At 38.3% G+C, this 72,089-nt stretch overlaps 1 protein-coding gene across 1 annotated transcript; it reads right to left on the bottom strand.

Moving 5' to 3' along the window:
• Positions 1-25,255: 25,255 nt before the first annotated feature.
• Positions 25,256-32,942, bottom strand: PTGS2 (prostaglandin-endoperoxide synthase 2). Its single transcript, XM_043567850.1, has 10 exons — positions 32,741-32,942; positions 31,908-32,024; positions 31,643-31,786; positions 30,600-30,743; positions 29,955-30,136; positions 29,197-29,280; positions 28,843-29,089; positions 28,272-28,558; positions 27,554-27,701; positions 25,256-27,410 (listed from the first exon to the last, which is right to left on the bottom strand). The coding sequence occupies exons 1-10, from the start codon at positions 32,790-32,792 to the stop codon at positions 27,001-27,003; spliced, it is 1,815 nt and encodes a 604-aa protein (XP_043423785.1). The 5' UTR covers positions 32,793-32,942; the 3' UTR covers positions 25,256-27,000.
• Positions 32,943-72,089: the final 39,147 nt, after the last annotated feature.

Raw genomic sequence — 72,089 nt, 5'->3', positions numbered from 1 at the left:
TTTGTCTTTCTTTGACTGGCTTATTTTGTTTACCATTATACTATTTAGATCCAGGCATGTTGTTGCAAATGGCAACATCTCATTCTTCTTTATGGCTGAATAATATATATATATATATATATATATATATATATGTGTGTGTGTGTGTATGTATATATATATATATATATATATATATATAGAGAGAGAGAGAGAGAGAGAGAGAGAGAGAGAGAGAGACTTGGGCTGATTCCATATCTTGGCTATTGTAAATAATGCTGCAATAAACATAGGGGTTCATACATCCCTTCAAATTGCTGTGTTTTTTTTGTTGTTGTTGTTCTTTGAGTAAATACCCGGCACTGTGGTTACTGGATCACAGTTCTATTTTTAGTTTTCTGAGGAACCTCCACAATGGCTGTACCAGTTTTCATTCCCATCAACAGTGCAAGAAGGTGGCTTTTTCTCCACATGCTTGCCAATACTTATTGTTTCTTGCTTTAGTCATTCTGACAGGTGTGAGATGATATCTCATTGTAGTTTTGACTTACATTTCCCTGGTGATTAGTGAGGTTGAGCATCTTTTTATGTGTTTATTGACCATCTGTATGTCTTCTTTAGAGAAATTTCTGTTCATCTCTTCTGCCCAGTTTTAATTAGATTATTAGGGGTTTTTTGGTGTTGAGGTGTATGAGTTCTTTATATTGTTGGATATTAACTTTACCAGATGTTCCATTTGTAAATATCTTCTGTCATTTAGTAGGTTGTTCTTTTAGTCTTGTTGATTATTTCCTCCACTGTGCAGAAGATTTTTATTTTGGTGTAGTTCCAATAGTTTATTTTTGCTTTTACTTCCCTTGCCTCAGGAGGCATATCTAGAAAAATGTGGCTACAGCTAATGTCAGATAAATTACTGCCTGTTATCTCTTCTAGGATTTTTATTGCTTCAGATCTCACATTTAGATCTTTAATTTATTTTGAGTTTATTTTTGTGTATGGTGTAAGAGAGTGGTCCAGTTTTATTCTTGTGCATGTAACTATCCAGTTTTCCCAACACCATTTGTTGAAGAGAGTGTCCTTTTCCCATTGCATATTCTTGCCTCTTTTGTTGAAGATTAATTGACCATGTAATCATGGGTTTGTTTCTGGCCTTTGTGTTCTGTTCTGTTGATCTATGTGTCCATTTTTGTGCAAGCACCATGCTGTTTTGACTACTACAGCTTTGTAATACAAGTTGAAATTTAAAATGATGGTACCTCCAACTTTGTTTTTCTTTTCAAGATTGTTTTAGCTATTTGGGGTCTTTAGTGGTTCCATAGAAACTTCAGTTTCTATGTTCTGTGTTCTGTGAAAAATGTTGCTGGTATTTTGGTAGGGATTGCATTGAATCTGTAGATTGCTTTGGGTTGTATGAACATTTAAACAATATTTGTTCTTCCCATAAGCATGGAATATCTTCCCATTTATGCCATCTTCAATTTTTTTCATCAATGTCTTATAGTTTTCAGAACAGGGCTCTTTCACCTATTTGGTCAAGTTTATTCCTAGGTATTTTATTGTTTTTGGTGCAATTGAAAATAGGATTGCTTTCTTAATTGCTCATTATGTTGCTTCATTATTAGTGTATAGCAATGCAATGGATTTCTATATATTGATTTTGTATCCTGTGACTTTACTGAATTCATTTATCAGTTCTCATAGTTTTTTCATGGAATCTTTAGGTTTTCTGTATTTGGTATCATGTCATCTGCAAATAATGTAAATTTTACTTCTTCTTTACCAATTTGGGTGCATTTTATTTCTTTTTGTTGTCTGATTGCTGTGGCTAGAGCTTCTAGTACTATGTTGAATGAAAGTGTCAACAGTGGACATCCCTGTCTTATTCCTGACCCTAGGGGGAAAGTCTCAGTTTTTCCCCATTGAGGATGATGTTAGCTGTGGGTTTTTCATATATGGCCTTTATTATGTTGAGGTATGTTCCCTCTAAACCTACTTTGTTGAGGGTTTTTTTTTTTATCATGAATGGATGTTGTACTTTGTCAAATACTTTTTTTGTAACTATGGAGCGATCATAGGGTTTTTATCCTTTCTCTTATTGATGTGATATATCACATTAATTGATTTGCAAATACTGAACCATGCTTGCATCCTGGGAATAAATCTCACTTGATTGTGGTGAATGATTTTTTAATGTATTGTCGGATTCTGTTTGCTAATATTTTGTTGGGGATTTTTGCATCTATTTTCATCAGAGACATTGGCCTGTAGCTTCAAGAACAATATTTTAATAAAATAATGAAAATGTCAGTTCAAGGAATTTTCATTGCCTTCAGGATGATAAGATGTGAATATTCTCTGCAGATTTAGCAACTGAAAGTCTAGATGGGATAAATTATTTACCCAAGGTGAGCTGAAGTTAACTTCAAATGTATAGAAAATTCATTGAGTTAAAAGAGAGCACATTCTTCTGAAACACATGACATTTCCTTTTTTCATTTGTTTGTTTTCTTTCCATATAAGGCTTTGTAAAATCAGTAATGAAATGGCTATTGCTGGGCATAAAATGCAGGCTCAAAGGGGTGTGGCACTGAGGGGCAGTGACAGTCTATCCGCTGGTAACTTGAGGGAAATGAGAAGTATAAATGACTCCCATGTTGTCATATTTCCTGTTTCAGAACTACAGGAAAGGTGATGCTTTGCTCATGTGTACACATTTCCCCGTCATCCCTCCTCCTTACTCCTATGTAACATTTCAATTGGACCAGCCCTCTTGGCCTCATGCCCACCATCCCTGGTCCACTCCCTGGACAGCCTCCTGAGACCTGACACCATTTAGGATTAGGCTATCAACTAGTGCTCACCCGTGTAAGGTCATATTTATTCAGAGTGACACCCCATGTGATGCTCCCACTTCTGAGTGCATTCATCTTGCTCAGAAACTCTTAATCAATGAACCTATCACTTCTGAGGTGGATTGAAAGTTCTTTACAAAAGCAAAAGACCCAAGGTTTGCAAATGACTTGCTTTTTAAAAAATAAATTCGAGGGGCGCCTGGGTGGCGCAGTCGGTTAAGCGTCCGACTTCAGCCAGGTCACGATCTCGCGGTCCGGGAGTTCGAGCCCCGCGTCAGGCTCTGGGTTGATGGCTCAGAGCCTGGAGCCTGTTTCTGATTCTGTGTCTCCCTCTCTCTCTGCCCCTCCCCCGTTCATGCTCTGTCTCTCTCTGTCCCAAAAATAAATAAACGTTGAAAAAAAAAAAAATTTTAAAAAAAAAATAAAAAAAAAAAATAAATTCGAAAGGAAACAACCAAGATGTCTTTCAGGGGGTGAATGGTTAAGCAAACCCTGGTATATCCATGCAGTGGGACACTGCTCAGCAATACAAACGAATGCAACAACATGCAATACATGCAACAATTTGGATAGATCTCAAGGGCATCACACTTAATGGGAAAAGATAGTCTCAAAAGGCTATAGGGTTCCATTTATATAACATTCCCAAATAACAAAACTATGAAAATGGAGAATAATTAAAGGGCAGGGATAGGGTTGGGGAAGTATGACTATAACAGAGGAGCACAAAGAATTCCTACATGCTGTGGAACAGTTCTGTATCTTGTTATTTTTTGTTTTCATCACCACACATAGTTATCAATTTTTTTCTTGTTATGAGAACTTTTAAGAGCTACTCTCTTAACAACTTTCAAATATACAATACAATAGCATTAACTACAGTCACTATGTTGTACGTTATATCCCCAGGACTTACTTTATAATTGGTAGTCTATACCTTTTGACTCTCTTAACCCATTTTGCCCATACTCTCTGGGCTGCCTCTGGCAGCCACCTATCTGGTCTCTGTATCTGTGAGGTCTGTGGTGTTTTTCAGATTCCACATGTAAGTCAGATTATATGGTACTTGTCTTCCTCTGACTTAGCTCACTTAGCACAATGCTCTCAAGGGCCATCAACGTTGTTGCAAATGGCAGGATTTTTTTTCTGTTTTTGGGTGGATAATATCCCTGTGTGTGTGTGTGTGTGTGTGTCCCACATTTTCTTTATCCATTTATCCATCAGTAGATACTTAGGTTGTTTCCATGTCTTGGCCATTGTAAATACTGCTGCAATGAACATGGGGCTACAAATACCCTTTCAAGTTAGTATCTTTGTTTCCTTTGGATAAATATCCAGAAATGGAATTGCTGGATCATATGGTTAGTTCTATTTTTAATTTTTTAAGGAACCTCTATACTTTTTTTCCATTATGCTGCACCAATTATATTCCCACCAGCAGTGCACAAGACTTCTTTTTCCTCCATTCTCACCAACATTTGTTATTTCTTATCTTTTTGATAATAGCCATTCTAACAGGTATGAGGTGGTCTCTCATTGTGCTTTTGATTTGCATTTCCCTGATAAATAGTGATGTTGAGCACATTTTCATGTACTTATATGACAATGGTAATCTGTATGTCTTCTTTGGAAAAATATCTATTCAGATCCTCAGCACATTTTTAATCAGATTACTTTTAGGTATTGAGTTGTATGAGTAGTTCTGTATGTTGATTTCAACATTAGCTACATGATTCTGTTTATGGTATCAAAATTACATAGAAGTAAACACACATACAAATATACACATATAAGCAAATGAGTACATAGAAAAACTAATGAAAACTAAATAAGGTATGTAATCTAATTAGCATTTGTATTAGGATTCTCCAGAGAAACAGGGCCAGACTGTACATATACATATACACATGTACATACACATATACACATACATATCTGGAAGTTGGAGACCCAGGAAAGCCAGTTGTGTAGTTTGAAAGCCTGAGAACCAAGGGAACCAATGCTGTCAATTCTAGTCCAAGTATGAAGGCCTGAGAACCAGGAACACAGGGAACAGGAGGACATCCTTGTCTCCATTCAACAGTCAGGAGGAGAAAGGGTAAATTCAACTTTCTTCCACCTTTTTGTTTTATCCAGGTCTTCAAGGAATTAGATAATGCCCACTTATATTAGGGATGGCCATGTGTTTTACTCAGTCTGCTGATTCAAATGCTAATCTCCTCCAGAAATACTAACACAGACACAAGCAGCTATCTGGGCATCCTGTGGCCCAGTCAAGTTGATGCACAAAATTCACCATCACAGCAGTATTGTATCAATGTTCATTTCTGGTTTTGATATCGTGTATGTAAGATGTTAAAAGAAGACGTCACCATTAGGGGGTGTTAGGCAAAGCTTTCACAGGACTGTAGGTACTATTTATGCAACTTCCTGTTTCTAGAATTACTGAAAAAAATTATAAGTCAATTCGAAAAGAGTTAAGATTACTTCTAAAATGATATCATCTTTACTTATTTGCATTCTGATTGAAAAGTACAGAAAGAGCCCCACTTTATTCTAAGAACAATTCTCTCTAAGATTTTAAGAAAACCCAGGGAAGAGCTCTTAGTAGAGCATCGAATGAATTGTGCTCTTGGTTAGACTCTGATCCTATTAGACTGATTCCCTTTTAATTGGATTCCCTCATATACTGAATTTTCTGCTCCTGAATTTCCATCTGCCAGAGACTGGGTATGACTGAACATTCCAGATCCTGACCACTTGTCTACCTGGCTCTCAGGTGATACTTCATTATTGTTCCATCTCTACTAAGCTGGATAATGGTCTTAGACAAAGTCTGTACTTTCTGATTATGTGATTTGCATACCATTGCCAGGTTAAATGACCTTTCCTTAGTTTACCATTCTAAATGTGACAATTCTGCCCATTATTCTCTTAGAGTATGAGTACAGGTATTTTTCTATCATAATACCACCCTTTGTACTCATTTAGTATTTGTTTGTTTATGCATTTAATGCTCATCTCCCCACTAGACTATAAGCCCAATGAGGACAGAGGCTATGTCTATTTCCTTCCTTAAGTGGGGGAGGAAGCCATGTGCAAGCATGGGCTTCGTGGTCTTGGCCAAAAGTGGGAAAAGCAAGGATAAAGAATCTGAGGAGAGATTTCTTGAAAGTTTGAAGAAGAGTAATGAAGCCAGTGTGGCTGTGTAAAGTGAGCACAGGGGAAACTATAGAAATGAGGGCAGAGAGGTAACAGATATTGGGGAGTGCAGAAGATGAATTCAGGGCCACATAGGTGATAGCCCTGAATCACCTAGGGCTATCACCCTAGGTGAGATAAGAAATCTCTGAAGGGTTTTATTTATTTATTTATTTATTTATTTATCTTTATTTATTTTTGAGAGAGAGAGACAGAGCATAAGTGGGGAGGAACAGAGAGAGAGAGGGAGACACAGAATCCAAAGCAGGCTCCAGGCCCTGAGCTGTCAGCACAGAGCTCAACACGGGGCTCGAACTCACGAACCACAAGATCATGGCCTCAGCCGAAGTCGGATGCTTAACCCACTGAGCTACCCAGGTGCCCCTGAAGGGTTTTAAACATAAAAAATTATTTGACATGTTTTAAAGGTATTTCCATTTTCTGATTCTCTAGTATCTCTTTGAACCAGCTTTTAAAGAGAGAGAGTGGGGGAGGGACAGAGAGAGAAGGGGACAGAGAATCCAAAGTGGGCTCCTCACTGGCAGCAGCAATCCCAATGTGGGGCTTGAACTCGTGAACTGTGAGATCATGACCTGAGCTGAAGTCTGATGCTCAACTGACTGGGCCGGCCAGGCACCCCTAAATTGAACAAACTTAAAAGAGGAAAAGAGGGATGCTATTTATCAAGTCCCTAAAATCTCACACCTGCTACCTAGGAGACCCTTGCCAAGTGTTTTTCTTGCATCATTTCCTTTTGTCCAATTATTTACCACATTAAGCAAATTAAGAAACCAAGGCTTGAGGCACCTGGATGGCTCAGTTGGTTAAGCGTCTGACTTTGGCTCAGGTCATGATCTCGCAATCAGTGGGTTTGAGCCCCACGTCAGGCTCTGCGCTGGCAGCCTGCAGCCTGCTTCAGATTCTGTGTCTCCCTCTCTCTCTGCCCCTCCCCTGCTCACACTCTGTCTCTAAAAAATAAATAAACATTAAAAAAATTTTTAAAGAAATTAAGGCTTAGGGAGATTATAAAAATTACCCAAAGTCATATATAGTAAATTGCAAATTTCTGATGCAAACCTGGATCTGCTCATTTTAAACCTCATTCCAGCTATTCTGCTGTACTTCCGGAGTATAATCTGATTTAAGGAGTGGAAGAAGATAAGGCCCTAAAGGTAAGCAGTCTTCAGATTGTCAAAGATTTTGTATACCATATATAGTAGATGCTTATATATTTTATCTGTCTGGTTTTCCCTCCCCTTCCTGCTCAACTATCCATCGTAGTATCTTCTCCCCAGGGCTGGGTTGGGTATCTGATTTGTACTTGGCCTGTCAGAGTGACTCATTCATTCCTCTAGCTACAGTGATTGAGCCAAAAATGAACATGTGATCCCAGCCAGGCCAACCAGAGGCTTTCATTTTGGAGTTTTTTATTGAAATTAGAGAAGAGGATTTCTCTTCTGGGTCTTGGAGATGGAAGTATATAATTAGGAAATACCCATCAACCATCTTTCTTGCCACATGGAAAAACTAGTCCACAATGGGAAAAAAATAATTTGTGCATAATACTCTTCATTGTCAGTCAACTCAGGAATGCTTTGTGATGTACCCCAGAGCAGGGGTGGGAAGACAGAATGCATGTTCTTTTTGTATATTTACATTAGGCATATTAATATTATGTATCTTAATATAAAGTCAAAGACTTGTAAATTGGTAGAATCTCTCAATCAACAATAGGTTTCCTAAAAAATTCAATATCTCTATTCTAGGCTGTTTGTACATTAAGACAGTCCTCCATCTGGACTGAAGACTTGCATCCACTATTCTTCCTCTCCTCCCAAACTCATCCCATTAAATCAACAGAGAGATCCTTCTCTTTACAAAGCCAGCAGAAACAGGACAGAAGAGATGTCGGATGCTGTGATTTATAAGAATTAAAAGAGTAGAAAGATCCACAATGTGTAATCAGTACTTGTCACACCTCTGTTCAAAGCTCCCAGAGACTCTCTATCACATTTAGGATAAATCCAAAGTCATCACCATGGCCTATGAGGTCCTAGATGACCAAGCCTATGTCTTCCTTTCTGATCTCATCTTCTATCAGTTTCCTTCTTGCCCAACTCCACTCCAACTGGGCTCTTGCTGTTCCTCAAATACTCCAAGCACCCTTACTTCAGAATATACATTCTGTTTCCTCTTTTTGAAACACCTTTCTCTCAAATACCCACATGGCACTCTCAACTTCTTTTAAGTCTCTGTTCAGATGTCACCAAATCATTGAACCTTTACTGCCCTCCCTAAATAAAATAACCTACCCAAACTTGTGTGCTGCTTTCTTTACAGTACTCATCGCTACCTATTTGTTTCTTTGTTAATTATCTGTCCACCCTCACTGAAATGTATGCTCCATAAAAGCAAGGAGTCAATGCTTTGGCCACTGCAGTATCCCCCCCACCCTCTGGCACATAGTAGTGAGTGCTTGGTTACTAATCTTTGATTGGATAAATGAATGTAATTTGACATTTGATGTGACAGTGTGCTAATAATTGATTTGTAATGATTACCGAAGTATTCAGAGTTTCTTGAGTCTTTCTATTCTTTTTAAAAAAAAAAAAATACTTATTTTGAGAGAGACAGAGAGGGAATGTGCACGCACATGTGTGTGCATGCAAATGGGGGAGGCCAGAGAGAGAGGGAGAGAGAGAATCCCTAGCAGGATCCACACTATCAGTGCAGAGCCAGATACGGGGCTTGATATACATATACATACACATATGCACATACATCTATGGAAGTTGGAGACCCAGGGAAGCCAGTTGTGTAGTTTGAAAGCCTGAGAACCAAGGGAACCAATGCTGAGCCGAAATCAAGGGTCAGACACTCAATGGACTGAGCCACCCAGGGACCTTGAGTCTTTTTGTTCTTAAATTAATATCACTAAACATTTTCCTTTTCTAAAATTGGTCATGCACATACACATACAACAGATTTAAGAACCACTGGTTTTGTAGAAGTGTAAACATAGTTAAGATCACTGGTGATTAAATGAAGGATAGAATTGAGGGAGATAACGTTATGAACAGACTGTTGTAACTCAGGCTTTGAATGAAGAAATATTGAATTAGACAAGTGAAAATGGGTAAAAGTACATATTAAAAAATTTTAGGTAGTAATATTAGCCGCACTTGGAAAATGTCTTTCAGGAGTGAGTTAAAGGGAGTAGTTAAGGGTGACTCCATATTTCTAGGTTGGGTGAATGGTTGATGATAATGCTACCAAATGAGAGAGAGAATACAAGAGTGGTGATGTGGAGATAGTGATGATCATCAAATTAGTTTTGATAAGGCTGACTTGAGATAATGGTGAAGAAGACATCCAAGGAAATATGGTCAGCAGACCATCGGATATATGAGGCTGAAGGTCAAAGGCATGGTCTGCAGATTTAGATTTTGGTGTCATGTCCAATAATTCCAGCCTGTGAACATGCCCCCAAATGAAACCATCATCATTCCTCCCAAATTACCCTTGCTTTTCCTTCTGTGTTACCTCTAGAAGATTATATTCAGTTTCCACCCTTTTATAAATGGAAAAATATGTGAAGTAACTTTTTTAAATGCATTTTTAAAAGTAATCTCTACACCCGACATGAGACTCAAACTCATGACCCTGAGGTCAAGAGTCATGCTGTACTGACTGAGCCAGACAGGTGCCCCTAAAGTAGCTTATTTTTAAATTAACTATAATTTTACTGATATTATAAATGCACAAAATTTGCTTATCAAATAAGTCAGAAAGAGAAGAACTGTCTCTATCTGAACCATTACTACTCCCCTGAAACAACCTGTTTTAGTTCTTAGTTTTTAATTTTAGGATTAATCTTTAAATTTCTAGATATACTGGGGTGCCTGGGTGGCTCAGTCATTTAAGTGACTGACTCTTGATTTTGGCTCAGGTCACCATCTCACAGTTCATGAGTTCAAGCCCCACACCAGGCTGTGTGCAACAGTGAGGAACCTCCTTGGGAGTCTTTCTCTCTCCCTCCCTCTTTGCCCCTACCCTGCTTGCGTTCTCTCTCAAAATAAATAAGTATTTTAAAAAATAAAAATAAATTTCTAGGTATTATACTATTTCTTGGTTTATCAATTTTATACATTTTCTATTAATTTCTTATAGTGCAGATAAGTGTTTTGCTCTCTTATTTTCTGTTTATCTCTTCTTCCATCATCCTAATCTAACTTTATCACAATTTGTGGTCACATCAACAGAATGTTCACATTATTGTGACTATATAAAAACTCAGAACTAAGCAGTGTACTTACAGCTTAATCAGCTTTTCTTGTCTGGCCCAAATTTAGTTTTTCTTTCAAATTTACTTAGCTTTTTCAGTTGCTTAGTTTTTAGTTTTCTCGTTTTTAACATCTGTGCTTCGTTTTGGCAAATATTCTGTTTATCAAATTGCTGTCTCAAACATAACAGATAATCTCTCAATTCCATAGGTTTTCTGGAGACAACCCCCAAGCCCTTTGTCGTCTTGTTCCAATTTAAGCAGTTGCTTCTAGACCTGCTGAATGTCTCATCCTGGCTCTTTAAGATTTATCATCAAAGTGGAATTGAATTTTGTCACTTTTCTATTTAGGCTACCTAGTTTAACAAGACTTACTATATTCCTCTTTCTTGTTTTATGCCCTTATTTTAACTGTAGCAGTCATCCAATAGTTCCTTATAAAGGAGTACTTAAGAGGTACATTTTTTTTTTTCACTTTATTTTTTTGGTACTTGCATGTCTGAAAAAAAAACCTCATTTAGCCTCAGACTTAACTGGAATTTGGCGAGCTACAGAATTTCATCTTGAAAATAGCCTTCCCTCAGGATTTAACACGTATGTTTCCACTGATTCCTGGTGTCTACTGCTGCTGTTTCTGAGAAGTCCAATGCCATCTCTTTTTTTCTTTTAATTGTAACTTAACTTTCCCTTTTTCTCTGGATACTTTTAGGTTCTCTTCTTTCTCACTAGTGTTCCGAAATTTTATAACACTATAGTTTGAGATTGTTTTCAGGCTGGTACTCTTTAACCTCTTTTCACTATAGGACATTTTATTTATAATTTAAAATTTATAAAGTAAAATTCTCCTATATTTTAAAATTTCTTTTATTTATTTATTTTAAGAGAGAGACAGAGGCAGGGAGGGGTAGAGAGAGACAGAAAGAGAGAGAAGGAGAATCTCAAGCAGGCTCCATGCTGCCAGCACAGAGTCCAATATGGGGCTCGAACTCATGAACTGTGAGACCATGACCTGAGCTGAAATCAAGAGTTGGACACTCAACTGACTGAGCCACCTAGGCACCTTCCTATATTTTTCTTTTCTCTTTGCATACCTCCCATGTACTAGAAGTTGGATCTCTTGGACTTCTCTAATTCTTTTATCTTTTATTTCCCATTTCCCTCACATATCTTTTATTATCTTGAGTTTAGCTTTCTACATATAGTGAATTATTTACTATTAGCATCATGTGTTTAATTTCTACAAACTTTTTTATTTGATGATTGGTTCATTTTAGAGCATTATTTTTTAAGAAAGTCAGAGTTTCTTATCTGAACATATTAATTAAAGTAGGGGTTTTGCTAAGGGAGGGTTGGGGAGTGAGCCAATTGATGTCCTGTTTATCTGTCTACCCTATGCCACCTGCCTTCCCTGCTGCATCTTAGCTATTAGTTTGTAAAGAGTTTTCTGTCACTGAACTCCTGAGGCATTGAAGGCCCAGATGGGAAGTGCAAAGCTCTCCAATTAGTGGAATAGAATGTAGACCCTCACAGTGAGGGAGTTTTCATCGAAATTTGAAATTATAAGCAATAAAGGATTCATGGTTTTGAATTCATACAAAAAGAAACAAAATTTCTGTTCAAGTTACAATAATATTGCAATGTCCTTATATACCAAAGTATTAGGAATAGTTATCTCTGGGTGGTGAGAATGTATGATCAGAAAGAAAGGAAATTCAAAAGAAGATTGACTGACTGAAATAAAATCGAGGAATAAGGGTCTACATGAAGTAGGAATGTAATGAGGTATGAGTTAAGGTGGGAGAGAAGTACAGAAGTCAGTGGAAATATCATGGGTTAAATTTTCTGAGCTAGTACAGAGCTAAATGATAATGGTTGCTTTGGAAAGTGGTGGATGGTGGCTGAAATGGAGTAATACTGAAAATCATAGATCACTGAATGGGTTATCTGCACAGTCCTTACAATCTTCAAGAGCTTTGATGGGGGAGAGGTGCAGATATGCAAGACTCTGAGCCGTGTATCAAAATCCTTAAGGTCTAATTAAGGATTGTCCAAAGATAATGTGGATGAAGGAGTTGGCAGACCATACCTGTAGGATTTGCTACTTTATTCAAAGAAATAGCCCATCATACTTACCTGTGACTAAAACAGGCTATTTATAAATGGCAACTCTTAGGATCAAGCTAGGAAGAATCATATTTTAAACAAAGCATTATATTTCTCCTCTGTTTAGCTTCATGGTAGATGTTTTTTGCAGTGCTGAAAATCTCTACTTTCTTACTAAACTGCTCTTTAGTATTTCAAACTCTTGATTTGTGTGCATACCTAATTGTACCAATGAATTCAGGGTAAAGGAAGATGAAAAGGTGGGGAGGGACTTGGAGTCTAAGAAATATTATAAGTCCCCTATTGATTTACAGAAGTCTTTCAGTTGTTTACATACCAACTGATTGTCTTGTCTGCCCCAGGTCTGGCTGACCCACTTCCTGGTTTGATAAAGATTGCGTGGAAGCCAGGAAAACATTGGCAAGATTAGTCAGATTCATTCAGAGGAAGTTACTTAAGAACTCATTTTATTTATGTTCCTTTATAAATATTTCCACACCCACCTTTTACCTAAAGTGTTCACACTGCAACCCCTCAAAACAAAACAAAACAAAACAAAAACAAAAACAAAAAACAAAAAAACCCTAGAGTTATAATGAAAACAAATTTGTATTCTGGTTCTCCATGGGTGGTCCCGTGTTTGTGATCAGTGCCTACAATTAGTGCAGATTTTAGGACTGGCTTTTTTCCTCTCATAACATGCAGTAAAAGTAATCCTGCTAGTATACCCCTCCCTTTAATCCTGAAGTTCAATTCTTCTTCTGATTCCATAGTCTTTTAATATTCCTTCAATGTTTTTATAATGCTTATTTATTTATTTTTGAGAGAGAGAACGAGCGCGTGCATGCACAAGCGGGGGATGGGCAGAGAGAGAAGGAGACACAGAATCTGAAATGGGCTCCAGACTCTGAGCTGTCAGCCCAGAGCCTGACATAGGGCTCGAATCCACCAACTGTGAGAACATAACCTGAGCTGAAGTCAGAGACCTAACTGACTGAGCCACCCAGGCGTCCCTTCCCTCAATATTTTGTAAACACTAGGATTCTGCCTAATGGGATTCAGGAGCCCATATGGTTTGAATAGGGTGATTAATTGCTTTAAGTTACGAAAACATCCAGGGAGATCATTTGCTACCAGAATTCTTTCAGTTCCACTGGCTTGTAGTCCCCTAAATTCATGGAAATACAGACTGATTTTCCTATGTAATACACACACATACATACATGTATATGTACATACTTTTTTTTAAAAAGCAATTTTTAGCTCTGCAAATTAGAAACTTAATAGTCTGCTGATATCCCCTCAATATTACAACTATATTTTTCTCCTTGATAAAATAAAAGTTTGAGTTTCGTAATAGAATTGCAGATTCAGGGGATTTATATTCATACGGTGCCCTGGGGATGTAATTTCCCGGTGGGTCAGAGTTCTGTTTTACCTTAAAACTGTATCAGTAATGCTGCAGACACATTTTTGCTTGTCAAGTCACCCCTTTCTGAACTACGCAGAGCACATCCCTTTGGTTGATATATTCTCTTTGGTAATTTAGAAGCATCAAATAGGACACAGGTGTCTTTCACATTTCATCACATTTAATGATATTTCTAGGCCCTTGCTTTCTTGTTTCTGAAAGTGATTTGTACAGGTAGCAAATTTCAAACAGTAAGCATGAATTTTGTAGCAATATTTCATAGATTCTTAGATGCACACTTATGTTTGCATTTTACATGCCAGAAACTAGTATGTATTTTATTATTGACAGCATCTTACAATTAACCGGCACATTTTTCATTTTCTTGGTTATACATAAAATAATGGTTCATCATTGACTGCATAGCATCTTAGGTTCTATGAAATATGGTAGGTATTAGAAGGTAATCTTTATTTCCAATACTTGCATCTCTTTTCAGTATCTCTGGTTCTTCAAAAATTTTGGATGTTACAGAGTGTGATAGTTAACACCTTATGTCAACTTGACTGGCCCTGATTAAATATTATTTCTGAGTGTGTACATGAAGGTGTTCCCAGATGAAATTAGCATTTGAATTGGTGGACCCAGTAGATTGCCCTCCCTCATGGGGGTGGAATCATCCAATCTGTTGAGGGCTTAAACAGAACAAAAAACTGAGGAAGGAGGTATTTGCCCCTTTATATTTCTGTCTGCCTGCTTGAGTTGAATAATCTCATCTCATCCTCTCTGGCCTTTAGACTGGCATTTACACCATCAGCTTCCCTGGTCCTCAGGCCTTTGGAATCAGATTGAATTACACCATGGGCTTTCCTGGGTCTCTCCAGGAAAAAAAAAAAAAAAAATATATATATATATATATATATATATATATATATATATATAATTTCCTATTGGTCTCTGTCTCTGGCAAACCCTGACTAAAACAGAGAGGACATAAATTTGATTCACAAAAACTTGGATACATTATTATTGTTATAAGACTTGCTGTTTTGGGAGAGTAAAGCCATTGGTATCATGTCTTGCCAAGCATCATCAGCATATGTACTTCTTAAAGATTTATATGTTACAGAATGTCCATATCTCATTACAACAATGCAGAATTCCTTTCTAGTTTGACTCCTTTCTCATATAATTGAGAAATAGGGCATCAACCTGTTCCTACTTTAGAAATGTTTATTCTCAGAAGATCTATCTATGTACCGAGACTGTACAACTTCAGCTCTGGATAGAATTACTTTAACAGAAATAAATTATAATATTATATGGATAACTTTTGCTCAGAAGTTTTCTAAGCAACAATCATTTTTGGACAATCTCTGTCTTTTGTCAAACTGTTCCCTAGGCCATCACAAATTACGCTGTTCAAAACCACTTACTTAATGAAAAATATCCTGAAAAACTGCTGTCAAAGAATAAAGTTAGCTTAATTTTTTTTCTTTCCTTTTTCTTTTTTTGTTTTTTGCTTTAGTCTCCTATTATTAGTTTTCATCTGTTTATTATTCACTTTTTTCTATCATTTTTTTAAAAAAAATTTTTTTTTTAACGTTTATTTATTTTTGAGACAGAGAGAGAGCATGAACAGGGGAGGGTCAGAGAAAGAGGGAGACACAGAATCTGAAACAGGCTCCAGGCTCTGAGCTGTCAGCACAGAGCCCGACGTGGGGCTCGAAGCCACAGACTGTGAGATCATGACCTGAGCCGAAGTCGGACGCTCAACGGACTGAGCCACCCAGGCGCCCCTATCATTTCTAATTGTTGTAAGCAGCATCAGATTACCTTTGGGAGGGGCACCTGGGTGGCTCAGTCGGTTAAGCGTCCGACTTCAGCTCAGGTCATGAGCTCACAGTTTGTGGGTTCGAGCCCCACGTTGGACTCTGTGCTGACAGCTCAGAGCCCGGAGCCCGGAGCCCAGAGCCTGTTTCAGATTCTGCGTCTCCCTCTCTGTATGCCCCTCCCCCACTCGTGCTCTGTCTCCCTCTGTGTCAAAAATAAATAAACATTTAAAAAAATTATCTTTGGGAACATGTTGAGTTTAAATCAATTAATATGACTACAAAAAATTTTACGTAAAGCATATGTAAATTTATATATCACCCAATTTATAATGAAACTTTTATAATAGGACAAAACAAAGTCAAATTATTTTTCTAACAAATTAAATTATATAAATATTGAATAAAATTGTACACTTGGACACAGTTAACATTTTGTTAATTTTTTTCAACAAACTTAAGAGGTGCTTTTTGCCTTTAGAACAGAGCAGTGTGCCTTCTTTTACCTCTTTTACTTTTCCTTCTATTATTTTTGTATGTAGTTATAATTCGAGTCAGGAACATTTGACACAATTTTTCTATTGATTCTTATGAATATGATTTTATAACTAGTGGTTTTATAATTTCCGTGTGAAATTATGTTCTTTTTCTATTTTATGTGAGAAAATAGACACTATAAAATTATCAGTATCTTGCCCTATGAAGATAATGGCAACCAAATGTTTTATTTATTTATTAAATTATTTTTTGGGAGAGCATAAGCAGGGGAGAGGCAGAGAAAAGGGGACAGAGGTTCCAAAGCAGGCTCTGCCTGATAGGCTGACAGCAGTGAGCCCGATATGGTGCTTGAACCCACAAACCACAAGATCATGACCTGAGCCAAAGTTGGACATTCAGCTGACTGAGCCACCCAGGTTCCCCCCCCCCATATGTTTTATTTTGAGTGATATAGTGAATGTCCATGATAGATATTCTACAGGCTTACTACTTTATTCACGAAGTTGAACAATTTTTGTCATTGGATTGGAAATGTTTTTTTTTAATAAAATTAAAGTTTATTTCTTTTTAAGAGAAAGAGAGTGTGAGCAAGGGAGGGACAGAGAAAGAGGGAGACAGAGAATCCCAAGCAGGCTCCACACTGTCAGCCCAGAGCCTGATACAAGGTTCGATGTATGTGAGATCATAACCTGAGCTGAGATCCACAGTCAGATGCTTACCCAACTGAGCCACCCAGGCGCCCCTAGATTGGAAAATTTTTAATGAAAGTTTTCTACCTAAAATTAAAAACAAAATTTAGAGAGGTGAACATGTAATTGTTGAAACCATTTTACAACACAAAAGTTGTTGGCATGGTTCAAGGATGTGTTTTCAGTGATTTAAAAATCTTTTGTTTTTAGATTTATTGTCTCATAATGCAAAGGAAAAAAAGGATTTTAAGATAACTATCAAGTAACTGAAAGAGGAGGCACCTGATAGAATATTTGTTAAATGTGTTCATTTTATTGGTACATTTTCCATAAAAATAATCTTTTTTTTCAAGTTATCGTATTTTCCTTCATTTAAGACATTAGAATGTCCTAACCTAGCCATGACTGTGGATGCAAGAACAATCCTGTTCTTCAACTTTTTGATTACAAATGACAAGGAATAGAGGTGCCTGGGTGGCTCAGTTGGTTAAGTGACCAACTTCAGCTCAGGTCATGATCTCGCTGTTCCTGAGTTTGGGCCTCCTGACTGGCCCTCTGCTGACAGCTCTGTGTCTTCCTCTCTCTCTACCCCTCTCCCACTTGTGCTCTGTCTCTCTCTGTCTCTCTCTCAAAAATAAACATTAAAAAAATTTTTTTAATTAAAAAAAATGCCAAGGAAAGATAGTGATTCACATTGCTATATTCAGACCACTGTGTTAAAGCGATACATTCAAAGGCATTTTAAATGATGCATCCTTCTTTCTAAATAATTAATCAATATGGCACACATTTTTTTTTTTCCATTGGTAAAGGTATATTCAGAGACAGTAAAGTCTACCAAATATAGGAAACCTAATATGGGACACCCCAAGGAATAATTTTGCAAATGATGCAAGGTATGCCCATCTATAGTTGCTTCTTGGACCTAGATTTGACTAAGTAGAGATTCATTCCATTATGGAAATAGGAACTATACTAAAATCTCAGGGTTTTTCCAACTGTATTAGTCAGCTTGGGCTGCCATAACAAAATACTACAGACTGAGTCTTTTAAACAACAGAAATTTATTTCTCACTATTCAAGGTCAAAGTGCCAGCCAAGTCGGTTACTTATAAAGGTTCTCTTCCTGGTTTATAGAAGGCCACCTTCTCACTTAGCAATATGCATTTAAGGTTTGTCCATGTCTTTTCATGGCTTCATATCTCCTTTCTTTTTAGCACTGAATAATATTCCATTTCTGGATGTACCAACTAGAGATAATCCTATTAGATCAGGACCCCAACTTCATGACTTTAACTTTAATGACTTACTTAGAGGCACCATCTTCAACTATAGCCACACTTGGGGTTAGAACTTCAACATACGGATTTGGGGAAGATACATTCAGTGCATAACAGCACCCCCCTCACTTTATAAACCAGAAAAAGATCCATAGAGAATGATGGGAAACTCAAGATTAAAAGAGACCTAAAAATTATGAAGATAAAGCTTTCCTTTGGTGTTTTCTACCAAAAACCTTTTAAATAACTTGTTAAGTAAATTCATGGGAAAACTTGATTCTCAGTTGAAAGCTTTTGGACCATAACATTAACATGTACTAGAAAGAGACTGAGTTCGACATGCAATATACAGTTTGTTGTACAAATCCTTCTTGACTTATAATGTGGTTACATCTGAGAGCTGTAGCTCACTGCTGCTGCCTAGCATCACAAGAGAGCATCGCTCAGGAAAATATCAAAATTCATAACTTGAAGTACAATTCCTCGTGAATGCACATCACTGTTGCACTATCATAAGTTTGAAAAATCATTAAGTTGAATCATTGTAAGTGGGGGACCATCTGTATGTATCTATGTTGAGTAATTTATATACATACTTCCCAGTATAGGAGGTGGGTCCCATTACTGCCCATCTATTCTTCTCTGTCCTCAGCAACTACTATGTTAGTTTCCTACAGCTGCTGTAACAATTCGAATTTATTATCTCACAGAGCTATAGTTTGGAAGTCCTAAATGGGTCACACTGAGCTAAAATTGAGGTGTGCCTTCCTTTCTGGAGGCTCTAGGGGAGAAGAGGTTTTCTTGCCCTTTCCAGCTATACAGGCTTCCCAAGTTCCTGCATCTTTGGTTCTCTTCCATCTTCAGTAATAGCTGGTCAAGTCTTATATTACATCACTCTGACACTGACTCTTCTGCCTCCTTCTTTCACATAAAAGGTCTCTTATGATTACATTAGGTAATCCAGGATGATCTCTATTTTAAGGTCAGATGATTAGCAACCTTCATTCCATCCACAGCCTTTGTTATGTAATATATGACAGATTCCGGTAATTAGTACTTGGACAACCTGGGGAGGTGGGGGGCATGATTCTGTCTACCACAACTACCAAGGTAAAAAACACTTTAAGTAATGTTTCCTATAATAGTATGACAGGATAGACATTTCCTGAGCTGTAAACCTTCTTATACCCAATCTCTTATACCCATTAAACTGACTGAGAAAGCAAGAAGTATATTGTTACTACAGGATGTGTAGTTATTAAGTTAACTTAGGAGTCAGATGTGAGATGATGTAGCCTTCTCTAAACTGAAGAAAATGAAACTCAGAAAGATTTCTGATTCTTCATTTCACAGAAAGTCAATGTTAAAACCTCAAATTACTTCCACTGTTTCTGATTTATTTTCTCAGTGCAATGCTATCATTAATATTATTTATTATATAAATGGAGAAATTAAAAAAAAAAAAGAGGGGGCGCCTGTGTGGCTTAGTCAGTTGAGTGTCCAACTTGTGATTTTGGCTCAGGTCATGAGGGGTTGTGGGATCGAGCCCCACGTGCGGCTCCATGCTGAACGTGGAGCCTGCTTGGGACTATTTCTCTTTCTCTCTTTCTCTCTCTCTTTCAAAAAAAAAAAAAAAAAGAAAGAAAGAAAAAGGTAAATAAAAATAAAAAACAAATAACCAAAAACCAAAAAAAAAAAAAAAGTCATTTGCCTAGAGTTACAGTAGGCATAACTGTCTCCATTTTACCTTTTTAAAGGTGAGGAACATGGGACTCTTAGTAACCACACTGCTGACATTGGCAGAGCCCAGGTTTGCCTGACTGCAAACTCCATGCCCTGGCGGTAAGCATCTAGCCAGTCCACCACCATGTTATTATCATCAGGAATGTGAAAAGTCATGTTCTTGACTTGTAAGATCTCAGTAATTTAGTCTAGAAATTCACAATTGTTTTATAATTCCCATGAATATCTCTGGCTATTTCAAGTGATGCCATAAATTTTTAAACATAAAATAGAAGTCACGTTCTGAGTTAATCTATTTATGCTAATTCACTTTATTAAGAATATTTTTGATACATATCACCTTTTAAATAAGTAAAGAGAATTAATACGAGATAAGGGGCAGCCACAGCAATCTATTTGATGTTCAATTCCCCAAAGTTGGAGCTTTAATACAATTACACTGTTTCTGAGATTCAAAGGCTCTCATTCTCTGTCTTTGAAGCAGGCTTCTTCCAACTTAAACAGCGTTTCAGTAGCCTGATGTTTAGCACATTACTCAATAGTGTTGTCAAGTCTATATAAAATACACCATGAGAATGTTACAGAAAATTTACATTTTAAGTGGTAGGTTTCAGGGTGTGGGTGAGAGAAACATTCTTCCCCTTTGCATCATCTCCAACTGTTTTTTGCTTACAGAGAAAGATTGTTTACCCAATTGGCCTTTCTTCTGGCTTCTTTCTGAGTACTGTGTAAGTGGAAAACACTCCTTCAAGAGCATGTAAAATATACCCCACCCTGTGTTTTGTGAATGTTGTCATCATGCACAGGTATTGAGTAATAGCCAGGGAAAGTCACGCTATGATGCTTCCACATCACCTATTAGGAACAATCAGGAACATGAAAGAGCAAGTGAGTCTCTCTGGACAGGGTTCACTTGCAGGAAGACACAGAGGCAGGGGAAGTGGAAGCATTAGAGGCTAAGGCACAAGACCAACTCGAATCTTAAACTTCTTTCGTTTGGTTTCAGTGATGAGACATCTAGGAAACAAATTGGGAAGTAAACTGAAGATAACTGTTCCTGTGACCTTTATTTTATCAAATAACGATCTTTTCTCTGAAGTTTTTCCATGGCTTCAGCTCAAAGGCAATTTGACCGTTTAGTTTTCTGAGTGAATTTACGTAGAATGCTGAAATAAATTTCGCTTAATTTAGGCATTTAAATTATTATTGTTATTTTTTAAACATGTATTTTTCTTAATGTTTATTTATTTATTTTGAGAGAGGGAGAGTGTGTGTACAAGTGGAGGAGGGGGAGAGAGAGAGGGAGACAGAGAATTCCAAGCAGGCTCCGTGCTGTCAGCACGGAGTCCCAGGAGGGGTTTGAACTCACCAACTGTAAAACCCAGGGTTGGAGGCTCAACCAGTGGTGGAGCCACACAGGTGCCCTGCATTTAAATTAGTTATTACAGTGAAAGCAATCCGATCACTTTTGAATGCCAATTATTGAGAGTCCTTGAAGTAATGACTTATGTCTGAATTAAAAAGCAGTAAGTGATTTATCAAACTGTTTACTGTTTATCTTAAACAACTCCCCTCTACTTCATAGCCAGACTGTGGCTAAGCTCTGTAAAAGTTTGAGTCCTTAATAGTACATTGGAATTGGAGATGGAATTGGGGAACAATTGTTATTTCTAATCTTTCTTTTTTTTAACCTCAGCTTTGTTGATAACTATAGGAAATAAAGCAGCTCTGGGTTTCCTAAGTCTGTGATATTAAGTTTTTGAAATACAATTATTAAATAAGTTCTAACACATGTTGAAGATATCTATCTATGTCTATATACAGTAAAACTTTGGATTGTGAGTAACTTGTTCTGAGAGTGTTCCGCAAGAGAAGCAAACATTTCTAATAAATTTTAACTTGATAAACAAACGATGTCTTGCAATACAAGTACTATGTGAGAGAGAATTTTACTTTCCCAGCTTGGTTGGGTGTCCACTCTAGGATAATCTATTGTAGCAGTTTGGATAAGGGTTAGGAAAACTAAATGATATAAAAATGGCCTATAACCCTATTCTTGCCACCAAGAATAGCATCACATCTCTTCCTTTTTTCTTTTAACTTTTTATTTTGAGATAACTATAGAGTCATACGATGTTTCAAAGAAATGTACAGGGAGGTACCATGCAACCTTCATATCACCTCCTCTAATTTTGACATCTTACATAATTATAGTCCAATATCAAAATCAGGAAATTTACCTTGGTACAATCCATGGATCTTATTCAGATTTCCCCATTCATACATGTATTTGTGTGAGTGTGTGTGCATAGTTCTATGCCATTATGGCACATATGTAGCTTTGTGTAACTACCACCTCAATCAAGTTGCAAAAATATTCAATCAGCACAAGTCTCCCTCATGCTACCTTTTTATAACTATAGCTATCCTGAAATTTCTAATCTGGTAACCACAGATCTGTTTTCTTTCCTTATAGTTTTGTTATTTCAAGAATGTTATATATAGACAGAATCATAGAATAGGTAACTTGAAAGATTGGCTTTGTTTTTTTTCATTCACATAACTCCTTTGAGTTCCATCCAACTTGTTTTATGTATCAATAGTTGTATTTGTTTTGCTGCATAGTACTCCATGATATGGATATACCACTGTTTGCCCCGGTTTGTTTAACCATTAACCTTTTGAAAGATATCTGAATTGTTTTGCCTGGGGCTATTATGGATAAAGTTGCTATGAACCTTCATATAGAGACTTTTGCATGATTTTTTTTCTGGGATAAATGCTCAAGAGCACAATTACTGGATTGTATAATGTGGTAGGTAAAATAATGGTCCTTCAAAGAGTTCCATGCACCAATCCCTAGAACTTGTGAATATGTTGCTTTACATGACACAAAGGACTTTGTATATGTGGAAAAAAATTATGGATCTTGAGGAAGAGAGATTTTCCTGGGTTACCTTCATGCGCCCAAAGTGATAAAAAGTGTTCTTATGGGAGGGAGGCAAGAGGATCAGGGTCAGAGATATTAAAAGATGATGCCCTTCTGGCTTTGAAGATAGAGAAAGGGAGCATGAACCAAGTAATGTGGGTGGTTTCTGGAAGCTAGAAAAGGTGAGAGACAGATTCTCCCCTAACGATTCCAGAAGAAACACAGCCCTGATGACACCTTGATCTTAACTCATACAATCTATTTCTTACTTCTGAGCTCCAGCACTATAGATAATAAATTTTTGTTGTTTTAATCCATGAAGTTTGTAGTAATTTGTCATAGCATAAATAGAATACTAATATACGTGGTAAGAGAATTTTTAGTTTTAGAAGAAACTGCCAAACTATTTTTATAGAGTGGATATTTTGCTTTCTAAGATCTTACTCTTTCTTCAAGAATCAACACATATTCTGCTTCTTTCATGAAGCCTACTCTTAAGCACTTATTGAGTATTTTGTGATGTTTTTTAAGTATCAGACACTGTTCTGAGAACAGTGAATGATGCAAACCAGGTTGTTACTTTCTTGGACATGAAATTCTAGTGAGGACACAAATAATAAGTAAACATACAAATCAAGGTAATAACAGAAATAAATGCCAGAAAGAAGATGAAAGAGCTTTAGTAGTTGCTTTAGTTTAGGTGTTTGGAGGAGGCCTTTCTAAGAGGGGAAATTTGAGCCAAGATTTGGGTGTTGAGAAGGATCCAACCATGTGGAAATATGAAGAAGGAATTTTCTAAACAGGGGCAACAGCTTGAGAACCCTTGGTGGTAAGCTAATCAGAAAAAAGTTGTGGTGGGAACACAGTGAACAAGGCTAGGAAATTATGGTAGATGAGATTGGGTAGTTAGGCAGGGGACTGATCACTGAGATTTTCTAGGATATAGTTAAGAGTTTGGATTTGTCCACTGTGTAATAGGAAGTCACTCTTTTTCAAATAGGAGAGGAACACGATCTGATGTATGTTTGAAAATGACCAGTCTCATTGCTATAAGGTAAATGGTTTGGAATGAGGCAAAGAATAAAAGAAGGGAAACCAATTGAGAGATAATTGCATCAACTAGGTTGGTAGTATTGGAGTTAGAGAAAGGGTGACAGGTGTAGGATTTGTTTGTGGGTTAGAGTCAACAAGATTGCTGCTGGATTGGCTAAGGGCATTCTGAAAAGAGAGGTTTTTGCTTGAGAACAAGAAGATGGTGGTATACCTAACTTTTGAAGATTATTATTTTGGGTATATGGTGCCAAGAGGGCAGAGATTATAAAATAAGCTATTAAATTTATGTAGTTGAGTGGATAGGTTGTCATTGACAGTTGGGAGATTGGTTCTACAGCCATAAATTTGGGAGTTATAATTAATGTCTCAATTTATGAGTGTGTATGGGATTAACCCAGATAAGGGCAGATAAAGAGGGGGATCACGACATTTCAATTTATACAATGGAGGATGAAGAGATTGTTTTAAAAAAAATCTGAGTAATAGCACTCCATGAAGGTGGAGAAAGATCAGGAGAGTATCAGACCATGAAACCAAGGAAAAAAAAATCTTTCACTAAGGAAACTGTAGGCATTTGCGTTGAATGCTAGTAAGAAGTCAAATAAACCGATTAGGAGGATGGCTGAAATGACGTTGCACCAGTAAAGTACAATAGAGGGAGAGAATGAAGGAGGGAATATAATGATGGGCAATGGAAACTGAGCTCGATGCCTATGGAAGGAAATGAGATAAGTGGGGTAATGAATAGTGATGAGGTCAATGGGTCAGTAGGCTCAGTGAAGTTAGAGTTATATGTTAAAGTGTGAGTGTTGAAATAGGTGAGCTAGAAGGTGAGTCAAGGAAGATGCTTGAAACCAAGATTTTGGAAATGGTACAGCAATTGATGATAAGATCAAGGTATGGATAATCATAGGAAATGGTGGAAGAAGGTATCACAGGAATGAAGAAGGCTAAGGAAGAGAAAAGCCAGGCAGGATTAAGTAGGTGGTCCATGTAGATATTACCAAAATATCAACATTAGGAGTACAACAGAAGTCCATCAGCCAGGTATTAATGATTTGCCCAACTGAACATAACATCCCCCTCTTTGAACTTCCTTTTAATTCCTTTTACCTCCTTAGCAATTTTGTCTTCTTTTTGCATTTGGTGTACTTGGTTTTCTTCCCTTCTTCTAGATTAGGCAATGAAAACAAGTTTGGTGCTATCTCCTATAGCACAAAGCACACATTTTCCAATTCAGTGTTGCAATGAACAAGAATAATAAATAGTGACCCTAGGAAGTCTCTCTCTGAGGGCAGAACCATTTCATTAAGGTTCAGTCTAGTTTGGAATAGATAGGAGAATGCAAGACAATGGTTTAAGTACGGCGCTTTAGAGAAATCATATGTCTTATGACAAAGATATATGGAAACAGTCAAAATTTATTGTAGAAGAGATTTTTCCATTCTTAAATAGTATAAAAATAAACAGGCATTTGTTTCAACAGTTACATTTGACATTAAGTTAATTTAAATACACATTTGTCTTAGGCACCAAAACCTTTGTATATTATATTCCAAATTCCTAGGTTTGGTCAGCAGGTTGATGTTAATAAAAGTTTTTTTTTTTAATCAATGAAGTTAACATTTTTAATACAAGCCCTTCTAATATTGACCATTTCTTTATTAACTATAAAATTTTTAAACATAAAATCTTAAAAAATCCCCTGAGTTATTTCCTTTAATGAAATTTCAATTTCTCTACCTAAAAGACATGCTTTTGCAATTATTTACAAATACTGATGTCATCTGTAATCAGTGCTTGATTTAAAAATATTAAAACTCACAGTGCTTTGCACACATCTCCTCAGTAAATTATAGCTGAATGAATTAATGAAGGATCCACAGGTCCTTCAAAAAATGTATAAAAGGTCAGTCTTGTGGTGTATCCAGGCTAATGAGACACAGTGTTCTCTGTGGGCTGGTGTATGGGTAAACCTTCCATATTTCATTATACCAGAGTTGGGTTGCTGAAAATTTATTCAGAAATTTTAATCTAATAATTTTTCTTGTAGTTTACATAGTAATTCAGAGAGTTAATCTCAAAGAAGATATACTGATTCTCACATAATGAAAAAAAAAATCAATGATTGCAGCCTAAACCTAGTTTATAATAACGTCCTAACAAGACATAAATAATAATCCTCAATAAATTAAGTAGTATACAGTACCAGCAAATGTCAGCTGACAATGAGATGTGGAAAAGAAGAAACATGTTCTTCCTGGGAACTATTCAGGAATTGTTTGGCTTTGTTTTTCAAGAAGAAAGGACGTTCATTAGAATAGAAATACAACTTCCCTCTATCAAGAACCCCCTGCAGTTCTCCGTAATGCGTTCAAAGCCTACATGTAAGCCTACAAAGAGGCTTCTTCCATTACACTTAGTTAAAATTAACTATAAATAAAGTTCTCTGCTTTTCACTTAAAATAAGTGTATGTCCTTTTGTAGAGGCTTTTTTAAGGGCTGTTTTTTTTTTCTCTTTCATTTTTGTTAAGAGGAGCTAAGTTACTAGTAGTCCTGAGTTGAGGTTTTCCTGAAAACTTGCAAAAGTTCAGATACGAAAATATAGACAGAGGGAAAAGATAAGAAAGAAAATAGAGTCCACCGAAAGATGAACTCAGATCTTAAAATCAAGAAAACAAAATAGAAGGAGTAAACTGATCAGAAGAGAGTTTCTCCCAGTACAATGGCTAACAGAAGAAAAGAAAAGGAATAGGTGCAGGTAGTTGCTTCTAATGCATCATGGAGGATACACTGGAAATCCCAGGGTATACACTGGAAAAAAAACTTGCAGCATTTTGCCATCTTGGACCAGCATTTAAATGTCCAAACAGCTTTGCTTTTGTTATTATAAATAATTTAAACTGAAATTCAAGTAAAAGGATGTCAAACTCATTTCCCATCAGTTTATAAAAAAGAATGAAAACTGTTTTCCCCTTTAACCTGAAGGAATGACATCTTTAAAGCAGTGACATGAAAATCTTCACAAGTATGACCCCTTTCTCCTTAACAGAAGATGTTAAGTAACATAAGGAGTTTAACATAAATATTAAATAATTAAGTTAAAAGAAATAGTCCATATAAATAAATAAATAGGATTAATACCCTTCTACAGTTCAGTTGAACGTTCTTTTAGCAGTACTGTGGGATTGATATCATCCAGTCCAGAGTGCGAAGAGCTTGCATTAATGGTGACTGTTTTGGTGAGCTGTGGATCTTGAACACTGAATGCAGTAAAAGGACAGCCCTTAACGTTATTGCAGATGAGAGACTGAATCGAGGCAGTGTTGATGATTTTAAAACCTACTTCTCCACCAAAAGTGCTAGGCTTCCAGTAGTCAGGAGAACATATAGGATTACCCATAAGTCCTTTCAAGGAGAATGGTGCTCCCATTTCTACCATGGTCTCACCAAAGATGGCATCAGGGCGAGGCTTTTCTACCAGAAGGGCAGGATACAGCTCCATGGCATCAATATCACCATAAAGTGCTTCTAACCCCGCAGCCATTTCCTTCTCTCCTGTGAAGGTGACAAAGACAGATATACAACCAATGTAAAACTTTACCAAAAAAAAGTTTTAATCCTTTTAATCCTTTGCTCAATTTGCTTTCAACTCTCTGTTGTTTCCATTTGACCCTTGATTCTTTTAAGAAGTTTCTCACCTGTGAGTTCTTCAAACGATGTATAGGGCTTCAGCCGAAAGCGTTTGCGATACTCATTAAGAGACTGGTACTTCATCTGTCTGCTCTGGTCGATTGAGGCCTTTGCTACTTGCTGCACTGCAGCTGGAACATTCCTACCACCAGCAACCTATGGAAAATGAATTAAGTTACAGGACAAAACTTTTAGGCATATTTATGGTGATTTCTGTCTTAAAAACATTCATTCCTTGGGTACAAAGTAGGTAAGACTGATGTTCCCAGCTGAGACCTACACTATCCAATTTAGAAATTTTATTTCTAGGGGTGCCTGAGTGGCTCAGTGGGTTGAGTATACAGCTCCATCTCAGGTTGTGATCTCACAGTTCATGACTTCAAGCCCCACGTCGGGCTCTCTGCTTTGGATTCTCGTACTCTGCCTCTCTCTCTTTCTCAAAACTAAATACACATTAAAAAAAATTAAGGAATATTTATTTCTATGATCTATAGATTGTATAATTATAGAAAGTTTTTGAAAATATATTTAAGGGATGACTGCATATTTCTATTTGATAACTGTAGACTACAAGTTCAGACTTTTCAAAAAAAGGTAGGCTTCTTTTTCAAGAAAAGAATTGACTAACAAAATAATTACTCTTTCAGTAAATTTAAGAAAAATCATTTCAGTGGCAGAAATTCTAGTTACTAATCCTTTGTTTCATTTTTCAATAATAAGGCTTACCCTGCCAGCAATTTGCCTGCTGAATGATTCCACGAACTGGGTAAGCCCATGTTCCAGTAATATAGAGTTGTTGTAGACAAACTGCTGGAAATTGTACTCCTGGTCATCTATTTGCAAGGTGTCAGGCAGAAGGGGATGCCAGTGGTAGAGTGTGTTAAACTCAGCAGCAATACGGTTTTGGTATTGGAATTGTTGGTTGAAAAGCAGCTCTGGGTCAAACTTCAGTTTGAAGTGATAGCCACTCAAGTGTTGTACATAGTCTTCAATCACAATCTTAATGGTTTCTCCTATTTACACAAAACAAAAAAATTAGAGCATTAATCCTCTGGTTACCAACTTTCAAGCAGCTGAAATGCAATTCTGTTAATCCAGTATTCACTTGTATTTTTTCCTTTATACCATCCAAACAAAAGGTATTTCTATTACCAATCATGCTCAAGGATTGAATTCATCTGGAGCATGTGATTTTACATTGACTACAGTCTCCCAGAACTACTTAAAACATATCAAAGGTAACTAGTTGTCTCTGAGGAAGAGGGTTTTATTTAAATTCATTTCTCTTCTTGTTTACCTATCAGTATTAGCCTGCTCGTCTGGAACAACCGCTCATCATCCCATTCTGGATGCTCCTGTTTAAGCACATCACACACTCTGTTGTGTTCCCGCAGCCAAATTGTGGCGTACATCATCAGACCAGGCACCAGACCAAAGACCTCCTGGCCCACAGCAAACCGCAGGTGTTCAGGAACATGAGGTGGGTAGATCATCTCGACCTGAGTATCTTTGACTGTGGGAGGATACACCTCCCCATCGATTATCTAAAAAAATAACAGTAATAAAAATGTCAAATTTTAATCACTACAGATTTTAAAATATGGGTAAGTGGTGACTCATCATTAATTCTTAATACTCAAATGGCACACACCTGGTATTTCATTTTTCCATCCTTGAAAAGGCGCAGTTTATGCTGTCTATCCAAAGTTTCACCATAAACATGACTTAAGTCCACCTGGAAGATTATGGAAAAATTTTATTTGTTACTGTTGAAGTTCTACAAAGTGTCTGCAATATCATTTATCATTAAATAGTTTGATAAAATACCTATTTTTCTCACAGCCACAAAATACTAAATTAATTCGTTTATCCACTGACACCACAAACCTATATATGTCTCTTGTGTTTAAAGATATTTGTATCTCATATGGAGCCTATAAGTATATAATATGCTTTACTATAAGTGTATGGCATTTCTTTTAATAAGCATCAGAAAATGTATTATTGATATAAAATTCTTACTGATAAATTGAAACTGTGTCATTGAATTCCAAGGAATAATAATGCTGCAAAAATCTCATAATAGCAGCATAATCAGGGTACCAACAAAAGTTTGAAGAGACAAGTTTTTACAGTGCTAATATTTTAAACTAAAAATATAAGAGCCAAATTACAAATAATAATAACATCTGTATGTATGTATGTGTGTGTGCACGTGTGTATTTTTACTAAGCCAGTGAATTAAAATGGAAATTCCATTAATACACATTTCTGGAATAGAAATTCCATTTATAGACAAGGGATTTTTTAAAAAGAGGGTAATTATTTGGTGTAGCAAATATATATATGCCCTTTAATGTTAGCACTCAGTATGATTTTTGCTATAATTCCAATTTAATTCTGTCTTACCCCATGGCCCAGTCCTTTGGTGAAAGCTGGTCCTCGCTTATGATCTGTCTTGAAAAATTGATGGGTGAAGTGTTGGGCAAAAAATGCAAACATCATATTTGTGCCTTGGGGGTCAGGAATGAACTTTCTTCTTAGAAGAAATTTTTCCACAATCTCTTTTGAATCAGGAAGCTCTTTCTTGCCTGAAAAGTGAGAAAGCTAAGAATTCATCTACATATTAAGGAAGCAGATAGTAAATGGGGACTTGTGGGAGAAATACAATTGTGAACAGGGTTATAATGCAAATGGAAATTCTAAGATACAGGGAACACCTTATTGAATGATGTTATCTATTTTAACTAGTATTTTAACTAGTATTAATTCAGTATTAATGAAAGAATTTGAAAACATGAAGACATTACACCAAAATGCCCATTCACTTTCATAGGATAGTTTACAGAAAGTCACACTCTCAAAACAAAACAAAACAAAACAATCAAACAACAACAATAAACAAAACAAAAACCTTCCACGGATACCCAATAAGAAAGCAAAAAAAAAACAAAAACGCTTTTATTAACAAATTACAGTTCAGTGTTGAATTTTTTTAGGTAGCAATCTAGTCCCTATTGCAATGAACACCTCTCTACCCCCCTACACACTCACCTTTCACACCCATGGGTGTTGGGCAGTCATCAGCCACAGGGGGAAGAGCTCTGGTATAATAGGAGAGATTGGAAAAGGCTTCCCAGCTTTTATAGCCATAGTCCACATTGTAAGTTGGTGGGCTCTCGATCAAATGTGACCTGGCTGAAATTTTCAAGAAAACAAAAATTTTGTTTTAATTTTTCCCATACTCAAGACACACCAACGTTCATTTTTACTGTAAAATGGGCAAAGTGGCACTAAAGACTGAACTGAATTCCAACAACCAAAGATAACCCATTGTAAAACAGTTACACTTTAAAGTCTCACTGCTGCTTGTACTAAAAAAATCAGAAAGAATGATTCATTAAAATGCACTTTGGGACACCTGGGTGGCTCAGTGGGTTAAGCTTCGACTTTGGCTCAGGTCATGACCTCCGGGTTAGTGAGTTTGAGCCCTACATCAGGCTCAGAGCCTGGAGCCTGCTTCGGATTCTGTGTCTCCCTCTCTCTCTATCCCTTCCCTGCTCATGCTCTGTCTCTCTCAAAAATAAACATTAAAAAAATAAAATAAAATGCATCTTTAATACAGTATATATACTTTACCCAAACATGATCTAGCCATCTTGAGTTTTCAAATAATCATCTACTTACTGCATAAGAGGCCTACGAAGGAATACCTGGGCATGAAACCCACTTTAGAAATAAAGTTATTTTCTTGCTCACCCAAATCCAGATTAACCATTTATTTTAATGGATGCAATGCTATGGCCCATGGACATTTAGTAAACAAGTGGACCACATTTCCTTCACAAACTGGCAAGAGTAGTGAATTTAGAAGAGGTGTACAGGATTGTACGTAGAATTCGAAGTGAGACAGAACTTTCTAAACCAGATGAAACTGAGATGTCAATATTTTTGGCCATTAAGATAGAAGGAAAACTAAAGTCATTTTATAACAAGAATGAAAATATATTTCAGGATTAGGTTTAATAACCTAAGGTTCTATAAAGTGCATTTTTCTTTGAGGAAGCTAAAAACCTTAGAAAGGGACTTGTACTTACATGTCAACACATATTTCATAATTATATTTTGCAGGAAGGGAATGTTATTGACAATGTTCCAGACTCCCTTGAAGTGGGTAAGTATGTAGTGCACTGTATTTGGAGTGGGTTTCAGGAATAACTTTATTCTTGTCAGAAATTCAGCTGCAAAAAAGAAGGAAAAAAAAACGGAGAGATTAACAGGACCCATTATAAAGTGCTAGTTTGTAAAGTGATAACTGGATACATTCCCAGTCCCAATGAGGGCACCCAAGGGCAAACTTACGTGTTGAACAGTTTTCACCATAGAATCCTGTTCGGGTACAGTCACACTTATACTGGTGAAATCCTATGCTCAGACATACACCTTGGTTTTGGCATGGGTTGGAACAGCAAGGATTTGCTACAATAAAAGTAAGGACAGTATATAAGTCATTCTTTAGTTTCTTAATTTTGACTTAAACATTTAGTTGTTTTACATACTATAGATCAACTTTAAATTAATAAATTCAAGAAACATACATGTAGTCATGGGAAAACAGTTTTTTTAACCTGTCACATACAATGATCATAATGAAAATACCAACTCCCTTTTCTAAATAAGGGTAACAATATTCAACCACATTAGTCATGTTGTTAAGCTTTTTCTTAAGTAACATTTTAGATGTTCAGCATTTTTAAGGAGCTCAAAAAAGTAGCACTTTCAAAATTAAAGGGTAAATTTAGGGTAAATTTCAATGTAAAAACAGCTTGTTTTTAAAATATTGATTCCTATTCTCTAATAGTAGGCACCACACACAAACATTTCACATACATTGATTGTTTCTGTCTTACCGTAATAACAATCTGCAAATTAGTATCACTATTCCTATTTAGCAAGATGAGAAACGTGAGACCCACACCGGTTAAGTAACTGGCTCATGATGATCAGAGCTTGTGGCAAAAGGTGGGATATACACCCAGTTCCCTTGGACTCCAATGGTCCAACCTCTTTACCAAGTCAAACATCGTCTCCATTCCGGGACTGTTCACAGTACCGGGAGGACCCGGGAGGTCAGAGCGGAACCTCGTCCGGGGTTACGGTACCGAGGGTTCCCCGGTGCAAGGAGCCAGACCCACCTGCACGGCAGAGCGCCAGGGCGGCGCAGAGCAGCAGGGCTCGGGCAAGCATCTCGGCGGCGGGCGGAGCGCGGGCGGGCGGAGGCGTTGCCGTATTTGGGCTCCCGCGGAGGAGCTGGAGGTGGCGCTGTGCGAAGTTCCCGTGCGTTTCCTGACGCTCGCTGCAAGTCGTTTGACAACTGGAAGCTAACGGAGAGAACCTTCCTTTTATGAGTGAAAACTAAGCCCACGTGACGACATGACTGTTTCTTTCCGCTTTTTTTTTTACCCCCCCAACTCTCCCCCTCCCCCTGTCTACTTAATTGCGTAAGACCCGAGTGGGGGCAGGAGTTTTACCCACGCAAATGAGAAGATCGGAAACCTGGGAAGCTGCCCTCGGCTTCCCCAAGGCGGGTGCAAAGCGAATTGCCCCCCTCCCTGCTCCGATCTCACGCTTCACCTTCCTCAGTCCCTCAGGTCCAGAATGCAATTTGCGCCAGATTCCCTTTCTCCCAGTCTTTGACCCGGAGCTTTCCGGACCCGGTGCCTCGGCGGATTCCCCTGGGGGGAGGGGAGACACTCGGCTTCCTCTCCCGGAATCCAAGCGGCTGGAGGTCCCAGAGCGCAGGGAATCCCCCGGCGCGGCCGCCCCCATGTCTCATCCTCAGGTCTTTGGGGGGCCGGAGGAGTCACAGTCTGGGCAGACGGGGCCAAGAAAGGCTGACATGTTTTACACGTCATGTACTTCAAACATGTCACCACTTTAGTGACGACCCTTAACCTGGAGTATATGCAGCACATACATACATATATACATTGTTTTTTGTTTTTGTTTTTTAATTTGGCAGGATGAAATGTAATAGCTATAGTCAGAGTACATATCTGTAACTTCAAAGCTAAGCTGTTCTTCACATAAATGTTGTTCTCCACACCCCCACCCCTTCCTTGCTTCTTGGAGACAGAAAAAAATGTTAATTCCTCTCCACAATACTGCTCCTAAGCAATTATCCTGTGAATAGTCCATCTGAGCTTGAGGGATCACCACGATAACGTTTCCTCTCCTCTGATGAAAACAGGAAGGCAAGGCGCCCAGGGTCTGCGGGGATGCTAAATGTCCACAACATCTGCTTTAAAGCATTTCTTTCTTGGCCCCGCGGTTCACTTTGCTTAGCAACCCTTCGCAGGAGATACACATAAAAGGAAAAAGATCCTTAAAATTTGGTTTTTTGTCTTTTCTGCCCACTTTTCCAAGATGATGAATGTGGCAATGGATCAAAGTACAACACTGCATTTATTTTTCAGTTGTCTGGGCTTATTAGTGCAAATTTTCTATTCTCATTTTTGGAACATGGTTTGATGAGGAATTGAGTGGAAAAGATGGATGATTTTGACAATTTTGAATTTCTTTGTCCTTTGTTTTTATTTAATATCTTTTGGTGGTAGGAGGGTGAAATCCAAGCAAGAAGGAAGGAAGGAAGGAAGGAAGGAAGGAAGGAAGGAAGGAGAGAGAAAAAGAGAGAGAAAGATAGCAAAGTGGAGAATAAAAAGCTCAATTAAGCCATACATTCTTAGCACTAATGGAAAAAACAACATAAAACCTGAAGTAAATCTACACCAGATACCTCAATTTGTAGAAGTCTTGAAGGAAAAAAAAAGAGACTCACTTGGAATTTTTTTTCTTGCCATTTGCTTAATGTACACAGTATCTAATTTTACATGAGACACAAATGACTAAAATTCCATCTCATCCAGGAAGCTTTTCTCCTCCTCTAGTCATATTTAATCATTCCATTTGTGACACTCCCACTTATTGTACTAAGTCTTATATGAAATTTTAACTAAGAGCATAACTTTTTGAAATAATTCCACTTTTCTGTTTCACTTTAAATAAGTAGGTTGTGTCTACTCAAATTTTAAACTGATATTTAGGACCATTAATTTGAGCAAGTTTAGGTGTCACTTAAGAATCCATACCCTGGCTCTGCTGGTGTATTGAAATTTTACATTGTAATCCGGAATTTATGTTAAGTCATCCTCATTGTTATCAGCACAGAGCCTGACACAGGGCCCGAACTCACGAACAGTGAGGTCATGACCTGAGCCAAAGTCAAACGCTTAACTGATTGAGCCACAAGGCGCCCCAAGAAAGGGCACAGTTTAGAAAGGAAGTCCAAATATGGGCTTGAGGAAAAACCATCATGATATGATTTATTAAATAATTTTGACAAGTGTGAGAAAGTGAAATCGAATGGATAGTACATATTGGGATGCTGGTCACGAGGGGATGTTAAATGTCCCAAACCAACTCCAGATGGCTACACATATTTTAGGTGGAAAAGTACTATGATTACTGTGCCATGATGTATCACACCATAAAAAATAAGGTTTTGATTATGCAAAACCATAGCTCTCACTTTTGTATATATTTAGTGTTTCTGTGTGTATTTTATTTATTTTATTTATTTACTTTTTTTTTTAACGTTTATTTATTTTTGAGACAGAGAGAGACAGAGCATGAACGGGGAGGGTCAGAGAGAGGGAGACACAGAATCTGAAACAGGCTCCAGGCTCTGAGCTGTCAGCCCAGAGCCCGACGCAGGGCTCGAATTCACAGACCGTGAGATCATGACCTGAGCCGAAGTCGGCCGCTCAACCGACTGAGCCACCCAGGTGCCCCTCTGTGTGTATTTTAGACACACACACACACACACACACACACACACACATATATAAATATATACTATATATTATATATATATAAATATATACTATATATAAATTTATACTATATATACTTATATATAGTATAAACTTTCTTAGTCTCTAAAATGTGTTGGGAAATTCTCTGCATGAAGGAAAATAAGAAAGCATGTTAAAAATCTTCCAGAGCATTCTGTTGAGTTTTACTGCCCCCTTCTGCTGCTTGAATTTTTATCAACTTCTTTTTCTTTATGATACTGTAAAGATTGCTAGATAGGTTTTGTGTCTGATGTTACAATGTTCATAAAAGTCTACATGTGCAGTGCTCATTTTAAATTTAACTCATGAATATACTGAAAAAGAATAAAATATTTGTTCATTGAAGTAATAAGCCATTTATATGAGTTAAAAGAAAATGAAAAATGAAGCTCTTAATACCCCAAATTCCAAATGAGCTAACATTTTTGAGAGAGACATTTCTTATCATTGAGTAGGGTTCCAGCACTCAGACATGCAAGAATGCTCTGATCCCACTCTCTCCGGCAAGGAGCTTCTTTCCATTTCCCTCCCTTCTACCTTAGTTGATTTAGTGATTCATTCAGAGGGAGTGGAGATTGCCCCATGTCTTTTCATTCATGGCCTGCTGGCTAGAAGAAGAGTTTTGCCATCTTGCCTCAGGGTTATTTATTTTTTTTAATTTTTAAGTTTATTTATTCACTCTGAGAGAGAGAGAGAGAGAGCACAAGCAGGGTAGGTGCAGAGAGAGAGGGAGAGAGAATCCCAAGCAGGCTCTGCACTGTCAGTGCAAAGCCCAATGTGGAGCTTTAGCTCACAAACCTTGAGATCATGACCTGAGCTGAAGTCAGACGCTTAACTGACTAAGCCACCCAGGCACCCATCATCAGGGTTATTTTTAAGAGATCTTTTAGCAAAGTTATACCACAGAGTATACAGAAATGCTACTTACAAAGGGCCTCTAGTTTAGTCCTTCAGTAAATCCTGGTTATGCACCCATTCCTGCCTATATAAGAGAAATTTCAAGGCTATAAAGCAGATTTTTTTAATTAAAAAAATTCTTATCAAATAAACCAATGAAGAAATACCAAATAATATCCATTTCTGAGTTTTATAAAAAGTTGGTCTTCTTTCTTTTCTTTTTAAAAAACATTTTTTAAACAATTTATTCATTTTTTGAGAGACAGAGAGTGAGTGGGGGAGGGGCAGAGAGAGAGAGAGACAGACACAGAGAGACAAAGACAGAATCCAAAGCAGGCTCCAGGCAGGCTCTGAGCTGTCAGCACAGAGCCTGATGCGGGGCTCCAACCCACGGACGGGAGATCATGACCTGAGCTGAAGTCGGAAGCTTAACCGACTGAGCCACCCAGGTGACCCTCCTTTCTTTCAAACAACTCAAGTCTCTGATAGATTTGTCTTTTTCTTCACTGTTCATGGTTGCATGTCATAACTGCTCAGACGAGCCAAGGTAGATTGAACACAGTCCTTCTGTTAGAGTTAGGAATCTCAAATGGGAATAAGGAAGTCCAGTAGAGTGTGAACAGGTTGAACAGGGGTGTGCATGGTGAGAACACACTCACCAATTAAATATCAGATTTAGGACTTTCAGTTTCTGTTCCAGCATGTAAGCAGCTTGAAAGTTGCCACTTCATCCTAACAACAAAAACCTGAACAAACTGAAAGTTCAATACTCTTATTAGATCTCTTAGGGTTGTGAGATGACAGGATAAAATCCTGTCCCCAAAATTTGAGAGACAGGCCATCCAGGGAAGCACAACTTAGCAGAACAGAAACCAATGAGCAGAAACCTCTATGGAAACCAGTACTGGACTGGAAAACGCAAAGTGTAATTGACGAATTCTGGATGCTCCATGTGGATAAGTCTGAGTTAAAAACTCCAGGAGAAGGGGCACATGCTTTTGTGAGTTTCACTTCCTAAAGGTCTACCAGGTTCTCACAATGAATACCAGAAGAAGAAGAAGAAAAAAAACAAAAACAAAAACAAAAAACCCTTGAGAACTCTTGAGAGATTGACAGGGAAAAGGGAAAAGTAACCATTTTGAAATATGCCAGAGCATTCTGTTCTTTTCAATAAGGCCTGCATTCAAGAGAAACTATTTTAATAGAGCCCTAAACTATTGGAATTTTTATCAGAGCAAAACTAACCTGGGGGGAACGAAAATACCCAACTCCATCCCCCTCTTCCACATGTGACAGGGAATTACTCAACTCCAGCCCCTGTAGCCATCTGTCCCACCTAAAGTGTGGGACTGGGGTACTAAAAGGCACTTGTGGCATTCACAGTTCAAGGGCATAGGCTCACTAAAAGACCAAGCCCTGCTCATAGGACTATAGAACCCTTCTCCTCACTTCATAGCTCACCACCACATTACTAAGGTCCTATATACTGTTAGGATGTCCTTGGAACCACAGTAGACGGGACGGCCATCTTGCCAGCACAACCCAACGAAAAGCCCCTAGTAGCTGCCAGAACGAATTGGAGGTCAACCAATCACCAAGCGACAGCACCACCGGATGCGAAAAAGGCCCACCCGGACCTAAACCCGGAACAGCTGCAGCTTAAAAACCCCACCCCACCACACCTGGGCTCGACTTCCCTGACTCCTCTCTCTCTCTTTCTCCCTGCGTCAGGGAACCTCGCCCAAGACCTTAGTTCCTGATAAAGCCTTTGACTGCTAAAATTTTTTAGCCTCTGACTCCTATCTTTACCCTGCCTTACACCTGACCCTAACATTTGGTGCCAAAACCCAGGGGGAGGTAGTAGCTCACCTCCCTTGGCTGAGCTCCCTCCTCGCCAAGCCAGACGCCAACCACCCTACTCTCAAGCGCCTACAGGAGCCGGTAAGTAGGACAGACCCCTCCTTCCCTCCTCCAACTATGGCTGACACCCATGAGAGACGTCTCGCAAGTCAGTCTTCTTTCCTCCGAACGCCGAAAGGCCCACATGCCAAAAGGCCTGCACGCCAATAGGCCCCTTATTGCAGCTTGAGGGACGCCTCACCTTGCCACACCAATGGGGAGTAACAAGTCTAAACCACCTCGATCTCTTACCCGCCTCCAATGTCTGTTAAAAAACTTCCGGCTCCTGGGCTTACAAGGCGACCTTCGTCGTACCCGACTCATCCGCCTTTGCACTGTAGTCTGGCCTCAGTATAAATTAGATAATGATTCTCAGTGGCCACCCAAGGGGTCTTTACAATACTAAATCTTAACCGATCTGGACAATTTCTGCCATCGGCTGAGAAAATGGGGAGCAATACCCTACGTCATGGCCTTTTGGGACCTCAGGTCTCACCCCAACCTATGTTCCTCCTGCCCCCCTGCATGCATGCTCCTTGCCCGCCCACAACCCCCCAATGACCCCACCTCACCAACTTCCCCGATCTCCAACCGTTAGAGGATCTAGCCATGCCGCCCAATGGCCCTTGCCCCCCTCCGTACTCCCAACCCCCAGCCACCCGCCCTTGCCTCCCATATCATCCCGAACTCGTGCTCAGGCCCCTCCCAGTGAACAGACCCCAGCGGCCATCTTACCTCCCCATGGTGGCAGGACCTGAAGGTCTGGTTCGCGTTCACGTCCCCTTCTCCCTCCAAGACTTATCTGCCATTGAAAAGCGGCTAGGGTCATTCTCGGCTGACTCCACCCAATACATTAAAGAATTCCAATACCTTGCCCAAGCCTACTGTCTCACATGGCATGACATCCATGTAATCCTCACCTCTACCCTCACCCCTGAGGAGAGGGAGCGCATCCAGGCCGCAGCCAGAGAACATGCAGACCAAACCCACATGACCGACCCCACTATGCCTGTAGGGGCTGATGCTGTCCCAGCAGCCGACCCTAAATGGAACTACCAACATGCAGGCAATGGTCACCGGCGCCGGGACCAGATGATCCTGGGCCTACTAGTAGGCATGAGGGCAACCTCAAACAAATCAGTAAATTTTAACAAACTTCAGGAAATAATACAGGACCCCAATGAAAACCCCACAGCCTCCCTTAGCTGGCTCACAGAGGCACTTACCCAGTATACCAGACTAGAGCCTACCACCCCTGCCAGGGCCACAGTATTGGCCACCTATTTTATTTCCCAATCAGCCCCTGATATTCAAAAAAAACCTAAAAAAGGCCAAAGATGGTCCTCAAACCCCTATGGCCGACCTGGTAAAGATGGCTTTTAAAGTTTTTAATTGCTAAGAGGAAGCTCAAGAAAAATGGCGACAGGCCTATCTCCAACAAAAGGTACAATTACAGACCCAAGCCTTGGTAGCTGCCCTGAGGCCAGTCACAATAAAGCCCTCTGGACCATGGCCCCCTCCGGGGCCTTGCTTTAAATGTGGCCAAGAAGGCCATTGGTCTCATCAGTGTCCCCATCCCAAAAGCCTACCAGTCCATGACCATTGTGCCAACAAATGGGCCATTGGAAATCCGATTGTCCTAACCCAAGGGACGACAGACTCGTGATGCCTCCACGTGGAGAGGCTTCACCCCGATTGGACTCTGCCTTCCAACTGCTGGAGATGGAGGGTGACGACTGACGAGGCCTAGACTCAGTAACTCCGGTGACCCACGTTGAGGCCAGGGTAAAACTCCAGGTAGCGGGTAAGTCCATCTCCTTTCTGTTGGACATGGGGGCTACCTATTCCATCCTGCCGAGCTATTCCGGCCCCACCACGCCGTCCTCCATTTCGGTCATGGGTATAAACGGCACCCCTCCATTCCCCCATACACACTGGTACTCACCTGCTGCCTGGATGGCTTCCACTTCTCCCACTCCTTCCTAGTCATCCCCACCTGCCCCATCCCCCTGTTGGGCCAAGACATCCTCAATAAATTAGGAGCCTCTATACACCCACCAGCTATCTGCCCCTCTCCCTCCCCCACTCATCTCCTACTGACTGTTATCACAGACAAAACAGACCACAACCTTAACCCACACCCAGACCTCCCAGTAAACCCAATTGTATGGGATATGTCCACCCCGACGATTGCCACCCACTGCCAACCTGTCCTCATTAAACTCAAAAATCCATCGCAATTCCCATCTAGACCCCAATACCCAATCTCCCATACCCACCGACTAGGCCTAAAGCCCATCATCAATCGCCTACTCAAGGAAGGCCTCCTAATCCCATGTCACTCCCCCAGCAACACCCCGACCTTGCCTGTAAAAAAGCCTAATGGCTCATATAGACTAGTACAAGACCTCCAAATAATCAATGAAGTGGTAATCCCTATCCACCCAGTAGTGCCCAACCCATACACCCTCCTCTCCCAAATTCCCCCATCCACAACCCATTTTACAGTGCTTGATCTCAAAGATGCCTTTTTCACTATTCCCCTACATCCTGAATCCCAATTCCTCTTCGCCTTCACATGGCAAGATCCAGTCACCTCTTTGGCCTGCCAACTCACATGGACGGTACTTCCCTAGGGGTTCCATGATAGTCCCCATCTCTTTGGGCAAGCCTTGGCCAGGGATCTCCTCAAATCCCCACTCTCTAGTCACTGGACTCTACTACAATACGGAGATGACCTTCTAGTATGTGGAACCTCTTTCAACCACACCAAACAAGATACAATCCATATCCTAAACTTCCTGGCTAACCTGGGGTATCGAGTCTCCCCACACAAAGCCCAAATCTGTACTAGCACAGTCACATTCCTGGGAGTCTCACTCACACCTACCACCAAGGCCCTAACCCAAGACTGTCTCCAAGCCCTCCAGACCCTGTCCCCACCTACTAATGCAGACGAAATCCTCTCCTTCCTGGGTTTAGTGGGCTTCTTCCGGCACTGGAACCCTAACTTTGCTGTACACGCAGCCCCCCTATACAAAGCAGCTAAAGAAACCCCTCAAGTCCCACTCTCCAGCCTGGGATCGGTAGCAAGGGTCTTCCAATGGCTGGTCACATGTCTAGTCACTCAACCGGTCCTTTCCCTCCCCAGTGTTTCAAAGTCTTTCCTCTTATACACAGATGAAAGGGCTGGAATTACGACAGGGCTCCTAGCCCAACCATGTGGCCCCAAGTTACAAGCTGTCGCCTACCTCTCTAAACAACTGGACCCTACTATCAAGGGGTGACAACCCTGCCTCAGAGCACTTGCATCAGCTGCCACCCTAACCAAAGAGGCACTCAAACTTACCCTACACTGCCCCCTAAGGGTACTCTCATTGCACCGTCTATCTGATGTCCTTACACATAAGGCCCTGGTGCTCCTCTCCCCATCATGCACACAATTGTTCCACCTGCTCTTTATTGAAAATCCTGAAATATCTCTCCAATTCTCCCCCAGACCTGTATAATACTTATGCTCTTACCTTGTTTTCTCTGTTTCGTACAAAAACGAATTCATGAAGTTTCCCAGGTTGCATCTCACCAGATGGTGGTCCGGCCATATTCCCGCATTCCAACCTCAGACCCCACATACCATGACGTCGCCCTTACACCCGCAGGAAGCAGCCAGATCAGATTCATCGCCCATTATCACCAAAAAGAGGTTGGAATGTTAGGATGTCCTTGGAACCACAGTAGAGGGGACAGCCATCTTGCCAGCGCAACCCAACGAAAGTAGCTGCCAGAAGGAATTGGAGGTCAACCAATCACCAAGCGACAGCACCACTGGATGCGAAAAAGGCCCACCCGGACCTAAACCCAGAACAGCTAAACCCGCTGCAGCTTAAAAACCCCACCCCACCACACCTGGGCACGACTTCCCTGACTTCTCTCTCTCTCTCTCTCTCTCTCTCTCTCTCTCTCTCTCTCTCTCTCTCCCTGAGTCACGGAACCTCGCCTGAGACCCTAGTTCCCGATAAAGCCTTTGACTGCTAAAATTTTTTTTAAATTTTTTAACGTTTATTTTTGCGACAGAGAGAGACAGAGCATGAAAGGGGGAGGATCAGAGAGAGGGAGACACAGAATCTGAAACAGGCTCCAGGCTCCAGGTTCTGAGCTGTCAGCACAGAGCCTGACGCGGGGCTCGAGCACGAGATCATGACCTGAGCCAAAGTTGGCCACTTAACCGACTGAGCCGCTCAGGCGCCCATAAAATTTTTTAGCCTCTGACTCTTATCTTTACCCCGCTGACCCTGACATATACCAGAGTTCCTTTCACCTGATACACACTATCAAGCCGTTAACAAAAAATTATGAGGTATACTGAAAGGCAAAAAACACAGTTTGAGGAGACAGAACAAGCATCTGAACCAGACTCAGATAACAGAAATATCAGACTCTTGGAAATATCAGACTCTTAATTTGAACAACTATGATGAATACACTAAGGTTGCTAATAAAAAAAGTAGAGGCGCCTGGGTGGCTCAGTTAGTTGAGCGTCCGACTTCAGCTCAGGTCGTGATCTCATGGTCTGTGAGTTCAAGCCCCACACTGGACTCTATGCTGACAGCTCAGAGCCCGGAGCCTGCTTCGGATTCTGTGTCTCCCTCTTTCTCTGCCCCTCCCCTGTTCATGCTCTGTCTCTCTTGCTCTCTCAAAAATAAATAAACATTAAAAATTTTTTTCTAAAAAATAGACAATATGCAGAAATAGACAATATAAGCAGAGAGATGGAAATTCTAAGAAAGAATCAAAAAAATACTAGAGATCAAAAACACTGCAACAAAAATGAAGAATGCCTTTGATGGGCTTATTGGTAGACTGGACATGGCTGAGAAAGAGTCTCTGAGCTTGAGGATATGTCCTAGATGTTTTCAAAACTGAAAAGCAAAGAGAAAAAAATACTGAAAAAAAACCCCCAATATCCAAGAAGTGTGAGACAGCTGCAAAAATAAATGTAATATATGCAAAATGGGAATATATGAAGGAGCAGAGAGAAAGAAACAGAAACAATGTTTAAAGCAATATTGACTGAAGTTTTCCCCAAATTAATGTCAAACACTAAGCCACAGATCCAGGAAACTCAAAGAATACCAAGTAGGAACGTGCCAATAAAACCACACCTAGGCATATTATATTCAAACTGCAGAAAATAAAAGAGAAAAAGCCTTGAAAGAAGTCAGAGGAAAAAATACCTTAATTTAGAGGAACAAAGATAAGAATTACTTTCTACTTCTCCTCAGAAACCATGTAAGAAAGAAGAGAGTGAAGTAAAATATTTAAAGTGTTGAAAACAAACAAACAGAAAATCACCAAACTAGAAATCTGTAACCTGGGAAATTATCCTTCAAAAGTGAAGAATGGGGCACCTGAGTCACTCAAGTTGGTTAAACGTCCGACTTGGGCTCAGGTCATGATCTCATGGCTCTTGGGTTTGGCTCATGGGTTCAAGCCCCACATCGGGCTGTCTGCTGTCAGCGCAGAGCTGCTTCAGATCATCTGTCTCCCTCTGTCTCTGTCCCTCCCCTCTCTCTGTCTTTCAAAAATAAATATCATAAACATTTTTTAAAAAGTGAAGAGGAAAAAATTTCTCAAAAATTGAATGGAATTTGTGGCCAGTAGGTCTGCCCTGCAAGAAATGTTAAAAGATATTCTCCAGAGAAAAGGAAAATAATGTAAGTCAGAAACTCAGATCTACGTAAAGAAAGAGCATTAGAGAAGGAATAAGTGAGAATAAAATAAAAACTTTTATTTTTCTTATTCTTAACTAATCTAACAGATAATAGTTTGTTCAAAATAATAACAAAAATGTATTTGAAGATTATAGCTTATGTATAAGTGAAATGAATGACAGCAATGATACAATGGATGAAAGGGAGAAATTAGGAATGTTTTGATATTATAAAGTACTTGTACTACCCATGATGGTATACTGTTACTTAAAAATGGAGTTGGGGTGCCTGGGTAGCTCAGTCGGTTAAGTATCCAACTTCAGCCCAGGTCATGATCTCATGATTCGTGGGTTCGAGCCCCACATTGGGCTCCATGCTGACAGTGTGGAGCTTGCTTGGGATTCTCTCTCTCTGCCTCTCTCTCTGTCCCTCCCCCACTTGCACTTTCTGTTTCTCAAAAATAACAAAAAAAGAAAATAGAGGGCGCCTGGGTGGCTCAGTCGGTTGAGCGTCCGACTTCAGCTCAGGTCACGATCTCACGGTTCATGAGTTCGAGCCCCGCATCAGGCTCTGGGCTGATGGCTCAGAGCCTGGAGCCTGCTTCTGATTCTATGTCTCCCTCTCTCTCTGCCCCTCCCCCATTCATGCTCTGTCTCTCTCTGTCTCAAAAATAAAATAAACATTAAAAATAATTAAAAAAAAAAAAAAGAAAATAGAGTTGGGTTAGTTGTAAATGTATATGGCAGATTCTAGGGCAACCACTAAAAAAAATTTTTAAGAGCATAATTGATATGTTAAGAGGAAATAGAATCCTATAAAATTGTCACTTAAAATCATAATTAGTAGAAAAAACAGTGAAAGACAAATATAGGAATACAAAACAAAGGCAGCAAATAGAAAACAGTAACAAATATGGTAGATATTAATCCAGATACATCAATAATTAATGTATCTTTAAACAACAAAGATAGAGATTATCAGGGTGGATCATAAAAGGAGACCAAACTATATAATTTTTACAAAACCCACCTTAAATATAAAGATACACATATAGGTTGAAAGTAAAGGAATGGAGAAAACTATACCATACAAACTAATCTAATTAAAAGAAAGCCGTAGTAGGTATATTAATTTCAGACAAAGCAGACTTCAGAGCAAGGAAAATTATCATGGACAAAAAGGCACACTACATAATGTAACGGAATCCGTTCTACAACAAGGTATAACCATTTTTAACATCTATGTACCTAACTACACACCATCAAAATATATGAGGCAAAAACTGATAGAACTGCAAGGAGAAATAGATGAATCCACTATTACAGTTGGAAACTTTAACACTCTTCTATCAAAAATAGAAAATCAGTAAGAACATTAACTGAACTCAGAAGTATCATCAATCAATTGGATATAACTGACATCTATAGACCTCTTCATCCAAAAATAGCAGGATACACATTCCTCTCATGGTCGCATGAAAATACACAAAAATAGACTGCGTTCTGGGCCATAAAGAAACACTTTAACAAATTTAGAATAATAAAAATCATGCAATGGATGCTCTCAGACCACAATGGAATTAAACTAGAAATCAGTAATAGAAAGATAACTGGAAAATCCCCAAATACTTGAAGGTTACACAACATACTTCTAAATAACGCATGAGTCAAATTAGAAATACAAAGAGAAATATAAAAATACTTTGAACTTTACTTCAGATTCATCTGAATGTAAATGAAATGAAATGATGATGAAAATACAATTTAAAATTTGTGAGATTCAGCAAAAGCAGTGCTTAAATGGAAATATATAGCATTGAATGCATATATTATAATAGAAAGAAGATCTAAAATTAATAATTTAAGTTTCTACCTTAGGAAACTAAAAAGAAGAGTAAATTTAATCCAAAGTAAGCAGAAGTAAAGGAATAGTGGATATTAGAGCAGAAATCAATGAAATTGAAAATTGGAAATCAACAGAGAAAGTCAATGAAACCAAAAGCTGGTTGTTTTAAAAATCAATAAAATCAATGTTTCTAGCTAGGATGACTTAAGAACAAAGAAAGAAGATACAAATTACTAATTTTAGAAATGAAAAAGGGGACATTACTAGATATCCCATGAAAATTAAAAGGATAATAAAGGAATACTATGAACAACTCTCTGACCACAAGTTTTAAAACCTAGATGAAATGGACCAATTCCTTGACAGACACACTACTAAAACTCACTCAAGAAGAGTGAGACAATATGAATAGGTCTATATCTACTAAAGAAATTGAATCAATAATTAATAACCTTCCAAAACAAAAAACACTAAGCCAAGATAGATTTACTCAATTTCTACCAAACATTTAAGAGAGAAATTATACTAATTCTCAACAATCTTTTCCACAAGACAGAAACAGAGGGAATACTTCCTAACTCAATCAATAAGGCCTGCTTTACCCTAATACCAAAACCACACAAGACATTACAACAAAGGAAAACTACAAAGCAATATCTGTCATGAATACCGATGCAGAAATTTGCAGCAAAATATTAGCAAATAAAGTCCAACAATATATAAAATAATTATATACCATGATCCAAGTAGAATTTATTCCAGATGTGCAAGGCTAGGATCTAACAAAATATGTATAAAATCAATATGAAGAAAACTATAAAACTTTGATGAAAGAAAATGAAAAACAATAAATGAAGGAATATTCTGTGTTCATGGATAGAAAGACTTACTATTGTCAAGTAGTCAGTTCTTCCCAAATGGATCCATAGATTCAATGCAATCCCAATCAAAATTCCAACAAGTTATTCTGTGGACATAGACAAACTGATTCTAAAAATTATATGGAAAGGGAAAAGATCCAGACTAGCCATCTCAATATAGAAAGAGAACAAAGTCACAAAACTAACACTACTGGACCTCCAAACTTACTATGTAGCAATAGTAATCAAGGCAGTGTGATATTGGGAAAATAATAGATAGATCAATAGACTAGAATCCAGAGCCCAGAATAGAGCCCCATAGAGTCAACTACTCATTAACAAGGGAGCGATGGCAATGTCACCAAATGATGGCTGGAACAACTAAACATCCACATGCAAGAAAAAACAACAGAGTTTAGACACAGACTTAATTTCTAACAAAAACTAACTCAAAATAGAGGTAAAAAATGCAAAACTATAAAAGAAGACATAGGAGAAAATCTAGATGAGCTCTATTATGTTAATGACTTTTTATTTTTTTAAAACCTTTTTAAAAAAATTTTTTTAAATGTTTATTTATTTTTGAGACAGAGAGAGACAGAGCATGAACGGGGGAGGGGCAGAGAGAGAGGGAGACACAGAATCGGAAGTAGGCTCCAGGCTCTGAGCCATCAGCCCAGAGCCCGACGCGGGGCTTGAACTCACAGACCGCGAGATCGTGACCTGAGCTGAAATCGGACGCTTAACCGACTGAGCCACCCAGGCACCCCTGTTAATGACTTTTTAAATAATGACATGATCCATGAACTCAGAAATAATTGATGATCTGGACTTTACTAAAATTAAACACTTCTCTGCAAAAGACACCATGGGAGAATGAGAAGAACAGCCACAGACTGGGAGAAAATAATTACTAAAAGACACATCTGATAAAGGACTGTTATCCAAAATACACAAAGAGCTCTTAAAAGTCAATAATAAGAAAACAAATAACCAGGTCACAATATGGGTAAAAGACCTGAACAGATTCCTCACCAAAGAAGATATTCAGAGGGCCAATAAGCATGTGAAAAGATGTTCCATATCGTATACCATCAGAGAAATGCAAATTAAAGCAACGAGATTACCACTGAACACTTAACCAAAATGGCTAAAATCCACACCCCTGACAATACTGAAGAGCTAGCAAGGATCTGGGGATAGAAATTGTTATATTGCTGGTGGGAATGCAAAATGTTACAGACACTCTGGAGGACAGTTGACAGTTTCTATAAAACTAAACATACCCTTACCATATGATCCAGCAATCACACTTGATATTTGCCAAATCGAGCTGAAAACTTATGTCCACCCACAACTACATGCAGATGTTTATGGCAGCTTTATTCATAATTGCCAAAACTTGGGAGGAACTAAGATTTCCTTCAGTAATTGGAAGGTACTTCCCTTCCAGTCAACAGAATATTATTCAGTGCTAAAAAGAAGTAAGCTATCAAGCCATGAAAAGACATGGAGAAAACTTAAATTCATATAAGTAAATTAAACTCATCTAAAAAAGTTACATAACTTAGGATTCCAATTATATGATATTCTGAAAAGGCAAAATTTGGCAACAGTGAAAGAGTAGTGGTTGCCAGAGGTTAAGGGAGAGGTAGAGATGAATAGATAGAGCACAGAGGATTTTAAGGGCAGTGAAACTATTCTGTATAATACTACAAAGGTGGATACATGTCATTCATTATATATTTATCAAAGCCCATAGAATGTTCAATCGCCTAAAGTGAACTCTAATGTAAACTATGGACGTGGGTGATAAGGATGTCTTAATGTAGGTTCATCAGTTGTAACAAGGGTACAACATCTGGTGGGGGATGTTGGTGGTGGAGGAGGCTGTACGTGTGTGAGGAGAGGGGGTCTATGAGAACTCTGTGCTTTCTGCTTCAGTTTTGCTGTGACCTTAAACTGTTCTCAAAATTAATTTTTTAAAAAATAACCTCAGCCTATAAACAAGGGCTTTTGATTTTAGCTGTTTTCCTTTTTTAATTTGTTAACATATTAATTCTACTCCCTTCACAGATGTTTCACTTCATTTTTAGTGACATAAGAAAACAACCTTCACCACAGGAGCCACAAGATGGGTTTGCTGGAGGCAATGCATATTTGTTTACTGACTATTCATTATCATTGGTAAGCATCTTTAAGGTTGAATGTTGCAGGCTGAATAATGTCAGATGCTCATTTCTTAACTAAGATCTCTCTGTACCCTAGGGACAATGATTCTCTTGCAAACATCTGAAGAATTTATCCCTTCTCTCATCCCTTTCCTATCCAGAGATAGTATTCACAGAAGGCCTCTTTCTCCCTTGTTGAAACTGTATTCTCATGTCTCAGAGTTTGCTTCCTTTCCAATTACTTCAAAGAGAGCCTCAGAGTTGCTTGCTTCTAAAGCTCTATCTCTACCTCGTAATCGAACCCAAATCTCAAACCCACTTTTCCAACAGGATCTCTTCATTTGACCATATTAAAAACCAAACTGCTCCTCCACACACACACAAATTGTTTTCCTTTAATATTCTCCATGAGAGTTAACAGGCTTACAATTCACCCAGGTATATTGTTTATTAGCATTCATTGACATCTCATGCGGTACATAGTTTACTTGAATGTTTCTTTTACTATCTTTCTCCCCCACCACATATGTCAAGTTTACAAAGATAGCTGTGTGTCTCCTTTTTTTCATGGTTATATTCCAAGTGACTAGAACAGTGCTACTAGTGATCAATAAATCTCGTATTGGATAAATGGGTGAATCTATCTTTTGTGAAATCAACTTTAAAAATTAGATGATCTTTACCTCGTCTTGTAGTCATTTCCTAAAGGTGGAATCTCCAAATAGAAGGTACCTACATTTTTAAGGCTCTTTTAAAAATGCAACGGTTATGGCGGACACTGCAGGAGTCACTAGCTGTGTGGTGCCTGGAACTGCTTGGGCCATCTTGTACAGATCAATATATCTATGATATAAGCAAGGAACATTAAGAAGAACCTGGGTCCTTGGGGAGCCTGCTTGGCTCAGTCAGTTAAGTGTCCGACTTCTGCCCTGGTCACGATCTCACAGCTCTCGTGAGTTTAAGCCCCACGTAGGGCTCTGTGCTGACAGCTCAGAGCCTGGAGCTGGATTGTGTATCTCTTTCTCATTCTCTCTCTCTCTCTCTCTCTCTCTCTCAAAAACAAGTAAACTTAAAAAAAAAAAAAAAAAAGGAGAAGAAGAACCTGGATTCTTGATGGCATGATTGGGATAGTGTCCTCATCAGTTTCCCCTACAGTTTGCCCTACCTATGGAATTCTTGCTAAATGACTTCCAGTAGCTACATATACGCAGTTGGGCTGAACACACATCAATTTTACTATTCTTAGTTTTTAAACATATAGTCTTAAAAGCAGTGAAAACCATCATGTCCCATCTGTCAAGTCTGAACAGCTCCTCATTGCTCTTGAAATAAAATCTAAACTCTTAACAATGGCCTATAAATTCTTTCTCACTATGATCAAGTCACACTGGTTTTGTGTGTCTTAACTGCATCTAACATTTTGCTGCCCAAAGGCCTTTGCATTTGCTGTTATTTACCCCCAATTAGTTTTCCTCTGTATGACTGAGTTTATTTTTTTATTCTCAGCCGTCAACTCAAAAATTGTACCCCAGTTACTTTCCCCATTATATATTCATGTTTTTTTCACTGTACTTTTAAAATCTAATTTTTAAAATTTACTTAGTTTCTTATTGTCTCTTCTTTCTCAAATATATTTGTCATGAGAGTACCATCTTTGTTCCGTTCACTGCTGTATCTCTAACACCAATTGGGTACATGTACCCAATTCATGGTCTGTGCTTAAAATATTTTTTGAACAAATGAATAAGAATATGTGATGACGAAGACAAAGGTTACATGAAAAAAATGTTTAACTAGATAAAATCATTTTGAATACATATTTTTAAATGCCCACAACAAAAATATTAAAAGAAAAATTATGCTAAGGAAATGTATTTGTCAAATAGTTACAGTATTTATTAAGTAAAGAACATGTACAAATGAATAAAAAAATCTAAACATACCAATAGGCAAATGGGTAAAAGTATGATCAACTAATTCAATAAATAATTGCTTAGTAATCATAAGAAAATATAGTTTGCACTAAGAAGCAAAAATAATGCAAATAAAATCAAGGAATCATTTTGTCTGAAAAATTAATAATAATTTAGTAATAAAATAAACACTATTGGTAGTGCTCATGTATTGAGTTGTCACTATATTCTAAGAGCTGTTAACCTTTTTATATTTTTACATACATATGTGTAATGAAGAGACAGTGGTCACTGTTAGAAATGTTCAAGTAACAGCAAGAAGGCCAGGATGCCTGGTAGGCAGGGAGTCAAGGAGACCTTGGGAGATGAGGCTTGAGAGACAGTGTTATATACCTGGTAAATAGTGGGCACTTAATGTTTGTTTGAAGAGTAACTATCTTAGTCATGCTACTGAGGGTAATTTTAATTTTTATCTTTTTGCTAATCTACCTTTATATATTTTTGAAACAAAGGCATATTAATTTTATGGTAAGAAATAAGTAATTTAATAAAAATGTATTTAAAAATGGAGTATCATCAAAAGTAAGACACAGTAGATTGTGTTGTGTTAGATACTAAGAATGCCTAGTTTCTTCATAGATATGAAGCAATTCCTTTTCTTTTTCTTTTTTGAGTGGGGGCGGGAGGTGGCAATTGTATCTTTGTTGGGATGCAAGGATAATTTTTCAAGATAATGGACTTGAATGGTGCCACTCATTCGACACATATATACACTGGGATTTTAAAAAATTCCTATATAATTAACATACAGTGTTATATTCGTTTCAGGTGTACAATATAATGATTCAACAATTCTATACATTACTCAGTGCTCATTGCAATAGTGTTCTCTTTATCCCTCTCACCTGTTTTACCCATCTCCCTACCCACCTCCCCTCTGGTAATGATTTATTCTCTATGGTTGAGTCTTTTTTTTGGTTTGTCTATTTTTTTCTTACTTTTTTTTGTTTCTTAAATTCCACACATGGGTAAAGTCATATGGTGTTTGTCTTTCTCTGACTGACTTATTTCACTTAGCATTATACACTCTAGATCCATCCATGTTGTTGCAAATGGCAAGAGTTTTTATTCTTTTTTTTTTTAATTTTTTTTCAACGTTTTTTATTTATTTTTGGGACAGAGAGAGACAGAGCATGAACGGGGGAGGGACAGAGAGAGAGGGAGACACAGAATCGGAAACAGGCTCCAGGCTCCGAGCCATCAGCCCAGAGCCTGACGCGGGGCTTGAACTCACGGACCGCGAGATCGTGACCTGGCTGAAGTCTGACGCTTAACCGACTGTGCCACCCAGGCGCCCCCCCTTTTTTTTTTTAATATATGAAATTTATTGTCAAATTGGTTTCCATACAACACCCAGTGCTCATCCCAAAAGGTGCCCTCCTCAATACCCATCACCCACCCTCGGCTCCCTCCCACCCCACATCAACCCTCAGTTTGTTCTCAGTTTTTAACAGTCTCTTATGCTTTGGCTCTCTCCCACTCTAACCTCTTTTTTTTTTTTTCTTTTTTTCCTTCCTCTCCCCCATGGGTTTCTGTTAAGTTTCTCAGGATTCACATAAGAGTGAAACCATATGGTATCTGTCTTTCTCTGTATGGCTTATTTCACTTAGCATCACACTCTCCAGTTCCATCCACGTTGCTACAAAAGGCCATATTTCATTTTTTCTCATTGCCACGTAGTATTCCATTGTGTATATAAACCACAATTTCTTTATCCATTCATCAGTTGATGGACATTTAGGCTCTTTCCATAATTTGGCTATTGTTGAGAGTGCTGCTATAAACATTGGGGTACAAGTGCCCCTGTGCATCAGTACTCCTGTATCCCTTGGATAAATTCCTAGCAGTGCTATTGCTGGGTCATAGGGTAGGTCTATTTTTAATTTTTTGAGGAACCTCCACACTGCTTTCCAGAGTGGCTGCACCAATTTGCATTCCCACCAAGAGTGCAAGAGGGTTCCCGTTTCTCCACATCCACTCCAGCATCTATAGTCTCCTGATTTGTTCATTTTGGCCACTCTGACTGGCGTGAGGTGATATCTGAGTGTGGTTTTGATTTGTATTTCCCTGATGAGGAGTGACGCTGAGCATCTTTTCATGTGCCTGTTGGCCATCCGGATGTCTTCTTTAGAGAAGTGTCTATTCATGTTTTCTGCCCATTTCTTCACTGGGTTATTTGTTTTTCAGGTGTGGAGTTTGGTGAGTTCTTTATAGATTTTGGATACTAGCCCTTTGTCCAATATGTCGTTTGCAAATATCTTTTCCCATTCCGTTGGTTGCCTTTTAGTTTTGTTGGTTGTTTCCTTTGCTGTGCAGAAGCTTTTGATCTTCATAAGGTCCCAGTAATTCACTTTTGCTTTTAATTCCCTTGCCTTTGGGGATGTGTCGAGTAAGAGATTGCTACGGCTGAGGTCAGAGAGGTCTTTTCCTGCTTTCTCCTCTAAGGTTTTGATGGTTTCCTGTCTCACATTCAGGTCCTTTATCCATTTTGAGTTTATTTTTGTGAATGGTGTGAGAAAGTGGTCTAGTTTCAACCTTCTGCATGTTGCTGTCCAGTTCTCCCAGCACCATTTGTTAAAGACACTGTCTTTTTTCCATCGGATGTTCTTTCCTGCTTTGTCAAAGATGAGTTGGCCATACGTTTGTGGGTCTAGTTCTGGGGTTTCTATTCTATTCCATTGGTCTATGTGTCTGTTTTTGTGCCAATACCATGCTGTCTTGGTGATTACAACTTTGTAGTAGACGCTAAAGTCTGGGATTGTGATACCTCCTGCTTTGGTCTTCTTCTTCAAAATTACTTTGGCTATTCGGGGCCTTTTGTGGTTCCATATGAATTTTAGGATTGCTTGTTCTAGTTTCGAGAAGAATGCTGGTGCCATTTTAATTGGGATTGCATTGAATGTGTAGATAGCTTTGGGTAGTATTGGCATTTTGACAATATTTATTCTTCCAATCCATGAGCAGGGAATGTCTTTCCATTTCTTTAAATCTTCTTCAATTACCTTCATAAGTTTTCTATAGTTTTCAGCATACAGATCTTTTACATCTTTGGTTAGATTTATTCCTAGGTATTTTATGCTTCTTGGTGCAATTGTGAATGGGATCAGTTTCTTTATTTGTCTTTCTGTTGCTTCATTGTTAGTGTATAAGAATGCAACTGATTTCTGTACATTGATTTTGTATCCTGCAACTTTGCTGAATTCCTGTATCAGTTCTAGCAGACTTTTGGTGGAGTCTATCGGATTTTCCATGTATAATATCATGTCGTCTGCAAAAAGTGAAAGCTTGACTTCATCTTTGCCAATTTTGATGCCTTTGATTTCCTTTTGTTGTCTGATTGCTGATGCTAGAACTTCCAGCACTATGTTAAACAGCAGCGGTGAGAGTGGGCATCCCTGTTGTGTGCCTGATCTCAGGGAAAAAGCTCTCAGTTTTTCCCCGTTGAGGATGATGTTAGCTGTGGGCTTTTCATAAATGGCTTTTATGATCTTTAACTATGTTCCTTCTATCGCGACTTTCTCAGGGGTTTTTATTAAGAAAGGGTGCTGGATTTTGTCAAAGGTCTTTTCTGCATCGATTGACAGGATCATATGGTTCTTCTCTTTTTTTTGTTGTTAATGTGATGTATCACGTTGATTGATTTGCGAATGTTGAACCAGCCCTGCATCCCAGGAATGAATCCCACTTGGTCATGGTGAATAATTCTTTTTATATGCCGTTGAATTCGATTTGCTAGTATCTTATTGAGAATTTTTGCATCCATATTCATCAGGGATATTGGCCTATAGTTCTCTTTTTTTACTGGGTCTCTGTCTGGTTTAGGAATCAAAGTAATACTGGCTTCATAGAATGAGTCTTGAAGTTTTCCTTCCCCTTCTATTTCTTGGAATAGCTTGAGAAGGATAGGTATTATCTCTGCTTTAAACGTCTGGTAGAACTCCCCTGGGAAGCCATCTGGTCCTGGACTCTTATTTGTTGGGAGATTTTTGATAACCGATTCAATTTCTTCCCTGGTTATGGGTCTGTTCAAGCTTTCTATTTCCTCCTGATTGAGTTTTAGAAGAGTGTGGGTGTTTAGGAATTTGTCCATTTCTTCCAGGTTGTCCAATTTGTTGGCATATAATTTTTCATAGTATTCCCTGATAATTGTTTGTATCTCTGAGGGATTGTTTGTAATAATTCCATTTTCATTCATGATTTTATCCATTTGGGTCATCTCCCTTTTCTTTTTGAGAAGCCTGGCTAGAGGTTTGTCAATTTTGTTTATTTTTTCAAAAAACCAACTCTTGGTTTCGTTGATCTGCTCTACAGTTTTTTTAGATTCTATATTGTTTATTTCTGCTCTGATCTTTATTATTTCTCTTCTTCTGCTGGGTTTAGGCTGCCTTTGCTGTTCTGCTTCTATTTCCTTTAGGTGTGCTGTTAGATTTTGTATTTGGGATTTTTCTTGTTTCTTGAGATAGGCCTGGATTGCAATGTATTTTCCTCTCAGGACTGCCTTCGCTGCGTCCCAAAGCGTTTGGATTGTTGTATTTTCATTTTCGTTTGTTTCCATATATTTTTAAATTTCTTCACTAATTGCCTGGTTGACCCACTCATTCGTTAGTAGGGTGTTCTTTAACCTCCATGCTTTTGGAGGTTTTCCAGACTTTTTCCTGTGGTTGATTTCAAGCTTCATAGCATTGTGGTCTGAAAGTATGCATGGTATAATTTCAATTCTTGTAAACTTATGAAGGGCTGTTTTGTGACCCAGTATATGATCTATCTTGGAGAATGTTCCATGTGCACTCGAGAAGAAAGTATATTCTGTTGCTTTGGGATGCAGAGTTCTAAATATATCTGTCAAGTCCATCTGATCCAATGTCTCATTCAGGGCCCTTGTTTCTATATTGACCGTGTGTCTAGATGATCTATCCATTTCTGTAAGTGGGGTGTTAAAGTCCCCTGCAATGACCACATTCTTATCAATAAGGTTGCTTATGTTTATGAGTAATTGTTTTATATATTTGGGGGCTCCGGTATTCGGCACATAGACATTTATAATTGTTAGCTCTTCCTGATGGATAGACCCTGTAATTATTATATAATGCCCTTCTTCATGTCTTGTTACAGCCTTTAATTTAAAGTCTAGTTTGTCTGATATAAGTATGGCTACTCCAGCTTTCTTTTGGCTTCCAGTAGCATGATAAATAGTTCTCCATCCCGTCACTCTCAATCTGAAGGTGTCCTCAGGTCTAAAATGAGTCTCTTGTAGACAGCAAATAGATGGGTCTTGTTTTTTTATCCATTCTGATACCCTATGTCTTTTGGTTGGCGCATTTAATCCATTTACATTCAGTGTTATTATAGAAAGATACGGGTTTAGAGTCATTGTGATGTCTGTATGTTTTTGCTTGTAGTGATGTCTCTGGGACTTTGTCTCACAGGGTCCCCCTTAGGATCTCTTGTAGGGCTGGTTTAGTGGTGACGAATTCCTTCAGTTTTTGTTTGTTTGGGAAGACCTTTATCTCTCCTTCTATTCTGAATGACAGACTTGCTGGATAAAGGATTCTCGGCTGCATATTTTTTCTGTCTAGCACCCTGAAAATCTCTTGCCAATTCTTTCTGGCCTGCCAAGTTTCAAAAGAGAGATCAGTCACGAGTCTTATAGGTCTCCCTTTATATGTGAGGGCACGTTTACCCCTTGCTGCTTTCAGAATTTTCTCTTTATCCTTGTATTTTGCCAGTTTCACTATGATATGTCGTGCAGAAGATCGATTCAAGTTACGTCTAAGGGAGTTCTCTGTGCCTCTTGGATTTCAATGCCTTTTTCCTTCCCCAGTTCAGGGAAGTTCTCAGCTATAATTTCTTCAAGTACCCCTTCAGCACCTTTCCCTCTCTCTTCCTCCTCTGGAATACCAATTATGTGTATATTATTTCTTTTTAGTGTATCACTTAGTTCTCTAATTTTCCCCTCATACTCCTGGATTTTTTTTATCTCTCTTTCTCTCAGCTTCCTCTTTTTCCATAACTTTATCTTCTAGTTCACCTATTCTCTCCTCTGCCTCTTCAATCCGAGCTGTCGTCGTTTCCATTTTGTTTTGCATTTCGTTTAAAGCGCTTTTCAGCTCCTCGTAACTGTTCCTTAGTCCCTTGATCTCTGTAGCAAGAGATTCTCTGCTGTCCTCTATACTGTTTTCAAGCCCAGCGATTAATTTTATGACTATTATTCTAAATTCACTTTCTGTTATATTATTTAAATCCTTTTTGATCAGTTCATTAGCTGTTGTTATTTCCTGGAGATTCTTCTGAGGGGAATTCTTCTGCTTGGTCATTTTGGATAGTCCCTGGAGTGGTGAGGACCTGCAGGGCACTTCCCCTGTGCTGTGGTGTATAACTCGAGTTGGTGGGTGGGGCCGCAGTCAGACCTGATGTCTGCCCCCAGCCCACCGCTGGGGCCACAGTCAGACTGGTGTGTGCCTTCTCTTCCCCTCTCCTAGGGGCGGGATTCACTGTGGGATTCAAGTAGCCCGTCTGGGCTACCTGCACACTGCCAGGCTTGTGATGCTGGGGATCTGGCATATTAGCTGGGGTGGGTAGGCAAGGTGCACGGGGGCAGGAGGGGCAGGCTTAGATCGCTTCTCCTTAGGTGATCCACGTCAGGAGGGGCCCCTCTTCCGTGGGCCTCTGGTCTGCGCTTGGCTCTGGAGACTCCATTCTGCTAATCCTCTGGCAGTTTTCTGGGTTATTTAGTCAGGTGTATGTGGAATCTAAGTGATCAGCAGGACGCACGGTGAGCCCAGCATCCTCCTACGCTGCCATCTTCCCTCTCTCCTCGCCAAAATAATTTCTAAAAGAAAATACATTGAAACGAGGATTATTTTCAGTTCCCCATATAGGGCGATCTGGAGAGGAGAGCTTGATCCAGTGAGACCAGATAGAATGTTCTAACAAAACCTCCAGAGTAATTAACAGGCGTTATCTACCCAAGGAATGGAACAAATAGGAAGTTCAGGTTCTAAGGAGCTGCCTTGTTTGTGCCAGTGGCCTCACGCTAGCTCTTTATTAATTGCACCACCTGGGATGCTGATAGCGAACTGAGCTTTGGAACATTTCAGGCCTGACATGGAATGCAGTTTTTACACAAGCTGCCACAGGGCACTGCTCTCCATGTGCTTTGTTTCCTGACCACTTCAATTAAGAAGTGTGTTATTCCCTTTCAGCCGGAAAATTCTGTGATTTCTCTGTAAAAAAGCAAATCATACTGGGCATGTTCAGTGGCTGTCTTGTGGTTCAGAAATCCGATTTCACAGCTTATCTTCCGTTAGATGAAAGTGTTTACAGTGTGTCTGAAGCTGGAGTAAGTTCCTGCGGGTGCCCAAGAGCAGGGGCCTCCTCTCTCCTCTCATTAATTTGCTGATGCCTAACTGCACTGATACAGCAGTGAGATACCGGGGAGAGAGCTTTATTCTTTTTTTTATGACTAATTAGCACACACACACAAACACACACACACACACAACACCTTATTCATCCATTCATCTATTGATGGACACTTGGGTTGCTTCCATATCTTGGCTCTTGTAAATAATGCTGCAATAAACATTGGAGTACATCTGTATGTCTTCTTTGGAAAAATACCCATTCATATCTTCTGCCCGTTTTCAATTGGATTATTTGTTTTTTGGGGTGTTGGGTTTTATAAGTTCTTTAAATATTTTGGATACTAACCATTTATCAGATATGACATTTGCAATTATCTTCTCCCATTCAGTAGTTTAGCTTTTAGTTTTATCGATTGTTTGCTTCTCTGTGCAGAAGCTTTTTATTTGATAAAGTCCCACTAGTTTATTTTTGCTTTTGTTTCCCTTGTCAAAGAAGACATATCTAGAAAAATGTTTCACAGTTGATGTCAAGGAAATTACTGCCTATGCCTTCTTCTCGGATGTTTATGGTTTCAGGTCTCACATGTAGGGTTTAATTCATTTTGAGTTTATTTTTGTGTATGGTGTTAGAAAGTGGTCTACTTTCTCTTTTGCATGAGCCTTCCAGTTCCCAGCATCATTTGCTGAAGAGACTAGTTTTTTCTCACTGCATATTCTTGCCTCCTTTGTTTTAGATTAACTGACCATATAATTGTGGATTTATTTCTGGGCTGTCTATTCTGTTCTATTGATCTATGTGTCTATTTTTGTGCCAGTACCATACTTGTTTTATGTTTATTTTTGACAGAGAGACAGAACATGAGCAGGGAAGGGGCAGGGAGAGAGGGAGACACAATCTGAAGCAGGCTCCAGGCTCTGAGCTGTCAGCACAGAACCCCAAATGGAGCTTGAACTCATGAACCATGAGATCATGACCTGAGCCGAGATCAAGAGTTACTCGCTTGACTGACTGAGCCACCCAGTCACCCCAGTACCATACTATTTTGATTACTACAGCTTTGTAGTGTATTTTGAAATCTGGGATTGTGATACCTCCAGCTTTGTTTTTCTTTTCCAAGATTGCTTTGGCTTTTCAGAGTCTAAGAATTTTAGAATGGTTTGTTCTAGTTCTGTGAAAAGTGCTATTGGTATATTGTTAGGGATTGCATTAAATCTGGACTGCTTTGGGGAGTATGGACATTTTAACAGTATTTGTTCTCCCAATCCATGGGCATTGAATATGTTTCCATTTGTTTTTATCATCTTCAATTTCTTTCATCAGTGTTTTATAGTTTTTAGAGTGCAGGCCTTTTCACCTTTTTGGTTAATCTTATTCTCAGGTATTTTATTGTTTTTGGTACAATTGTTAATGGGATTGTTTTCTTAATTTATCTTTCTGCTGCTTCAGATAGATAGATCTGCAACAGATTTCTGTACATTGATTTTGTATCCTGTGATCTTACTGAATTCATTTATCAGTTCTGGTCGTTTTTTTAGTGGAATCTTTAGTATTTTCTATGTATAATAAACTTTCACCATTTCATCTGGAAATGGTGAAAGTTTTAATTCTTCTTTACCAATCTAGATGCATTTTATTCCTTTTTCTTGCCTGATTGCTGTGGCTAGGTCTTCCAGTACTATGTTAAATGAAAGTGCTTTGAGTGGACATCCTTTTCTTGTTCCTGACCTTAGAAGAATAGTTTCAGTTTTTCACCAGTGACTATGATGTTAGTTGTAGGTTTTTCATCTATGGCCTTTATTATGGTGAAGTGTGTTCCCTCTAAATTTACTTTGTTGAGGGTTTTTATTGTGAATGGTGTTGTACTTCATCAAATGCTTTTTCTGCATTTCTATTAAAATGATGATAATGGCTTTTATTCTTTCTTTTGCCGATTTTGTGAATCAAATGAATATTGATTTGTGAATATTGAACCATCCTGGGACTAAGTCCCACCAGATTGTGGTGAATGATTTGTTTAAGGTACTGTTGAATTCAGTTTGCTAATATTTTATTGGAGATTTTTGCATCAATGTTCCTTAGAGATATTGGTCTGTAGATTTTTTGTAGTGTGTTTATGAGGTTTTGGTCTCAGGGTAATGCTGGCCTCATAAAGTGAAACTGGAAGCTTTCCTTCCTCTTCAATTTTTTGGAATGGTTTGAGACTAGGTATTAAGTCTTTAAATGTTCAGTAGAATTCACCTGTGAAGCTATCTGATCCTGAAATTTTGTTTTTTGGGAATTTTTTGATTACTGACTGAATTTCTGGTAATCAGTCTATTCATAGTTTCTATTTCTTCCTGATTCAGTTTTGAGAAGTTATGTTTCTAGGAATTTATCCATTTCTTCTAGGTTGTTCAATTTGTTGGCATATCATTTTTCAAAATATTATCTTCTAATCCTTGATACAAGGCAGTTCTTTTCAGTATGTTTATATTTCTTCCTTTCATCTCCTTATCATGTGTCCCTTATTTTCATAGCCTAATTTGATGTTATCTAAAATACTGAAATTTCCTTTAAAATTTTTTTATTTTAATGTTTATTTATTTTGAGAGAGATAGAGAGCAAGCGGGTAGAAGGGCAAAGAGAGGGAGACAGAGAATCCCAAGAAGTCTGCTTACCGTCAGCGCAGAGCCTGATTTGGGGCTTGAACTCACAAACTATGAGATCATGACCTGAACCAAAATCAAGATTCAGACACTTGACCAACTGAGCCACCCCGGTGCCCCTGAAATCTTTATACTAATGACCCTATCATCATATCCAACATAGTTTAATGAAAGAAGCATTTAATTTTAGAGACTGTCCAACTTTGGACAAATATTATGTTAGTCCTTAGTTCTTCCTCTACTCAGAAGTTGGTAATGAAGTTAAATGACTTCTTTGAATTATCAGAAGATATCTAAATGCAATACGTTTAGGCTTTCTGACATCCTTTACTTCAAATGCAATCTGATTATTATTGCGCCCAGCCACGGATACTTTACATGCCTTAGATTTCCACTGTTCCATTTTCATTTTTAAAATTTTATACTTTGAACTATTCTCAGATCCATCCTTGGGCTGATCATAGGCCAATATGGCATTCAACAGTTCAGAACATATCTCCTTTTTGTGGTTTAACCTGATTCCATTTTGGTATTATTTGAAGAGTTGCAAATGCTGTTTTTACATTCTTCATTTGGCATTTAAGCAAAATCTTACTCTGTAAATCAGCTGTTTTCACTTATAAGTGATGCATGTAAACTATTTTAGAAGCGAATGGAAAAAAATCTATTTAAAGAAGATGCCCATCCCCAACTTCCTTACCAATTGTTATATAAAAAATAATTTAGAAAAAAAGAAACAAAAATGGTAAAGTGATATAATGGGTGTATTCAATATTTACTAGGCCATTTATTAGCCATTCCCAAAATTTAACTTCAAGGAAACCTAATACATTAAGCTAAATCTTGTATCTATTTTTTATTTCTTCATTGTATTCAACCTCTGTCCTTTTTTATTGCTGTGTATATTTTTATGAAATACTTATACAAGTTGGTCAGAGAGGGTCTGTTTATCCAAATGATAGCACACCTTTGTTCTCTGAACTGTATTATGAATAAATTAACCACTGAAACACACTATATGTGGCCACTTTAATACAAAGCTTTTGAGCTTTGCAGTAAGAAGCTATGTAGTAAGAAGGCAAAGAAAGCTGTATACTTACTTCATAAAACCTCATTCCTTCTTTTGTACTGTTTAATAGAAGACACTTTAAACATTATTACCATGGATTTGTCACTCATCTCTATGCTAGTAATTGTTAATAGAGGAAAATATCCAGTATCAAATGTTCATTGTGGTCCAGCAATTAAAAATAATTTAAAGAAGTTAGGATTATAGTGTTTTAATGAGCACTTGTGTGATTATAAATGTTCTTGTACCATTTACTGAATATCTATTTGAGGCGAGGCATAGGATAGAGTATAATTTCATGTTCACAATAGCTCTAACTGATGCATGTTTTAAAGTCTTCTGAGGGAGGGGTGGGTGGGTGATGGGTATTGAGGAGGGCACCTGTTGGGATGAGCACTGGGTGTTGTATGGAAACCAATTTGACAAGAAATTTCATATTAAAATTTTTTTTTAAAAAAGTCTATTCTATTGGCAATAACACGGGGCCTCAGGGAGGACTAAGGCCACACAGCAGTGAATTATTTACATATTTAAAAAAAAATTTTTTTTTCCAACGTTTATTTATTTTTGGGACAGAGAGAGACAGAGCATGAACGGGGGAGGGGCAGAGAGAGAGGGAGACACAGAATCGGAAACAGGCTCCAGGCTCTGAGCCATCAGCCCAGAGCCTGACGCGGGGCTTGAACTCACGGACCGCAAGATTGTGACCTGGCTGAAGTCGGATGCTTAACCGACTGTGCCACCCAGGCGCCCCTACATATTTGTTTTTCCAACTATTCAAAATAAGCTATCTAGCAGCAGGACTCTGTATGGTTAAGAGTCTGGGTTCTGGATTTAGGTTCTGCTAATTTCTTGTTGTCTAGCTTTTGAAAAAATACTAAACTTCTCTGTCCTCTGTAAGTGGGGATAAAAATACACTAATATCATAAAACACCTAGAACAGTGCTTAGCACATAATTAACACTCTGGAAATCTTAGGTGATTTTATATTTATGTATTTAGGTGTCATTAATATTCATCACAGAAGAAATCCATCTTACTCTTACTCCCATGGGTGAGGCACTCTATACGTGTGTTCTAATGTCCTTAGTGTTCAGCATCTCTGTGCATTCATGGGACTATGGGACAGGTGCAACTGCTCTAAGAAGTGGCTTCTAATACTTCCAACTGGAGTCTTGCATGGAAGAGATTCAAGGAAATTCATACTATATAATATTTTTTAAATTTCCTTCCTCCCTTCCTTCCTTCCTTCCTTCCTCCCTCCCTCCCTCTCTCCCTTCCCCCCTCTCTCCCTCTCTTTTCTTTCTTTCTTTCTTTCTTTCTTTCTTTCTTTCTTTCTTTCTTTCTTTCTTTCTTTCTTTCTTTCTTTCTCTTTATTTTATTTTATTGTCATTTTTTATTATTAAAAAATGTTTTAATATTTATTTTGAGAGACAGAATGTGTACGCAAGTCAGGGGAGGGGCAGAGAGAGAAGGAGAGTGAGAGTCCCAAGCAGGCTCTGTGCTGTCAGTGTGGAGCCCAACATGGGGCTCCATCTCACATCTGTAAGATCATGACCTGAGCTGAAATCAAGAGTCAGATGCTTACCTGACTGAGCCACCCTGACGCCCCACATAATATGTAATATTGATTTGAGGATTACATCAGGCTTTTTTATAGGAAATCTCCTCTTGCTGTATTAAGTATCTAGTGTATATGATTCTCATTATTGGTAATGTCATGTAAATTTTCTAGAATTGTTATACAATATGAGAAAATATCAAGTTTCTTTTGTAGTGAGTGGTGAGGTTTCTGAGAATGTCAAATTTTCTCATGTAGGTACTAATCGTAAATCTTTTGTGAGCAGACAACAATAGGCTGTACAAGTGTGGGCTTCTCTCAGTGTCTTTGGAGGAGCCTGTAGTGGTGAGGGGCGCTGAAGCTTATAATGAAGCTTAAACTTTGTTATCTTCACAGTAAATCAACTTTGGAGTAAGGCCATATAAAATATATTTTAAATTTTAATCATTTATTTGTTTTTATTTTAGTATTTTAATTTCTGTGTTCTAAAATTGACTATGGGTAATAGGATCAAAAAGGATTTAAGATTGTGGAGTGAGAAATGTAGTGGTCATGGGTTTTGTTTTTCCTTGTTTAGGAACTACATGTCCAGTCCAAGCTTGCTATTTCTAAAATTCAGTCATGGGCGAGAAAGGAAATCAAGATAATGCCGAGCAGTTTTATCACAAGCGTTTGAAAACTTAATTCAATCCATGTAACTAAGAGTACTCAGTAAAGATAAAGAATGCAGATACTTTCGAGATAAGACTACAAAATTGGTTATCCTCACACAGAAATACATTTTTCCAAAGGTTGGCAAGTATATTGAAACAAATAGGTGCTCAATGAATCTTTAGTGAAGAGGAAGGATCTGGACCACTAGGGACCTCTCCAGTTATTACACAATTTCAGGAGCATGGCCACATCTCTGCACAATAATAGCTAACCTTCACATAGGCTTACTGTCTAATGGGTCCTGTCATAAGCTTCCTCATATTAACTTATTTAATTTCTAAAACAACTCATAGCGAAAGGTAATATTACCCTATGCATTTTATAGATAAGGACACTGAGGCATAGAGCGACTGCCTCATGTGTCACACAGACATTACGTGGCAGAACTGGGATTTTAACCAGAACCATGTGACACCCGAGTCTGCGCTCTTTATCATGTGCTAAGATAAAAGGGCAAAAGTTTCTTGTTGTTGATTATGAAATAACCCTGGTAAGTTTGTAGAGAAAGCTCTACAGATATATTTTTTTAAACATCCTATTTAAACAAAAATATAAACTCTTTTAAGGAAGAAAAGTAGAATATTTAAATAAGGATTTATTCGGGCACCTGGTAGCTCAGTTGGTTAAGCACCCGACTTCAGCTTAGGTCATGATCTTGTGGTTCATAGGTTTGAGCCCCACTTCGGGCTCTGTGCTGACAGCTTGGAGCCTGAAGCCTGCTTTGGATTCTGTGTCTCCCTCTCTGACACTCCCCTACTGGTGTTTTCTCTCTCTCTCAAGCGCGTGCACACACACTCTCTCTCTCAATAATAAATAAACATTAAACAAATTTTAAAAAATAATAATAATAAAATCAGGATTTATTTAGGGGTACCTAGGTGGCTCAGTCAAGCATCTGACTTCAGCTCAGGTCGTGATCTCACAGTTTGTGGGTTCCAGCCCCATGTCAAGCTCTGTGCTGACAGCTTGGAGCCTGAAGCCTGCTTTGGATTCTGTTTCTCCTTCTCTCTCTGTCCCTCCCCTGCTCATGCTCTGTCTCTCTCTCTCTCAAAAATAAACATAAAAAAATTTAAAAATTTTTAAATAAGGATTTATTTAATGAACTCTTACTAGAAAAGTTTTGTTAATTTTTCTCAGGATGTTATATCATGACATAATAGTATTGTATTGTATTATATTTATTATATTATATTATATTATATTATATTATATTATATTATATTATATTATATTCCCACTGGAAAAATCACCCTACTTAGCCCAGCTATAAACTATATGATGGCTGATTGCTTTGGCCATGTTATCTCTGAAAATAAATTTGTAGATGATTAATATTTGTCTTCTCATCAAATCATTATTTATTTTTAGGCAATTCATGCCAGATGAAAGCCTATTTTATAGAAGAGACAACCCTTGTCTTCTTGCTGTGAGGTATGTGGCATTTTAGCAGCCTCTTGTACTAAGTAGTGCTAAATCTTTGGTAATGCTTTTAATCTCTATGGGCCAGAGTCCTTACATGGAAAATGCTTTGTACAGTTTATTTCAGCTTGAAAAATTCCTATGATGCCTCAAGAATAAATAAATAACCAAATTAGAAAATAAAAGAGTGAATTTAAAAATGCATGTAGATTAAGAAAAACTATATAGTTAGGGTGCCTGGGGGCTCAGTCAGTTAAGTGTCTGCCTCTTGGTTTTGGCTCTGGTCATGATCTCCTGGTTTGTGAGTTCGAGCCCTGCATTGGGCTCTGTGCTGGCAGTGTGGAGTCTGCTTGGGATTCTCTCTCCCTCTCTCTTTGCCCCTCCCCTGCTCTCGCTCTCTCTCTCAAAATAAATAAATAAATACAAGAAAAACTATATAGTTTATATTTAATAGGGAATTCTAAGACATTTATTTATTAATTTGTAAAGTTGAAATTAGAAAAGGGCTAAATTTAAAGAGTGCCTAAAATCAGCAATGATTATTACAAATGTAGTCTCTAAATAAATATAACTCTGGGAGCATTTGGGAGGGAAAAAGTTAGAAACATTTTTAAGGGATAAGATTAAACATATGACAAATACCTTTGATAGACCAACAGAAATTTAGTAGGAGATCATCACTTTACTTTTATTATACTCTTACCTGATTTTTATTTTTGTCTATGAATACTTTTTATTTTTGTCAAACATGAGAACACTATGCCCACCGTTTTGCACCACACTTTTATCACTACAAAATATGCCTTGGAAATAATTCCTTAGCACATCCTACCACTTCCTTTAGACAGCTGAATGGTACTCTGTCCTATCAATCTGTAATCAGTTTTTACTCGGTTCCATATTTATAAACTTGGTATCGTTTCCAGTCTTTTAATATCATAAACAATGCTGCAAGTAATATACTATCACAAATATTTTCCTCATCTGTGTGAATATAACTGTAGGAAAAATTCCTATATCCAAAGGACAGAATACATAAAGATATTTTTTTGTTTGTATTTTAAGGAAAATGAAACCTAATTGTTTTATTTATTTATTTATTTATTTATTTATTTATTTAATACAATCATTCACCCAACGTCATTTAACTAGTTATCTGTTGAAGCTAGGGATTGTTCTATACACACATCTATGTAGTATGTATATGTGTGTGTATGTATGTATGTATGTATAAGGATACTTCCTCAACTGTTGGGAAGGTTAGTGGCTAACACCTTTGCTGTGAGTTTTCTGCAGTTCAATGACTCCCTTCTGCTCAATACTACTCCCTTTGCCACCTAAGGATTCTGTTCCCCAGAACATTCTTTGGCAAACTGCTTTTGTGAAACTCTCCATTTCAGTGAGTGTTTCCTGAGGAACCTGAGCTAAGACACTGCCTACTTGTCCCCAGCAGGGACCCTGGAGCTAGGGGTCAGACAATCACAACCGGAGGGGAGGCTTTTGAATGGGACTTGGCTCTCCTTCAGCTCTTACTACCTCCTTCTCCTGTGTGATGGCTCATGGATAGTTCCCCATGTGGAGATACTGGAAAGAGAAGGAGGGAGAATAAGCTTTACCATCTTCCTTTCTACCTTCCCCAGGTGTAGTCATGAGTGGCTCAGGCTTTCTTAGGGGAAGCTCCTGCCAGACTTGCTCTCAATGAGTTTTTATCTCACATAGATATTGGCATTTATACATACATACTTTCACACAAACATATGAAATATACACATACATACTTATATTTGTAGTTATACTTCTGTGTATACATAGTTGTTATCATTGTTTAGAACTGTTTTTAATGCATCTGTACTCGTCAAACTTTTCTATGTCTTTTATGGTTTGAATATGAAGAAAAGCCTCTCCACTAAAATCCTTTCATACTTTCATAAGAAAATTTAGTTTTTCATTTTATCTACATTAAATATTTGATATATTTGGGATTTATCAACATCCAAGGAATTAGGTAAGAATACAGTTGATTTTTTTCTTTTTTAAATAGCAAAACAATTGTCAAAATAGATATCCACACTTTCTTATGTATTGGATAGTTTGCCATTTTCCTTTATTGCAAAGGCTGCCTTATTATAGATAAATTTCTCTTTTTGGATCTATTTCTGAATGCCTGCATTTCAATGATCTTTTAAAAAATTTTTTTTAACGTTTTATTTATTTTTGAGACAGAGAGAGACAGAGCGTGAACAAGGGAGGGGCATAGAGAGAGGGAGACACAGAATCAGAAGCAGGCTCCAGGCTCTGAGCCATCAGCCCAGAGCCCGACGCGGGTCTCGAACTCACGGATCGCGAGATCGTGGCCTGAGCTGAAGTCGGACGCTTAACCAACTGAGCCACCCAGGTGCCCCTTCATTGATCTTTTTTATTTGCTAATGTTGTACAGCTTTAATTACTGTAATTATGGAATTGATGTAAATATCTGATGAAGCTAGTCCTTTATTACTTGTATATTTACCTATTCCTATCTTTATTTTTCTACACAAATTTTACAGTAAGCTTGTCTTATTCCCTCAAAAAAACATATCTGTATTTTTATTGGGATTACATTGCATTTATAAAATAACTGAAGAAAAGTAAACACAAAGGGGTGCCTGGGTGGCTCAGTTGGTTGAGCATCCAACTTAGGCGCAGGTTATGATCTCACATTTTGTGAATTCAAGCCCCGCATCAGGCTCTCTGCTGTCAGCACAGAGCCTGCTTTAGATCCTTGGTCCTCTCTCTCTCTCTGCCCCTCCCATGCTCATGCTCCCTCTCTCAAAAATAAAAATAAAAACATTTTTAAAAATTTTAAAAAAGGGAAAGTAAACACTAAACCTTCTTTTCTGAAAAAAGATGTATACATTGCTATATTTATTCAACTTTATTTAAAGTCTCTTTGGCTATAGTTTTCATTATATAATTTACACATTTAAGTTTATTCCTAGATATTTTATTGTTGTTGCTGTTGTAAATCAAATCTTTTCTTTTACTACATATTTCTAATAGGTTATAAAGAAAGTCATTGTAGGAGAGCTATTGATGTTGATATTTGCAAATTAATCTGTATCTAGCCATCTTAATTATTATTTACAGCTGAATATCAGTTGATATCCTTGAGTTTACAGACATACAATTTTACCATCTGAAATAAATGACATTTTATCTCTTATTCTTCAATTTTTATGACTCTTCTTTTTCCAAATTACTTTGTCCAGTTCTTCAAGAGTTATGGTAATAACTTAAGGTAGTGGGCATGCTTATCTTGTTCCTAATGTTAGTGAGAATATGAATATAGTTTCCCTGTTAGGTATGATGAATTTTGAGTTTGAAAAAATTTATTTTATTCTGTTAAAAAATCTATCCTTCAAGTTTTATGAAGATTGTATTTTTAATCAGTAATGGATGTTTAATTTTATCACATGTCTTTTGGCATTTATAGTGATGATTAAATGGTTTATTTCCTTTGACCTTTTAGTTATATCAATTATAGTTGATTTCCTAACAATGAAAATTTTTTGGAAAAACCCCTCTGAGTCACAGTGAATTATTCCTTTTACAAGCTGCTAGATTCTGTTAAATAATCTTTACATTAACATCAATACTTGGGAGGGAGCCAACATGATGGAGAAGTAGGGGGATCTGAACTTCCCTCATCTCTCAAACAAAGAAGTGTTGAAGCCAAAGGACTTTGAACTCTGAGAGTCTGGGAGGAAAACAGACAGTGGCTTCTAGCGACCCACCAGGACAACCTGACTGGCCAAAGGTACATGATTGCGATCTGGGAGAGATAAAATGAATGGAGGGGAGGGATCTCCTGTGGAGAGGCAAAGGGCAGAGAAAGAAACGGTACAGAAGCATAGGACTGTATCTGGACAAGAGAAAAACCTCGGACAAGGATGGAGAATGATCCAATTTCTAACTACAAGGCTTTTTCCAGACTGGGGCCAGCTGTCCGGATCGCAACCTGGAGAGGAGGGGTGCCAGCCCCTGGGTGGGTGGCTAGGTCAGGGGCGCAGTCCACAGTGGGAGAAAGTGATCCCCTCCCTGGAGAGCTGTGGAACAGGGCAAAGCCTGCCTGCCTGCACCTGCCAGCCAGGGACCACATACTGGGTGGCATGGAGTGGCACTCCCCAGTACCAGGGTGCACAGAACAAGAGTTTGAATTCCAGCCAAGTGCCAGACACAGGAGTCAGAGGAGTGAGACAAACTGCCTTGTTTGTGCCCATGGCACAGTGAGGACGGCTCAAATAGAGTGGTTTGGGACACTGGGTCTGTGGAGGAGAGACTGGGGGGTCGTCATTTTTCTCCCCGCCACCACCAAGTCAGGGCCTCAGGGATCAGACCTCAAGGCCCACAGTGGAGGTGGGACCTGCCTACACTAAACCACACCCCTCCGTACCTGGTAACTGCTTACCTACTGGAGCTGGATAGACACCAGGCAGCCCCTCCTCCAGACCAGTACTGTTGCATTGCCTGGTTTAATTCTCGGACAGTTCTTATTATATAGATACATTCTTCCTTCCTTTTCTCCTTCTTATCTCTTCCCTCCTCTAGTCTGGTTACTCTGGTTGTTGGTTTGTTTAAGCAGACATATTTAATCCATTCTCTTGATACATGTCCCACACATCCTTCTTTATTCTCCATTCTCTCTTTCTGGATTAAGCTGTATAGTTTCTCTGGTCCATTTTTATTCTTTCTTTTTCCCTGCCCCTATCTTGGAAGGAAACAAATATTGAAATCCAGCAGGCACAGAGAACTCCCTTCAGACGTAACTTGTATCAATCTTCTACACGACATATCATAGTGAAATTGGCAAAACACAAAGATAAAGAGAGAATTCTGAAATCAGCTAGGGATAAACGGGCCTTAACATATAAGGGTAGACATATAATGGTAGTAGCAAACCTGTCTACTGAAACTTGGCAGGCCAGAAAGGAGTAGCAAGAAATTTTGAATATGATGAACAGGAAAAATATGCAGCCAAGAATTATTTATCCAGCAATCCTGTCATTCAGACTAGGAGAGATAAAGGTTTTCCCAAACAAACAAAAACTGAAGGAATTCATCATCAATAAATGAGCCCCACAAGAGATCCAAGGGGGACTCTGTGAATGAAATGTTGCAAGGACCACAAAAGACAAAAGACATCACTATAAGGGTGAAACCTACAGATAACACAAAGACTCTAAACCCATATCTTTCAATAATAACACTGAATGTAAATGGACTAAATTCTCCAATCAAAAGACATAGGGTATCAGAATGGATAGGAAAATAAGACCCATCTATCTGCTGTCTACAAGAGACCCATTTTAGACCAGAGGACACCTTCAGATTGGAAGTGAGGGGATGGAGAACCATCTGTCATGCTACTGGAAGTCAAAAGAATGCTGAAGTAGCCATACTTATATCAGAAAAACTAGATTTAAACTAAAGCCTGTAACAAGAGAGGAAGAAGGGCATTATATAATAATTATGGGGTCTATCCATCAAGAAGAGCTAACAATTATAAATGTCTATGCACCGAATACGGAAGCCCCCAAATATATAAAACAATTAATCATAAACATAAGCAATCTTATTGGCAAGAATGTGGTAACTGCAGGGACTTTAATACTCCACTTATGACAACGGACAGATCATCTAGACAGAAAATCAATAAAGAAACAATGGCCCTGAATGATATACTGGACCAGATGGACTTGACAGACATATTTAGGACTTTTCATCCTAAAGCAGCAGAATATGCATTCTTCTCTAGTGCACATGGAACATTTTCCAAGATAGATCACATACTGGGTCACAAAACTACCCTCAATAAATATAAAAGAATTGAGATCATACCATGCATACGTTCAGATCACAATGCTATGAAACTTGAAATCAACCTCAGGAAAAGGTTTAGAAAACCTCCAGATGCATGGAGGTTAAAGAATATCCTACTAAAGAACGAATGGGTCAACCAGGCAATTAAAGAAGAAATTAAAAAACATATGGAAACAAATAAAAATGAAAACACAATAAGTCAAACCCTTTGGGATGCAGCAAAGGCAGTCCTAAGAGAAAATACATTGTAATCCAGGCCTATCTCAAGAAACAAGAAAAATCCCAAATACAAAATCTAACAGCACTCCTAAAGGAAATAGAAGTAGAACAGCAAAGAAACCCCAAACCCAGAAGAAGAAAAATAATAAAGATAAGAGCATAAATAAACAACATAGAATAGAAAAACAAAACAAAACAAAACAGTAGAACAGATCAATGAAACTAAGAGTTGGTTTTTTGAAAAAATAAAATTGATAAACCTCCAGCCAGGCTTCTCAAAAAGAAAAGAGAGAGGACCAAAATAGATAAAATCACAAAATAAAATGGATTTATTGCAACCAATCCTTCAGAAATACAAGCAATTATCAGAGAATACTATGAAAAATTATATGCCAACAAACTGAACAACCTGGAAGAAATGGAC

This window comes from Prionailurus bengalensis, chromosome E4 (genome assembly GCF_016509475.1).
Source record: "Prionailurus bengalensis isolate Pbe53 chromosome E4, Fcat_Pben_1.1_paternal_pri, whole genome shotgun sequence".
Classification (NCBI taxonomy): domain Eukaryota; kingdom Metazoa; phylum Chordata; class Mammalia; order Carnivora; family Felidae; genus Prionailurus; species Prionailurus bengalensis.
This window is presented reverse-complemented; position numbering and strand designations above follow the sequence as displayed.

Coding starts and splice junctions, on each gene's coding strand:
- PTGS2 (XM_043567850.1), bottom strand. CDS start 32,792: ATGCTTGCCCGAGCCCTGCTGCTCTGCGCCGCCCTGGCGCTCTGCCGT. Junction 30,744..31,642: donor TATGAAATATGTGTTGACAT/GTAAGTACAAGT, acceptor TGAAAATTTCAG/CCAGGTCACATTTGATCGAG. Junction 30,137..30,599: donor AACACCCATGGGTGTGAAAG/GTGAGTGTGTAG, acceptor CTCACTTTTCAG/GCAAGAAAGAGCTTCCTGAT.